This window comes from Sorghum bicolor, chromosome 4, assembly GCF_000003195.3.
Source record: "Sorghum bicolor cultivar BTx623 chromosome 4, Sorghum_bicolor_NCBIv3, whole genome shotgun sequence".
NCBI classification, from domain to species: Eukaryota; Viridiplantae; Streptophyta; class Magnoliopsida; order Poales; family Poaceae; genus Sorghum; species Sorghum bicolor.
Window position 1 is genome coordinate 61,878,499 of NC_012873.2, and position 71,231 is coordinate 61,949,729.

Here is a 71,231-nt window from a genome sequence, read left to right on the forward strand (position 1 = left end):
TAAGGCTGTCTGCGAATAAAATCGTTTGTCCATGTAAAAAATTAATTAAGGTCGTGTTTAGATATAATCGGATTTGCATCAATCTATATATATTGAGATGGATTAGAGTAAAATTTCAACTAAATTCCACCCCGCCATACCACAACTAACACATGTGGATTGAGGTGAATCCGACAATATATACAAACAAGGCCTAACAGTTTCATATTCATTACAGAACAAGCGCCTCAAATCAGCCAACTTCCTCCTTTTACTCAAATTGACAAGTGCTCATCGTGCACTGTGTAGCAGGTAGATCCGGCAACTCGAGCTAGTCATCCTCAGCATGGCTATCTCTTTCTGCTGGACTCATTTCGCTCGTTCTAGTTTGTGTAATCTTGTTATTGTACTCACATGTAACTATTTGTCTATCCATGCCCAGTGGCGGAGCTAGAGTAAGGGTGTGTTTGGTTGGGCTGTAACTTTTAGAAAAGCTACTGTGAGCTTTGAGCTTTTGAAAATCTGCTGTGGAATGTGGGCTTTGAGAAATCCAAAAGTCATTTGGTTGGTCACTTGTGGCTTTTGGAAAAAAACTGAACGGATCCCAAAAGTCAGTGAAAGCAGGGGGTGAGGTGCTTTTGGATTTGTACTACGAGAAAAGCAGCTTTTGGGCAAAAGCACTTGTGGCTTTTGGGCCATTTGGTTGGCTTTTGGCTTTTACAAAAGCAAAAGCAGGTTCAAAAGCCCAACCAAAGGGACCCTAAATCTGACAGGGGTGCGTCTGCCTTTATGGGTGCATGAGTTTACAATATGTGGGTGCATATATGGTTAAAATTTAGATCTTATCACTGTTTTTTGAAAATTTTGTGGGTGCGGCCGCACCCACTGAGTACACTGTAGCTCCACCCCTGTCCGTGCCCGTGTAGGGGGCGCTCAAGCCCCCTGCTGTTGTTTATCCTTTAAGGAGAGGCTGGGCGTCGAAAATGACGACTTCAGTCCCCTATATTTTCATCCTAGATCTGCAATTTAGATCCACAATAGTGTAGGAGTGCTGGTGGCGGCGGCTGGTGCCTGCTGGTCATTTGCTGTGGGCTAACTAGGATCCACCGTCGCGTGCATCCTTGACGAGCCAGGTAGGCAAAAGTGTCAATTGTGTAGTGTATTTCTCTTTACAACCGTAAATATGTAAGCGCAATTATAAGAGTGATATATAGAGAGGTATAATGGCAAAAAGTTAAATATCCCGCTAGATTCAGCTACTGATTTTGCTTGTGAAACCAGCTGTGTTTTATCATCGAATGAAATCAGGTACCTGTTGTAGATTTAAAATTCTCGACTTTTTCGGACAAAAACTTCGTCCAATCTCGAAGACACATTCAAAAAGGTTTGACCAATTTTTGCAATGATTTTTTTTTCGAAAATCGCTGAAAATGGCGAAATATATTTCTACCACTGAGGTCCTGTAAATTTTCACCAAACGGTACGGTAACCTGGACTGTGCCCTCGCCCCGCTCCGTCTTGAACAACACTGAGGGAATGGACAGCACAGCTGAAGAGCTAATCATCACAGATCGAACGCTAAACGGAACATCGCGACAACATGCCGAAAACACGCTTACACATCTACTAGGGGGAAAAAACGAAAAAAAGAAAAGAGATCAAACTACACAATTACACGGAGACGACGTTTCACCGGACCCTTCAATTTTCGCATATGATGCTTGTAGTACATGACTTTGAGTCACGTCGCATCTACGCTCGTCTCCTCGATCGCCGGGGACGTCGGTCGGTCGGCTCGCGGGCGGCCCTATTGCGGTTGCGGCCCCGCTGCAGCGAGCAGCTGCTGCTCGGTGGCCTCGGCGTCGATGATGCAAAGCACGTGGTGCACGGCGGCGGCGATGTCGTCCGCCGTCGCCAGGCCACACCCTTCCTCCACCTGCAGCAAGCAAAGCACGCCATGGTTAGCACCTGCACGGACGAGGCGAATGAACATGTGCAATGACCCATATGCCGGAGCCCGGACTCTCTGATGAATGCTGCTGCTGCATCAGGATCAGGAACAAGGAGGGGTGGGAATCTGCGGGTACAACTTGACTCCACCACCACCACCACTGGCCCTGCCCGTGGTCATAAACTACGGCACAGTGTCGTACTGCCGTGGCCAAAAATAAACACGATGCAACATGTACGCTGTCGGTCCCTCCCTGCTGCCTAGCCGTAGCCTTTTTCAGCCCATTTCTCGATGCCAATCTCTCAAGCTCGAGCAGCGCCAGCAGTTCAGCGAAAAGATTCGCCCTGCAAGTGCCTTTCTTTCTCTTCCTACTGTACTACATATTCATCTCCATGAAGCTGGCCTTGCCGGAGTGTCTACCCCAACAACTACTAGACTCAGCGCACAGCCATAGCCATGGCCATGGACAGGCGCCGACATGAGCACATGACTACTGTAGTACTCCTACTACTCATCTCTATTGACAAGCCAGAGCATGGCGTACGTAGCGGTGCATCGCAATGCGATGCGAGCTCAGAGCTCACAGCTCACCAAAAGGCAAGACATGGCAGCTGTGGTGGCATTGGCACGGCAGGCAGGCCCCGGCGCCTCGCTGAGATCTCCGGTCAAAAGCAAGCACCAACGCCGCATGCGGCAGTCGTACTACTACCACCGGCGGGGAGCAAGAAAAGACCCAGGTGTCCAGTGTTCGTGTCAGGTCCATCGGATCCTCACCAGAGCCAGATTCGGGGGAGAAAAATAGTATATCGATTCGGGGGAGAACAATAATGCATGCACTGGTTCGAGTCGAGCTAGCTTTGGGTGCAGGAAAGGACCTCTGCCTGCCGGACCGCAGCGATGTGATCACTCATGACTGGTCTACACATCCAACAGCAGGAGAATATCTGACACGCTTTACGTTCAGGCCTACTGCTGCTAAGGCCTTTGTTTAGTTGTAAAAAGTGAAAAGTTTTCGGTACGGTAGCACCTTCGTTTGTTTGTGACAAATATTATTAAATCATGGACTAACTAGGATTAAAAGATTTGTCTCGTAATTTACAGCTAAACTGTGTAATTAGTTTTTATTTTCGTCTATATTTAACGTTTTATTCATGTGTCACAAGATTCGATGTGACGGGAAATTTTGAAAACTTTTTGGTTTGCATGTTGAACTAAACAAGGCCTAAAGATGGATGCCACCGAATCAATGGACATGGAGAGCTCAGCCTTCTGAGAGCCGGGGTGTGGCTGATCGATTTTAATATTGATTTTTGGTTCGTGCAGAGTGACCCTCAATGATTCCTAAATGATGTCTGTAGAATCGCTCGATTCGTGAGCCTGTAGTTTTCGAGTTTGCATCGGTTTGTGTTCAATGCAAATCTTTGTCCTACTCCGTCAACAAAACTCAGGAACGAATCAAAACTTAAGTAATAAATGAGATAAACTTAAAAGCCAGAGGCAAATGCGCGCACGCATAACATAAGTATGTACTACAGTACCTTGACGCTGATGGAGTGGAGGACCAGGGCGTCCAGCGTGGTGACGCTGAGGTGGAGCACGGCGAGGCGGAGCGCCTGCAGCCCGGTGACCAAGCTGAGGAGCTGCCCGGGCCGCCGCGTCGTCATCACGCGCACGCTGGCGTGCGTCTCCACCAGGGTCACCTCGACGTCGGCCACCCCCGACCGCCGGCCGTCCTCCTCCCCCTCAGCCGCCGCGGGGTTCCGCGCCGAGTGGCACCACACGTACTGCGGGTACGTGAAGAACTGCGCGAATGGGGGCGGCGGCGCGTGCGCGTGCTCCGCCGCGTCCTCCGTCACGCTGCTGCTGCAGTTGCTCGTCGTCGCCGCCGTCGCGGAATCCGCGCAGCAGGTCCTGGTGCTGCCGCTGCCGCTGCTTGCGTGCATTGGCGTCGCGTCAGGCCTCGCCGCCGCCAGTAGCTTGCGCTTCTGCGCCTCGAGGCACTGCAGCTGCTGCTCCAGCTCCTTCACGAACTCGATTGCCCCTCCGACGATGGAAGCTTGGTCACCCTGCCAAAGTTTACCAAACCGTTAGTTTTGTCAGGAATGAGGAGTTACTGCTACACCAAGGAGCATTGAATTAACTCTCTGCAAGAACTAGCTAGAGCGAAGTTAATGACAGAAGAGGGGGACACATTAATGCATGGTTTGTTGGTGCCCGGCCAAGAAATCCAACAGTGAAGGGAATTAAAGGCTCAAAAGCTAGTGAATGGCAGGCGTGAAATAGTCGCGGTTGACCTAGAAAAAGGGAAGGCATTGCATGAACTGCTCGCTCGATACTCGGAAGTTCAGTGAGGGTCTCTTTCGGCAGAAGAAACATTCCTCCGCCATGGTTGCTCCGCCATCGCTTTCTTCCTTTGACGAACACACGCTATACTATAGAAGAAGAAAGGAACACGCTTGACACGAAGCGGTGTCCGTTTGCTATACTTTGGAGTCAAGCGCGCGTACCCTCTGGACGTAGGTCTCCGGCATGATGGAGCGGAGCGCGGTGAGGTACTCGTTCATCTGGCGGCGGCGGTTGCGCTCGACGGCGATGTGCGTCATCCGCTGGGTCTCCGTCTCCTCCCTCGACTTGCAGCTCCGCGCCCGCCGCCGCCGCTTCCTGACCCTAGTCGTCGTCGACGTCGTCGTCGCTGCCTGCGCCTCCCCCGCCGGCGCCTCCTCCACGGCCGCCTGCTGCTGCTGCTGATGCGCGGACGCCGGGGCGACGACAATGCCGGCGCCGTCACAGAACGCGGCGGTGTCGAAGAGGAAGCTGGCGGCGTTGAAGGTGTCGTAGACGAGCGCGGCGGCGTCGCTGGGCGGCGGCGCGGCGCACAGCGCGTCCACTAACGCTGACATGGCGGGTGGGTGGCCGCCGATCGACGGTCGCTCTCGCGCGCGCTCTAGCTAGCTAGCTCCCCGCGCGTGCGTGGCTGCTTCTCGGTGTCGGTAAGCTCTTGGCGACGCGCGGTATCGTTTACTTGCGGTGCTGCTGCGTGCGCTGCGGGGTGCCTACTAGTAGTGTAGTACGAGCACGCTGCTGCACTGCACGCCGCACCGCCCACCGTCGTCTACTACTACTTATCGCTCTTGGCCGCTGCGTCGGCTGCTGCTGCCAACTGATGCGTATCTGAGGTTCTGAGCTCCTTGCGTTGGTGGCATGCATATGTTTCTTTCTCCCTAGTGGTGGGCTGAGTGTATGCGCGGGGGGGGGGGGGGGGGGGGGGGGGGGGGGAAGGATAAGGTTTTTCAGTGGATGCATGAAGGAGCTAGCCGTGGTTTCGGCAAATCGGCAGCGCCACAGTAGTGACTCAGGGCGATCAAATGTGACCAAAAGCTGCGTTCTTTTTATGTAGGAGTACTACGCCGCGCTGTGTTGGTTTGGGTAGCACCGTAGCAGAGCTCAGAAAGAACCGCGGTGGAGTGGAGCTGCAAGAAAAGTCAGAGAAGAGAAGAGGTAGTGCGGACTGCGGAGTAGCATAGCATGGAATATGGTAGCTGGGATTAATGGCGACTAGGACAATTAGCACCTGAGTTAATGAGGTGCCTGCACGTACGTGGTACAAGGAAGAGCTTAGCTTGTTTCTCCAAATGCCTCTTGAGAACCAGACCAGTTATGCCCGTGAAGAGGATTATATTAGCTATAGAGGACCAATCCATCCATCACACGGGATGCGGTTGGAGACAGTGGTAAGTACCAACAAGGCCACATGGATTAACAGTGGAGGGAGTAGCAACGAGACAATATTGCAAGCAGCAGGTCACATGAGTAACGTGGGCTAGCACTACTTCTGTGCTGGTATAAGCGAGGAGGGTTAACGTAAGTCCTAGAGCGGTCAATCATCGACCACACCAGCGCAGTCAGTCACCAACCCAGGAATTCAGGGCTCCGGCTAAACTTCTGGGACACTTCTGGCTGTTTGTCGACATTGATTCACGCCGTACTCGCCCTGATTTTTACCATAGTACCTACGGAGAGGAGATGTCCTTGTCCAAGCTACGGGGACACCGGGATGTCCGGACAATATATTCATGCGTTTGTAGGCTGCAGAAACCGGTGCAGCACGTTTCAAGGAGTTGATTAGTGGGTGAGCAGCCTCTGATTCCATGTACTCCGTACACTACTACTCCAAGAAACGTCATGTGGAAAGCTACCACGGATCAGTAGCTGCCACTGCCATGACAGAAGAGATGTTTGTTACGGAAGTGATTCCTTTGTTTACCACTCACGATGCGTGTGTAACGGATTCGAGACAGTACATGCAAACACACATGGCAAAAAGGTGCAGCTAGCAGCTAGAGGACACGGGTGTGCAGAACCCCAAATGACAGTATCAGATCGATTAGTATAATGTCCTGCGAGAATCTCAGCAGCTTTTCATCAGCTAATCTTGGAGTCTGTAGGAGTATAGCCAAACATGGCAGCGAACAATCCGTCAAACCGGCTAGTGCAATCCAGTTAACCTTTGAAGCTTAAGTGTACGAATCATATTGTTTCTTGGAAACCTTGCTCTGAAGATTAGCGTTAAACACTAAGACGCAGGTGCCGGGTGCGCCTCATTGTTTTCAAGAAACTGTTTTTCTCCTAGGGGGCGCAACATACTGATTCAAATTCATCTGGGTTTTATGTGGTTTGTTTCCTTTCTTTTCATCAATTGTTCGCATCTTCAACAGAGTATCACCTAGAGTATCATAACGAGTAGCTGGAACAAATCAGATCGACGATGGTACATACCTGGTAGCATTCAACATCGCTGGAGTCACACGACATATGAACAAAGATGGACTTCCTCCGATTGTGGTAGATGATTGTTCTCCTCTCAAGATTAAAGATTTTGCTATGGTTTTTCAAAAATGGAGTGATGTTAACAAAGGATTGTCTAATGAGGACGAACTAGAATGGTAGTAAATATTGTTGTTTTGCAGTAGTTTACAAACCATACAACATCTCTTTTTTGAATGTCTCTATGCTAAATTCATATGGCGTGCTTTGCATATTATGTTTGGTATTTTCCCACCTCAAAGCGTGGATCATTTATTTGATAGTTGGTATAAACAATGGACAAGAAAAATAATATTGCATTTCTAACATGATGACCACTTGCTTTGTGGTCTCTCAAGAAATGATTTTTTTAACAAGCGCACACCTAAAACGTATTTGCAGTGTTCAGGTTGTGGGCACGATTACAGCTTAGCGATGACAAGAAGGAACATCTTATTAAAGCTTGTTGTGTGCGGCGCGCGGAGGTTGTGGCTATGCCTCTTTTTCTTCTTCCCATGGATGGTCTTTTGTGTTTAGGATAAATGGTTAATTTTGTGTGTGAGGCTGCGAGTTTTGTTTTACTTGTTTAGGTGTAAAGAAAGTTTAAGTGTGGAGAAACTTGTAAAAAAAAACTAGCCAGATTTCTCTAATGGGAAGATGAAGCATATTTTATTTCTTCTCATTACCTAAATGAACTAAATTTTGAATTGAAGTTGACCAATATTTTCTTACTAAACTTGTTGAGTAATTTTTCTAACTAATTTATCTCTATTTTTCATTATTATACATTCATCTAGGGCTCATAAGCACACCACCCATATTTTTTTATTCTCTCCATGTTAGTTGGACCAAGGGAAATGACTGCATCCATAAAATCTAGATTTCATTGTCATGATGCATCAATATGACATTCATTTTTTTAGGAAACCCTACCTAAATTTAAGGATCCCACAAGCTAGTTCTAAACTAGAGTTGTGGAAAAAAAATTAAATGCTAGATGCATTCTTTCCTCTCTATGCATGGAGAGAATATGAGCGATAGTAACAGGTTGCGGTATGTAGTAGGATGCTCTTGTTCAAGTGCCTCACCATGGACCATTCCTCCAAGACCTTTTAGAAGGGACTTACTCGCTTTGGGATAAGATTCTACATGTGACTATGTGAGCCTTCCCGACTCCTTCGAGTAGTAGCGGCTTTGCACTTGAGGTACAAAAGAATGCTCATGAAGTAGGGAGTCCGGGCGTTGCTGGTAGTGTTCTTGTGCTTTTGTTGTTGCATAGGTTGCCTGATTAGTTTGGGGTTTCCCAAGAATTTTCTATGGCTTTGTTCACTGATTCTTCTAATGCCCAATTCCTTCCCTTTGAGAAGATTGAGGGAGGAGTATATCGAGTCCCTATCTGGTTGTCCCAACTCAAAATTTTAGTTGTCCTAAGTGTAGCTATTATATTTCAAGTTTTACTAAATTTATAGAAAAACACCAATACTTTTTACATTTAATTAGTGTCACTTGATACATCATGAAATATACTTTTATATAATGTACTCTCTCTCTCTCTCTCCATTCCAAATTACAGGTTGTTTTAGCATTTCTAGGTACATAGCTTTGGCTATGTATCTAGACTTAATGTAACTAACTGCATAATAAAAGTTATGTATTTAGAAATACCAAAACGACTTATAATTTGAAATGGAGGAAGTATTTATTTGGTGTCATAGGTGTTGCTAATCTTTTCTATAAAGTTAGTTAAACTTAACATTGGTTGACTTAAGGTGATTTTAGGAATTGATTTTATTTATAGGATGAAGGCAGTATATATCAAAATCTTTACAATAATCAAAAGTAAAATGGCTTGGAACTCATGCAGTCAATGCATGCCCAAACTTCACTTCTAAATGCCAAAATTTCTATAAATGTTTGGATCAGACCTAAAAGACATTGACGGTAAAAAAAATGTCACAGTAGAAATTAGAATAGAAATTGCACCGGTGTGCCGTGTGCACTTCCACACTTGTGTTGTTCTGAGACTACTAGGACTCCAAATGGCTCGTTTGAAATTTGAAGCGGCGTAGCTCCTGGACATGTATATCTTGGAGAACTGTGAATGGACCCGTGGCAATACGGGTATATATATTGTCATGGAACGTTCTTCCTCGGAAAAAAAAATACCATACCAGCAGTAGAAAGTTTGGTGAGACAGAGCTGTCCCAAAAGGCGACTGCTAGGTATGGCACAGTTGCAGTCTATGATTTGGCAGTTTACACTCGACTGGTTGTTTGTTCGTCTCGTACGCCGGCCGAGCAGACCGGGATTTGTAACGATCGCTGCCACGCTGCGACGCGATTTTCGAGGAGATTGATCGTTCCTCATCACATGGATTGCCCTGACAACTTGGAGTGTTGGTGGTTCAACAAGGCAACAAGGCTCAAACGGACATACACTGCCAGTAGAGAGAAACCTAACCTACACCGTGACTGTGCAATCGGGATGGCCCTACGATCCCTAGGATCCGGCCCACAGCAGCAGTTACGGGTACTCTACATGTTTCACCATGGTCACACAAAGGAACGTACCTGATGCATCCCAGAAGGGCCAGAACCGCCCATTTCTGTGTTGCGGACTTGCAGCCATGCACATGCTAATGCTAGCTACATGCATGGATGCGATTGTTATATTAATTATGTGTACTCGGCGTACGTCGTGCTCCTGATCGATCGATGTACTCCTCTCTCTCTCTATATATGCATCGACACACCACACGGTACAGGGTAGCATGAATGTCCTAAACGTGGCCGTCACTGCACAGTGAGCTCCAGACCCTCTCCGCTAGCTCTCTCGGCTCACGCCCGCTGCCTTCACGGGCTTTTGGTTTCCCGGCCGCCGTGCAGTGCAGACATCATGTGTGTGTACAGTGTACGTGATGGCCCCTGTTGCCAGCTTCTGCGAGCTCACGCGCCCGCGCAGGCCGGCCGCCAGGCACGGTGGCATGTGCCGCTGCGCGCCGTGCCGGCCGCTTCTGGAGGGAACGCTGCAGGAAGCCGACGCCCCCCCGCGCGGCCGAGCCAGCGGAGCGGGCTCACCACCGGCAGGCCGGCGGGGCCGCGCGGTGCGCGACGACGGGGCGCGCGCGGATCGGAATCAATAATGCGGTTTGGTGCGACGCGGATGGCCGCATGCGCGCGCGTGGGGGAGGGGGAGACCGACCGCCGGCTGCGGCTGGTAAGCGCGCGAGACGCCGGGCGCGGCCCATGACGGCCTGCGGCGGCGGTTAATGCCGTTTGGTGCCATGCGGCACGCCAGAGCTGCATATTGCTCGGGTTGGCATGCATGCGCGCTCAGCTGGCTGCCCTCCATGCACCGGCCGCGCTTTGACCGCAACGTGCCAACCGTCATCAGTGGGCGGGGTGCATGGAATGGATGGATGGATGGATGGGCGCGCGCGTACGTGGAGAGAGTCGCGCGACACGCACTCGTGGCCTGGCCTTTCGATGCTATCCAACTTCCGTTTTTTGGCCGTTTTCCCCTGCTGTGTGCCGCGACGTGAGTGGTGGTCGTGACGTGCCGTTTTCCGGCGAGATGTTGAAAGGGAAGCCGGCCGGCCGGTTCCGTGCTAGTGTCACGTCTCGTTTAATTCCATGTCGGAAACTGCGCCTTCAGTTCCTGCCTAGCTTGTTCCATGTGTCCATCACATGGTGGTCCAGTATTTAGGATGACGGCAATGTCCTTATAGTACGTAGAAGACGTTTTGCATGTACGCATGGAGTCAGTGAGTGAGTGTAAGCCGTACTAGTATAGGTATGGCCGTATGTGGATCAATGGCAGCAAAAGTTAGGAGGTGATTCACCATATGGTACTGAAAAGATGATGAAAATGCTGTAGAATCCTTTTTGTTTAACGATGGCATTAGAATGCTCTATGGTGCACCTATCGCGTCAAAGTTAATAATGATGAGCTAAGTTTACCCTCCAAAGTGGTCTCAGACAAGGGATCCCCTTTCTGTACCGTTTCCTGTTGTGTGTTGATGCTTTCTCATGCCTGCCTCATGAAGCAAAAGATAGAGAGGGATTATAAGGTGTATACATCATCTGAATCTGATGAATAGTAGAGGACACATCATCTGCAAAATATTCTTTCATCGTATCAAGGTTGCTCTTTGGGCAAACAATAAAGAAGCTAAGGAGAAATCTTCAGTTATGTTTAGTATGAATAATAAAAGCACAAGAATAATTACTTGATGACAGTCTTGGGACATTAGAAGCATGAAATGAGAAGTATTAGGGAATGTTGTGGTAAAAATGAACATTTAAATATTTGAAGGAAAAAGTTTGGAAACAAATACAAGAGTGGAAGGAGAAGCTTTTATCCAAGGGTGACAAGAGAGTTCTTATTAAGGCTATGGTACAAGCCATCCTAAGCTATGTAATATCATGTTTTGATCTGACAAAAACGTTTTTGTGACAAGATTAGTAACATAGTAATAAGTAGATTCTGAGGGGCTTATTAGGACAAGAAAACATATAAAATGCATTGGTTATTGTGATGTACAAAGGATAAGGGTGGTTGGGATTTAGAGACAATGGTGCAAGACTTCTACTTTGAGTCTCTATGTGCCAAGTTATAAGATCTAAATATTCTCCTGATGATAATCTCTTGTCAGTAGTGCAGCTAAGCCTAGTAGTTTTTTATTATGGAGAAATGTTGTTCCGGGCCCTAGAGGAAAAATTACAGCCTAATTGTTGGGGAGCATCGTCCGATATAGAGGATTGGTTCCATGTCATGATCATAGGGGGGAACAAGGATACACACTCGATCTCCATTCTGACACTATGGCACATTTGGAAGGAGAGAAATGCGAGAGTTTTCAACAGGACAAGAAACTCGGAGCAGGTGGTGCTCACAAGAATTAAGGATGAATTCGCTAATTGGGTCTCAGCTCGGAGGGGTAATCACCCATGGATCGATATAGCTAGTATGAGTAATTAACTTTAGAACCCCTGTAAAACCCATGTGGTGGTCTACCATATGAGTTAGCGCCTCTCGCGCATGTAAAGATGCAACTCTACTTCTTGCTTATCAATATAATGTCGGGTAAAATCGGATCTTAAAAAAAAAACAGCCCCTAGAGTAGATAGTTAGTGATTCTGTATCATATGTAGCTAATCATTCGTGGGGAGACAAATGGGCTCATCTCTCACATCTCCAAAATGTGGTGGATTCCTAAATACTCATGCAAAGTTAGTTTCATCAGTGCGTGACTCGTGACTCGCAACAGCGTGGGTAGCTCACAATGCCAGAGGGACGGCCTCTAGCTAGGTCTAGATTTAATTATTTTACTAGCTATTCAGCATCCACATGTTCATTTTTCGATAATTGTGGGTAGCTCATAGTATGCCTTTTGGGTCTAGGATTTTTTTTCTTTTATTTATTTGATATTCGATGTGTAGATGTTGTTTTTTTGGGTGGAAAACTCTATCCTAGAGACCTGCATGCATGTATAGTAAATAGTAGTATGCTAGCTATGACGGCTAACTATTGGTGGACAAATGGGCTCATCTATCTCTCATAAGACAAATGGGCTCATCTCTCACATCTCCAAAAAATGAGAAAGATGAGAGGCTAAGAATATCGTACGTTGGGTGATCGATGATCCTTTTTGTGCAGTTATAATTTGATGAAATCGGAATAATAAATCGCATGCGCATGCATCTGAGCGTGTATCTCTGCTTTCATTTCAGTCGTTTGCAATCGTTTGGTAGAAATCAACAAGCAGGTGAAGGTGGGGCTTCTCGTTGTAGAAATATATTAGTACATGCCTACTAGTTCGTCAGGTGGCCGATGGATTTACAAAACCACTGACAATGAACAGACTGAATGAATGTCGAAACAAACTCAAAGTCGTGATTGAATGGGACTAGTTTGTAATCGGTCATGAACCGATATGTCTGTACCAGCACTATAAATATATATCAATACATCGATCGACAGCCTAAAGGTTAAGCCGCGCCATTGCTATTACTTTTTCACTCATGAAAGAAAACCAAGTGACTATACTGCATAGGCAATAGGGAACGAGCTAGAGGGGGAGCACTAGCTAGAACTATTCATGCAGTCATACTAGCAAACAGAGGTGACACCAGCAATAACGTACTACGCAGGAGCCACAGCGGCAACACAGCATTATTAAGTCATTATTATTACCACAGCATCTGTATTATATGCATCCAGCAGTAGTGATGGAAGAGCATTAAATTGTCAATAGTGTGTGTCTGAAACGATAAGCAGACAATCAACAGAGATTGCATCGATGGTGTCGTCGTCGCTACACACGCTTGCCGCAACGTGCGCACAGAATTAACCACAAGATGCATATGGTCTGCCGGCCGGCACACACGGTGTCTCATGCATTTCGTACGCTGGAAGGACACGCACGCGCAGGTGTGTGGGTGTGGCGCTCCGGCGCGCACTGGTCGACACACGGTCTATGGCTCCACGCTGCCCCTCGCGCGGGCGCCATCATCTCCGGCCGGTTCAAACCGTGTACCCGTTGTGGACTCGTCGTGTATTTGCGAGTACCAGCCATGCATATACCATCCGAGTGCATGCTGGCAGGCCGGCTGGCAGGACGTACGCGCACGGATTGCATGATGCATTGTCCCTCGGCCGGCAACTGCAGATCAGATCGCCGTACGGAGACGCCACTGCACACTGCCCGTGGTTCGAGGGCGTCCTCTACCCCTACATGTACATGCCATGCTGCGGGGGCATGCATATAGTATTGCATTGCATGCGTGCGCCTCGACTAGTTCTACTGCTCTACACTAGCCACAGATCTCCCGCACTGACAGAGCGGGCAAGGGCATCATCGTTGGCCAACTTTTGTGGTCGCCATGGCTAGCTGCCAGCAAAAGCTGGCGCCGTCTTCGCTGCATGAAAGACTTGCAGTAGTCTCTGAGTCGGCCTCGGACAAATGAGCAGGCGACTGATCGTATCTTTAGGTGCATTCATCGAGTACGTACCGCGCGGCACCAGTGAGTGAATAATGCGAGACCAATGTATGCAGTTGCAGGCTCTGTAGCTAAGCGCACCCGAGGCGGTGCACATAGCAAAGCTATAGAGCGAGTTGGAGAGGACTGTGCTTGTCCTTTGTGGCTGTGGATGCATAGATAGACTTGTATTATAGAGAAATTTTGGTTATAATCGCTGTTGTGCAATTTTTGAGTTGCATTTGCACCACCCAAGGGACTGAATAGCTTTGCCTTGGATTTCCATGAGATCAATGGACTAGCATGTGACCCATAACTCTGGCCTTGCTCAACCATAGCCTCGCTCGGTGCACATCACGTCCATCCATGCCGGCCTGACCCCATCCATGACCATGTCAGGCCTGGGTTACTTCATTCCAAGACTCATAGGCCCTGTTTGGTTCTTCTAATTAAATTTTAGGTAGCTAAATTTTAGTCACATTAGTGGCTAAAGTTCCAAACATATTGACTAAAAGGAGCTAAAATAGTTTAGTTCTATTAGTCACCTAAGAATAGATAAAATAATTTTAGCTAGCTAAAATTTAATAAGAGGCACCAAATGAGGCCATAATATCAACATTGCCCAACACGATTAGCAGAAGCCACTAAAAACACATACCATATTCGAACCCTATATATTACCGTCAAATTTTTATTAATATCCAAAAAACTCTCTCAATATTATTCTGACATATCTGATGTGATATTTAAAACAAAATCTTTTTGCAAACTAAACAAAGCCTTATAATTAGGATAGAAGAGGTAGTATATAGGTAAGGTGCATCGATCTCATAGGGAACGAAGAGCACGTTGTCGAGTCGAAGCAAAGAAACAAAGCGTGACAGGTCACGGAATGCATGCCGGCAGGACCAGCAGAACGGACCGCTGCTGATGCATGCGGACCGATACAGACACACATGCATCATGGTAGGCTGTTGCGCGCGCGGCCGAGCAGCAGGGGACCGGCCGGCCGGTACGGTGATGGCCAACGAGAGGTGATGAGCTAGCTAGTACGTCCAATGATGGCTGTTGTGCCCATCATCAGTTATATATATGCATTGCATGGCGCGCTCGCTCTCGTCGTGTTAGGCCTTGTTTAGTTCCAAAAAATTTACAAAATTTTTCAGATTCTCCGTCACATCGAATCTTCAGACGCATGCATGAAGTATTAAATATAGATGAAAATAAAAACTAATTACACAATTTGATCGAAATTGACGAGACGAATCTTTTGAACCTAGTTAGTCTATTATTGGATATTTTTTATCAAATACAAATAAAAGTGCTACAGTGTTAATTTTGTAAAAAAAATTTTGAAAGGCCTTAGGGCGTTGCATTTCATTGCACGACGACGCGCGCCTGCTCTTGTCTCCATCTACTGCGCGCGTGCGGGCCCGGCGGCGCGAGTACTGTACTACTGATGCAGGCCCTTTTACTGCTACAAAAGCTGTAGCGTCCCTGTACTTTTTAGGACAACGTGTCGATGTTGATGCGTGCCTGCCTTCAATCAGAGATGCGTCCCTGACTGCGCATCGAAAGGAAGGAAACGGCACGGAACGCTCGTACGGGTGCAGCGTTCGCTGTTACGGTTACATAGGTAGGTTCGCTAAGGTCTTGTTTAGTTCACCCTGAAAACCAAAAAGTTTTCAAGATTCTCCGTCACATCGAATCTTGTGGCACATGTATGAAACATTAAATATAGACGAAAACAAAAACTAATTACACAGTTTAGCTGTAAATCGTTAGTCCATAATTGGATAATATTTGTCACAAACAAACGAAAGTGCTACAGTACCGAAAATTTTTCACTTTTCGGAACTAAACAAGGCCTAAGCCATATTTGAAAGGTAGTATTCGTTGATTTATTATAAAAGAAAAACACTGCTGAATATCTAATAAAATCGGCAGATAAGCTTAGATGAACTGACTCGAGTACAACTTTAACATTGATTTTGTTGTTATTGGACACGGTTAACCATCTCAAATCTAATCCGAAAACTTACGTTAAATTTGAGTATTTGAACTTGTAAACATCTCAAATTAAGAGATTGTAAACTATAAAGATATAATAAATCTATTTAAATCCTACAACTTTGATATATAATTTATCTTGATCTGACATCATATGAAAAAATTATGATTTCTTTTGCACAACAATTATAACCTTCAAGGCACGAACTGGTCTATCTTTATCAGGTCGTGACTTCAATTGACAGTGATATACTGTAATTGTCCGTTGCAAAACAACCAACAGTGACCTCTAAAATCTCATTTATCTTCCCTCCATAACTCCCGCTCCAACGAAACAAATAAAAGATTTCTAAGGGTGTGATTGGTTGGTTGTATTACCCCCAACTACGTGAGATGCAAGTTTATGCATGTTGTTTGGTTGCATGTAATGCCTTCTGGGCCTGGCTTCGTGGGATGTAAAAGAAATCATCTCAGTCTATCTCTGCGGATAAGCAGATTTTGGGCATTTCTAGCAGGGAGCTAAGCTCGTTGTACAGGTGCTTACTCAGCTAATGATGTTATTAGAGATGATTAGTAAATATCAAGTGATAATAATATGTTTTAAAGAAGTTTAAGATATATATAATATAATAAGATAAAACAAGAACTTTAAGAGTATACTTATAAAATAAAAATCATGGTCATAGCCTCATATTATTTTTATCTAATGCAGCACATCTTTATACAGGTAACCAAACATCTATTTTCAATTAGACTAATAAGTACATTTAACCAAACACGATAGTATTGTATGCACTATGCACTAAGTCTATCCCATGGCCCATGGGGTCTGGCTTTCCAATATGGCAATATGAGTGAGGCTTGACCATATTTGAACCAATTACTCCCTAAACTCCTATCTTCAAACTCCTATTCTCATTTTTACTCACCCAAACCAAACGTGCAGTAGATACTAGATACTAGTACTAGAAACAAAAAAATAAACATGAGAATCAGAATCATTCTCTCTAGAAACGTTTCTTCAAGAAACCACATCCATGACAATCAGGGCTTGAACTCCGTTTGTTCCGGCTTTCATGTTGTATTGTAACAATGTCAAAGAGACCGGATTGTTGGATTGTACTCCCTCGATTCTTCTACATTATAGTTCACTACAACTTTATCTTAACTCAAACTTATTTAAATTTAACCAAGTCACTAGGAAAATACGTAGTACATTTATTTGAATCCGTCAATATTTAATGCTTTTTTAACACTTGGTCAAAGTTTCAGAATTTTGATTTAGAACAAAAATTAAAACCAACTGTAATTTGAAACAGGAGTGGCAATTGTCCTTGGGATTGTTTCTATCTGGTCTTTGTTTCAGCCTACAATGGATTTCTATCTGAAAGCTTACAAATGGGAGCCGAAGACACAACACTTCGCGCGCATCCGTGAAGAAGCTCAAGCCCAACTACAAACATTTTAGCGAGGTCCAGGCACACATAATCTCAAGCCCAACTATATTTTAGCGAGGTCCAAGCACACATCACCTCGCATTCACAAAAGGCAACAGTTTGTTTTTGTATACTAGTCCCTCTGTCTACTGTCTCTAAAAAAAGTCATTTTTAGTTTGTTGCAAGTCAAAGCATACTAGGTTTGATCAAATTTATTTAAAGAAGATGGTTACTATGATACCAAATAGAAATACTGCAAATGTATATTTCATGATGATGAACCTAATACTCCCTCCATCCTCCCTTTCCAATTTATAGATCGTTTTGGCTTTTATAGGTACATAATTTTTATTATGTATACATCATATATCTAGATATATATAGAAAAGCCAAAAGACCTATAATTTAGGATGGAGGATTGTAGTACTTATTGATATAAGACATTGATAGTTATTCTAATTTCAATAAAATTTATCATGATTTGACTAGGGAAAAAATAGAATTGACTTTCTTTAGGTCATAGGGACTGGTATAGACATGAAGTCCAAACGCCCACCTCTCTTGCAGCTACCGTAGAGTTGCAGAACAATTGCACAAAGGTGAAATGTCTCCAGTCTCAACGTGAAACAGACGCTCGAAGGCCAACTAATCTTATTGTTAGATGTCCGTGTCGCGGCCTCTTGATAAGAGTTACAAACAGATATCACTGAGCAACGAGTAATTTAAATTGGAGGTATTGGTCTATCCCAGCAAGAAGGCTCAGACCTCTTCTTCCAGTTGTGAAATGATGCTCAGAAACACCTCAAAGCCCTGGGCCATGTCTGAAAACAGGCAGTACTCATTCTTCGCATGGTACGTCTTCAGTAAGCCTGCGTGAAAGCAGTAGCAACATTAGATGGACATGTACAGTAACATTTGATGCAGGTGAAACTAGTAATCATAAAAAAAGAATTAGTTTTCTTGCTTATACAAGCACTCACCATATCCAGCTGTTTGAACATCAAATCCTTCATCCTGTAAAAGTTCGATAACGAATTTGCTTTAGTTAATGGAGATAGGGCTCAGAAAGTAAGTCTGCGCATCAATTCTCAGACCTGTAATTCCCGAATCAGAGGTAGACTCCCGGTGATGGAATATGGCTCCACTTGGCCAACTATTTCCTTGGTTGCTTTGCATAATGCATGATAGCCTCGAGACTCCAGATTGCAAGCCACCCCATTCATCACATCTCCATCAAAAGTGATTTCAAGCCTATAAAAACAAATCACTGGTAACATTAATTACCCCTTCCACCATGATGGTTACAGCTCAAGGGTAACAGAGTAAAAACATCAAATGCTTCACCTTCCTTGTAGATTTTCATCAGGAAGAATATATTTGGACACAGGACCACGAGTATCAAGTATTGTCTCAAATCTCTGATTGATGTCCTCTACATATTCCTTCAACTTCTCTATGACATGAGAAGTGCTGTACGATAATTGCAACTATCAATTCAACAGCATTTCCAGCATAGGACAAGCAGAGCAGAAGAATAGAAATGGGCTTACCTATAGAAAGGAGTCAACCTGTATACACACAAAAAAAAAACATATGGTCAGGAATAACTCCATGTTAGATGCTCAACAATTAAAAAAAAAGAGTGGTGCCATTCTTTTTTCCATCAGATCGGACTTTTAATTTGTTCACTAATAAGCACAACCCTTAAGTAACTACTAAAGTTTGGATCCATGACTAAAGTTTAATCCCTGTCACATTGGACGTTCGGATGCTAACTAGGAGGACTAAACATGAGCTAATTATAAAACTAATTACACAGATGGAGACTAATTTGAGAGATGAATCTATTAAGTCCAATTAATTCATCATTAACTAGGAGGACTAAACATGAGCTAATTGTAAAACTAATTACACAGATGAAGACTAATTTGAGAGATGAATCTATTAAGTCTAATTAATCCATCATTAGCATAGATTTACTGTAGCACCACGTTGTCAAATCACGGATTAATTAGGCTCAATAAATTCGTCTCGCGAATTAGTCTCTATCTGTGTAATTACTTTTCTAATTGGTCTATGTTTAATACTCCAAATTAGTGTCCAAACATATCTTTAGTCATAAACATCCTATATCAAGCACAAGCTCAATTTGTCCATTTGATTTTGACTGCCACTAAAGGATTGTCAAACTAAAACAGGGCAATGATTTTACCTTACATCCCCTGAAATTGTGCATTCCCCGGGAATTTGATTAAGCCCCCCACCTGGATCTGCAAAGCAGTTAGGAGTGTGAGTAGCAGTATATGATTGTTTACTTAAAAATGAACAAAGTACTAAAGAGGTCCAAGTTGTCCTTACAGCTCCATTTAGTTGGCTTCATTGTCGATGGAGTAGCAAACTTATAGAGCTTCTCTTTCTCGTGTGGAGGGAAGTCAGTGTAAAACCGTTTTTGGATTACTTTCAGCGCTTCCATGTTCATCTCCATTGCATTTATGGCCTAGAGGGAAACATACATAAAAATAAGGTACACACTTCAAAGCAATGATGGGGCTGTCTCCAAAAAAATATAATTAAATTAATAAAGCTGATGATAGATATTTTGTAGCTTAACTTTTATTCAAACAATAAATATAAATAATGGGTGACATAAAGGCACCTTCATTTCGAGGCCAAGGTTCAAAATCTTCATCTCGGTTAGATTAGAATGGTGCAGATTAATAATCATATATAGATGTCAGTGTAACAGATAGAATCATACAACTGCTACGCGTATATTTTCAAATATAGCTGAGCAACTCCTGGGAGATGACCAATTCAGCAAAAGTCATAGAAGTATAGAATACATAAAAGAACTGAAGCAGCCTGACAAGTTTGAGTCAAATACCTTATGTGCAAGGCCACTGTGGAACAGCTTCCCTGTTGCCATGAGATGCCATGGAATCATTCCACCAGTGCCGATGCACGGCTGCTTATCAGCTGTATCTATCCAAAACCTTCACAGCACCAACAATGGCCAATTAAAAGCAACACATAATCCACATAAACAACACATTAGGTTTTTAAGGCGCAATGAATACAAGGGTCCTGTCTTGAGCTTGTCAAGCAATCCATCCTTCACGAGGCCATCAACACCAATGCCAGTGACAGATGAGTTCTCCTCGTTGGCAATAAACACAGCGATGACAGAATGCTTCAAGGGTGGCTTGACCTCACCAAGCCGCCGCATTAGCTGAGCCACCAGTGCAACATGTCCAAGACAGTCAGTTGTCCCACGTCCGCAAAGCTTGTCCTTATCCTCGCTATCAAAGGTTAGTGAGAAAGGATCAAAGTCCTGCAGAAATGCGGATAAGAAAAGATCACTGAATAGATCAAGAATGGACTATGACGGGGCGTGAGTGGTTATAAAATCAAGTACAAAGTACTTCACTGGTGAAAAAAGATGACTACGAAAATAACAAAGGACTAAAACGAGACTAAAACGATGAAGATTTTTACAGGCAGCACATATGAATGAATCAGAAAACAAAGCAAATTTAACACTCTACAAAAAGTTACAACCAAAAAAATTCATGCCGTTGAAAAACTGAAAAATAAAAGATTTTTACACCAACAGAGCTAATCACATCTACCAATATATACCACTGTACTGAAACACTTTGACTCATTCTACAGAAACAAATTGATGAAGCAAAGCATGCCAGTATGAAGGATCTCCATAAATAAAAACTTTTACAATAACTCCTATTATTACCAAAACACTCCACAAATGATCACGACGCTGGAAATTTGTGCAAATTTTACATCAGTGGATCCAATCACATTCAACTATATGCTGAATTTAGCAGCTGGCCATGATGAACATAATCCCTAAAGATCACAAAATCGATTAAGCTGGATATAGAACGACGATAGCCAAACAAAATATAACCGGATTAGCAGAAAATTCACGCTGACCTACCCACTCGCTGGCGTTGGCAGGGACGACATCCATGTGCATGCCGACGAAGGAGACAACGCGGCCGGGGACGGTGCCGGGGTACTCGACGATGACGTTGCTCCTGCCCTCGACGTAGCTGATCTTCCGCACGAGGAGAGGGCCGCCCCCGGTGTCCGCGGACACCGGGCGGAGCACGTCGACGACGTGCTGCGCCACGCGCTCCTCCTGAGGCCTGTGGGTCGGCGGGTCGTTCTGCAGGTGCGCGGTCTCGCCGATCAGCTTGGAGAGGAGGCCGACGAAGCCGTCGCGGTCGAGGCTGCCCACGGTGTCCTTAAGCGACGCCGGTGCCGGGGATGCCATCTCAGACGGGAAAGGATCGGGCGGCCGGCGGCGGCGGCGGCGGTGGCAACGGAGTGGCGAAGTGAATCTACTCGAGCAAGAACTTGGTTACTTGAAGCGAAGAAGATATATGGTTGGCGTTCGCTTGTTTTATGTACTTTTTTTTTTGTCCAAGTAGACAGCAGCATTTTTTTTATAATAAATCAGCGAATAGAAACTGTAATTTTTTATACCAACTTATACTTTTAGGCTACTTCTCAAAATTTTTACAAAATTTTTCAAGATTCATTGTCACATCGAATCTTGCGACACATGAATATAGATAAAAATATAACTAATTACACGCTTTGTCTGTAATTTACGAGATAAGCCTAGTTAATCTATGATTGGACAATATTCGTCAAATACAAACAAAAGTGCTATAGTGTCATTTTGCAACTAACCAAGGCCTTAGTTGGTGAAAAATTTTGTAAAGTGGTACGATAGTACTTTCGTATTAGACAAGTATTGTCCAATCATGGACTAAGAGCAACTTTAATGGTTTTGCAATTGAGTTATGTATTCTTGGTTTTTTTTAAAAAAAATCCTAAAAATTACTCTCCAACGGTTTGGCAATTGATTTTGGCAAATAGAGGGTCAAACTGTGCATATATGTAGCAATTGACTTTGGCAAATAGAGGGTCAAACTGTGTATATATGTAAAAGTCCGCGAGGCTTGGCATTAGTAATGTTTTTGCGCGACGGAGAGACTCCTCCCACGCGCGTATCCTTCTCCCACACGCCTACTCCTTCTACCGTGCGCTGCCGTCAGGAGTTCCCGCGCGATTTGCTCCGTGGTGTCGCCATCTTTCATCAGAGTTCCAGTTACCTACTTGGTGGAGTCTCCAACGACATGGAATCCATCGGTATCGTGCCTGCGAGCTATCCTAGATGTGCCTCTCTAGAAGGACTCGCTGGCCGGCTAAATTTATCTTAAACTACAAGCGAATTGTACAATTAATTAATTTTTTTATTTATATTTAATCTCTATACATGTGTTGCAAAATTTAATGTAGCGGGAATTTTGTAAAATTTTTGAGAACTAAACAGCCCTCAGTTTTGCTGAGTGCGTGTCCTGTGCTTGGCGTGACTGGGTGGTAATGATGATATGGCCGACATGGAAATGCGTGCTATACATCCGTACTCCCTCCATTTTTTTCACCTATAAGGCCATGTTTAGTTCACTCTGGGTCTGTTTAGATTGGGAACGAAAATTTTTTGGATGTCACATCGGATGTGTCGGAAGAATGTCGGGAGGGGTTTTTAGAAACTAATAAAAAAACAAATTACATAGCTCGTCAGGAAACTGCAAGACAAATTTATTAAGCATAATTAATCTGTCATTAGCATATGTGGGTTACTGTAGCACTTAAGGCTAATCATGGAGTAACTAGGCTTAAAAGATTCGTCTCGCGATTCTCAACTAAACTGTGTAATTAGTTTATTTTTTATCTATATTTAATGTTCCATGCATGTGTCCAAAGATTCGATGGGATGGATGAAAAATTTTTGGGTGGGAAACTAAACAGGGCCTAAAAAGCAAAAAGTTTTCAAGATTTCCCGTCACATCGAATCTTGCGGCACATGCATGAAGCATTAAATATAGACGAAAGCAAAAACTAATTACACAGTTTAGCTGGAAATCGCGAGACGAATCTTTTGATCCTAGTTAGTCTATAATTGGATAATATTTGTCACAAACAAACGAAAATACTACAGTACCGAAATCCGAAATTTTTTCGGAACTAAACAAGGCCTAAGCTAAGGGCTTATTTGGCAGACCTCATTACGAGTGGTTTCTATAGAGGAGCCAAAGCCGTTTTAGCGGTTCGCCAAAATGGCTCTGACTCCTCTGCTTTTTATAAAAAACGGTTTCTCTAAACGTTTGGCAAAGCTCCTCTAGAAGAGCCAGAGCCAAAGTTAGAGAGGAACCCTACCAAACAGGCCCTAATACTCCATATTCTATTTTATCTAACATAAGTATTTAGATTACACTTTAATCATTTATTTACCTTTTATATTATATTATTTTTATTTATAAACTTAAAATCATTAAATACTATAATTTCTTATAAATTTAATGATATAAAATTTGTATTATAATAGTTAAAAATTATTAGCCTAATTATTAGTTAAAGTTGTTAAAGTTTCAATCTTGGTATATGTGTGCGCCAGATAAAATGGATCGAAGGTATATAATATAAATATTTCTATGTTTATTAACCATCTGTTTAAAATTTTTATGTAAGTTAATAACATAAGATCTATGTTTGAAATTCACTATAAGAAATATTTTCGTAACATATAATTAACATGTTGTGAAATTACATAGATATTTTAAAATTGATGATCAAACATAAAAAAAAATTGGCTTCGGACAAACCTAATACCATATATAGAAAGTTGGAGGAATTGTGCTTTAGTGTTGATCTTATGTTGACGTCCAAATCGATTGCCTAAAAACACTTAGAACAACTCTAACAGAACCATCAAATAAGTTCCTAAACTAAAATTTAAAGACTCAGCCAAAAAATATAGATCAAACGGAGCCTTTATTCAAATCCTCAAATTAGGGAGGCCCTAAAATCTACTTACCAGGTGAGTGGTTGTTTTCTAGCTCCTGCATGTGCCTTCCCTTCTCTTCCCTCTGTGTCACGGTACCCCTAGGCCCTAGACCTCCCACCACGCCCTTGAGCTCCGAGCTCCTTCCTGTCGTGCCCTGAACTCAGGGTCCGCCTAGCATTCTCTCGAAGCGGCGACTCTCGACTGGCTCCGGTGTGGACTAGGGCCTTGTTTAGTTGGAGAAATGAAAAAAAAATCGGTCAATGTAACACTTTTGTTTATTTATAGTAAATATTATTTAATTATAGACTAATTAGTTTTAAAAGATTTATTTCGCAATTTATACGCAAACTGTGTAATTAGTTTTTATTTTTAACTATATTTAAAATATTTCATACATGTGCCGCAAAAATTTGATGTAGCGGAAAATTTTAAAAAGTTTTTGATTTTGGGAATGAACTAAACAAGGCCTAGCTACAACGTTCACTTTGCTGATCCGTTCGCTGATTTGGCTAACAGATATGACACATAAGTTCAAGCGATTATCTATATGAAACTCACTTTACTCACATAAAACTTTGATCCTATCTTTTTATCAATACTTACTCTATTCTAAACTGTAAGTTGTTCTTACATTTCTAAATATATAATTTTTATTTTATATTTAGGCATAATTAATATCTAGGTGCATAATACAATGTTAGCATATTTATTAAGTTAATAGTATATTTAATGTTTATAAAACTTAGTAATTTATTTTTTTATGCTTATGAAACTCGGACACTCCAACGAAACTGACTTAGGTAGGTAAATAAATACTTTTGACAAAGGCGGTAAATACTTTTGACGAGGATATCACAAAACAGACAAATGCGATTTGATCCCGAGGGAGTGCGTCGCGTGTCTGTCCTGGGATAGCCATCCGCTGGCCACGCTGGCTGCTTTTTCGTTAGACGGCCAGAGTCCTCTGTGTCTGTCTCTTTCCGCTCAGCCAGGCAAAATATTTGCAGTCCAAGGCCTTGTTTAGTTCCCACCCAAATCCAAAAAGTTTTCAAGATTTCCCGTCACATCGAATCTTGCGACACATACATGAAGCACTAAATATAGACGAAAACAAAAACTAATTACACAGTTTGCTTATAAATCGTGAGACGAATCTTTTGACCCTAGTTGGTCTATGATTGGACAATATTTGTCACAAACAAACGAAAATGCTAAAGTAACGAAATCCAAAAAGATTTCGCATCTAAACAAGGCCCAACTGAAATTCACATTAACATCTTTGCCGAGGCAGTGCTCAACTCATAAGCGCCAAAGCCTCACAACCATAAACTTTCTATACAGCAATATTCAATGGCACAATGTACCTCCACATCAGACACTACAATTGTCAAACACTACGATTTACCAGATCTTTGGCAGCGAATGTTTGTACACTGTTATGCAAGTGAATCCATTGATCCATTTGAAGGAGAAAACAATACAAACTGAACGGGTGTATTGATCAACAAACAAGGAAAGCTACAGCCAAATATACAGGCAAAAAAAACTCCCTACTACAAACAGGGCATGGAGGGGAGAACAGAGATCCCAGACTACAATGGAAATTAGAAACACAAAGAAAATTGTCTGGTCTGCCCTGCCCCACCCTCTGTTGAAGTACAAAGTTTCAGATATTTGTGTCACAATATACGCGCTTTATGATCATGCATGATGCCACAGAGTGATCTCTGTGGATAGCTGCTCAAAGCAGACCGACAAATATCGGTTGTCACTAATACCTTAATCTTGTATGAATTTGTTGCTAACACCTTATCTCATATGAACCAGCTCTCGTGATGTAGCGAACCCACTCAACAGTGTTGTAACCACTCTTCTCCCAGACCTGGAAAAAATGTATCACACTATGAGATTTTCCATCTCAGATGTTACAGGGGTTTGAACCAACACTTGGTGCACATACCTTAAGGAACCGAACACGTAAACCAGAAGCAGTGAACATTGGAACCTACAGGATCAAGAAACACATCACTACATCATATAGAGCACGGAGGATAATGCTCAGAGAACAGTCAAACAAAGCATAACAGTATGAATTATGATCAACATATTCTATTACAATGACAAAGCATGAGCAGATATTATACGTGACAATACAAGCCAATGCCTTGAAACAAAATTCTGATGCCAAAAACTACAAAACTCAATTTCTTGTAGGTCCAAGCACAGTTCATAAACAAAGAATGTATATTTAAGCTCTCTGCTACTATCCATATCCAGTTCCAAATTGCAATACACAAAATGAAGCACAAAGAATGTGTTCAATTTCAGAAACATGTGTTGTCAATCAAGGGTAGGGTCCATATAAGAGAATTGGACCCCGGGTCCATGCAATTTAACTCCCCTTCAATTGGGGATAAGAGTATTACCTGGAATTCCATCTGGATAGGTGGTCTGTTCCAAGACTTCTTTTCACCCATGGTAGAGATCAACTCCACCTCTGCGCTCATAGTTGCCTCAGTCTGTCCAGGGAATTTCCTGATCCTGTAGTTTTAAAAGTGTGTGTCAGTTAAAATAGGTTTACTACTTGCAATGTGAGTGGAAAAGGTTCTTAAAAGGATAAAAGTAACTCCCAATGGTAACACATACTTCCACACCAGTGAATCAATCGAAGCATTGTATTTTGCTTTGCCTGACGTTGTTTGGAAACTAGTCTTAGCCGTCTGCTTTGGAACCGGAACTTTAACGACGACACCAAGTGCAAACATCTTAGCACCGAAAACACTCTTGACCTATGTCAAAAAAATGAGGTTCATGTTAGCAAAATTCGATTGTGACCCCATGTACCCACTCATGTACATATGCTTACTTTCACATTGATCTCCATGCGTGTTCGGCCCAATTCCTTGATTGTTGGTAGAACACGGAATGGGAGGTTTACACCCTCTGTGATTCGATACCTGCAACAAATTTATCTATCAAAACTGAAAAGCCAGCCAAAGTGCAATTGATAATGTAAGTCCTTAGTGGGGACAAAATTACAAGCATAAAAGAGGAATCAAAAGCTTTACTTCATCAATTCAAATTCACCATCTGGTGGTACAAAACTGACTGTCTTTTCTGAGTTAAATCTTGTTAAGTTGACACACTGGTGGAATGTGACATCATCAAGTTCAATGGTCTTCCCACTGTAGAGCAAGAGAAATATGGCACACAATCAGTAACAAATTAGCAAAAAATGACAAAGACAGTGCCAAAATGTATTAATGAGCAAAACAACCATGATGCATGCAGATTTCCTTTTGAGATTTTTATATGGCAAATTTTGCCACAGGACATCACACATAACGTCGTATTGGCCATTTCATACCCATAAGCGCTGAAATATAGCAGGTACTATTATGGCATTATGAACATGTGGATCTTTGCTGCAGCACACTGCAATGATTATAATAATCATTTATGTCATTCTAGGAAAGAGGAGTGTGAATTGACTTTTTGCCCTTGCCTTCATCTTCCTCCGGTGGCGTGGACACATCCCTCTCTCTCTCTCTCGTCCACCCAAAACTCCGCCTTCTTGCCGCCGAGCAAGAGCACAAAGAACAGGGTCAGCTCAATGTCATAGATCGGGAGGTCGAGTGCATCCAGTGCTGCCACAGGCTGTCAGGACTCAGGAAAGCAGGCTGATCCCGCCTATGTAAATCACAGGAAACAGGATGAACGAGCTGGCAAGTGGCAGTCCACACTCACGACAACCTTCTGGTGCACGATGTTTGACTCGCCCAGTGGTGAGGTTGTTCTAGTGGACGTAGAGGCCGGGCGGGTTGGAATACCAGAACTCATCATTTGCAGGGACAGACTTCCAGAACTACCCGGTAGGTCTTAGGCAGAATGCTCGCAAGCTTGGACCATGAATCCAACGAATTTCTGGATGCGGAACCAGAAGCCGCCGCTGTTGCGCATGCCCTCTGAGATTGTACCATGCCGGCGGTTTTGGTGTTGCCTGATCAGGGTCCACACAGCCGGCGGTGGAAAAGGATCATGCGCCGCCAAGGTAAGCAGGGGGCCATGGAACTCGAGGGACATGCTAACATGGTGCATAGGTCATGGACGAAGTTCTTGAGCATGACAGAAAGCACACTGCCAGGCAGGGACCAAAGCAGCACAGAATAGCATGTGACCCCCTTGCGGTGGTCCAGCGGATGCTGTGGGGGATGGGGTCGGCGATGGCGGTGGCGGTGGTGCGGAGGAGCTTAGCACTGTCGAGCTCGATCCAGACAACCGCGATGCAATCGTACTGAACTACTGATCACGGTGATGGAAGTGAAGGAGAGCACGATGAGGACAAGGGCGCAGAGAACCTGGAGAGCGGCGCGTACACAGACTTGGCAGGGGGGTGCCATAGGCGTTGGCGAAGGACTGAAGGAGTGCGAGATCAATGACACGACATAGACAGGGTCTTGTGCTGCTGCAGCGAGGCAAGATGCGTCCATGCTTCAGATAGACGAGAGGATTGAGAGAGGGATGTGTCCAAAACTCCACGTCACCGGGAGGATGAAGATGAAGGCAAGGGCAAAAAACTCATCACACCCCTTCTCTCTAATAAAATTGCATAAACGAATATTATAATAGTTGCCATGTGCTGCAGCAAAGGTCCACACTTTCATAATGGTACCTGGCATATTTAGAGCTTGCGTGTGAAATGGCAAATACCATGTATGTTTGATGTCATATGGCAACATTTCCTTTTTTATATTCCCTCCAGTCCTGTTTCTTAGGTGCAGCGTCTAGTAAAACGAATGATGTGTCGATGGTTGCGCTCATGCAAACAAGGAGTTACTCCCACCAATGGTTGCAAGGATGCATGCACTGCTGACACCCCTTCATTTTCTCAACGCCAATAGTTTTAATCCAGCTATTTGCATGGATGCATGCAGAGGAAGCACAGCCTCTTCGTTTTCTGTTGGAGACTTAATTTTTCTCAAGATGCCTAATAATACGGACATTTTCTAAAACCCATTAACGCCTAACAAAACGTACTGGAGGGAGTAATAATCAAGAGAGGGTTTACCTCTTTGCTGGTCTGGACTTTAGTTGGGCCTCTTTTTCAAGTCCAATCTTGTCATTTAGTCCCAGCTTCAGATCAGGCATTCCAGAAAGGAAGCATTTCATAAGAATCTTTCCCGTCACATCACATCTTAGAACACTCCCTACAGGAATGACACATTTATACACAAGGAACATCAATTAATACAATAGGGAAAGACAACTGTGAGGTCCAAAATCAGGTTCGCCCATAGAGTACCTTTCGAAGACATAAGAAGGTTTACACTCTCAACTATGTCCAAGAAAACCTGAAAAAAAAGAAGATTACTCCACTAGTGCAACTAGTAGATGAACAAAAGTGCAAAGAATGGGATCAAATAAGACAACAAGTTCACATATATAGTTTAAGCACCTCATTCTTCTTGTACACAAGTCCCTCTCTTCTCCAACCAACAGCACCAGTGACTTGAAGAGTTGCATTTGGAACAGGCTTGTCTGAGGGCTGTAAGTGCATAAATGACAGGATATTCAGATGGTTCACAGAAAAACAAAACTATCATCATACAATTTGATGTAAACTTTTAGCTTTTCAGGTTCAATTTTTCTAACCTTTGAGGAAAATGGTGACCGAACACCTTCTTGAGTTATATACAACTTCAAGATTTCAGGTGACAGATTTTGAGGATAACCAAAATCCATGATCTCTGTACAATTATCAACGGCTGGATGAATGAACAGAAATATCCATGTTGCAGTAGGCAAGTAAAGAATAAGATGCTTAATTACCATCAAGAAGTTCATATATCAAAACAAAATTATTCCTGATAGCGTCTTCATCAAAAGCTCCACCGAAGTAGGACTTGAAGAGAGCCACTGCCTGATAGTTTCAAATAATATTAAGTACTTAAGTCAAAATGATAAAGAATGAGTAGATCACTGTGAGTATGAGTTATTTAGAAAACTACAGGACATTTTCAAGTTCTTTGCAATGAACTAATAGCTAAAATTTTGTTTCTAAATCATGCTAGCTTGTTCAGATCAGAAGGGTTTGGGGTTTCATTCAAAGTTCTAAACAAACCACAGGATTTTTTTAGCAGACTACATCGCAGTAGTCCTATTAGAATATGTTTACAACATTAACAACAATGAAGTGTATCAGCACAAGAAACCATAGGATTTTTTGTGTTCCAGATTACAAACATATCATGAATACCCACCATTAGCAAAAAAGTTCATGGATCCTTTTTTTTAACTCTCTTGAAATATCACAGAACAATGTTTAGCAGGCAACTCATAAAATTTGTACAGCGCATTAAGTGACAAATCGGTTCCTCTTCGAGTCTCACAAATTCCAATTACACATCTACCCTATATTTTCTCTACTCATATGTGCCACATTCTATGTACGGACTTGATTATGATTATGAAAGTAATGGAATGGAATGGAATAGCGAAAAAATTAAGTGGCTAGTTCCTCCTTTTCATTCTGGAAAACTAACATGCAAAACAGGTGGAAGGCAGATAATTTGTTCCACAGAATTCATCAAAACTACCATTTCAAATTTTGTATTTCAAACTCCTAAACCAACAAGACTGTAATATGATTTCATGGGCTATGCAAATTCCGTTTCAAATGTATGCATAACACAGAAAGTGTAGCATACCTCGACAACAAATTTGAAAGCACAAGCAACATTAGCATTGCTGCTAACAACAATCACAATGTAAACATTACTGATCCTCATATAAAGGAAGGAGCAGCCTCCTATCTGGCGAACAGGACACGTGCCAAGTTCTTTTGTTTGCATGATATGCATTCTGAATGCATCAACCATATTTCCCCTGCATAAACATACATGAAAACACTAATCACTAAATTTATGTTGATCAAGTAAGCAAAATATGGGAATAAAGGAACCAAAATGAACCCACAGAATGATTATTGTTGAATAATGTAAAAATGGTAGAAACAACAAGGGTATAGATGGTGGTAGTAAATTAGTGTCGTCAAGAAAGAGTAGTCATTTTCAAAATGGAAATAAAATGACTCTGTTACTGAAGATATGCCTTATAATGTAAATGAAACTGTATTGCTTGGTATGAACGAATTCGAGCTGTTTGGTTGTATCTGTGGTAACGCAAATGCAAACGCAAATGAAACAAAGCTACGGACGTTACCGGTGGGGGATAGATTTGAACTAATTCCATTTACATTTGCGTTACCATGGAAGGAACCAAACAGCACGTACGAGCATAGACCGTTTCAGATTCATGCTGTCAAAATGGGGTCCAATTCATAAATTTTCTCTGCAAATATACCTAGGGCCTTGTTTACTTCCAAAAAATTTTGCAAAATAGGAATAGTAGCACTTTCGTTTGTATTTGACAAATATTGTCCAATTATGGACTAACTAGGCTCAAAAGATTTGTCTCGTCAATTTCGACCAAACTATGCAATTAGTTTTTATTTTCATCTATATTTAATACTTCATGCATACGTTTAAAGATTCGATGTGACGGGGAATCTGAAATATTTTGCAAAATTTTTGGGGAACTAAACAAGGCCCTAATGCCAAAACCCACTATGAATGATCAAGTCAACTATGCAGCAATCGACATTAGTGAGCACTCGCTAGTTCACTACAACAAAGCTTAGTCCCTAAGCAAGTTGGGATAAACAAGTTGTGGATAGTCTGAAATGACAAAAACTAGTAGCCTGGTACACAGCCCTAGGTGAAGCACTCTAGGTAAATCTAACGAATTCTCCGATCAAGTGATTAATAGTCTCTTTCTCCATTCCAGAAAGCAAGTAGCTCCACAATCGCTACCGAGAGCATCCTTTCCAAAATGTAACTCTCAGCGTAACCTTGGCACGACCAGATTTTAGCAGCTGACGAGTCAGATCACCTAGGCCTGCTTCCCATCTCAGCCCCGCCGTGCGGAATTTTCAAGAAGAAAAATAAAATGGATGAAACTCTATAATCGCGATCTACGCAGACGCGAGCTAGAAGCGAACTAATCGGTCCCTCCCAGGGGCCCCTAGATCTAACGCTCCAAGCCCACCACAGCAAGACGTACCCGACATCGTCACGGTAGAGGCGGTTGATGAGGACGTCCCCGCGGAGGTTGAGGAAGTAGATGGCCGACGCTGCCACCGGCATCGTCGCCCGCCTTCCCGCCGCCCGAGCGTCCGGCCGCCGCCCTTATCTCGTGGCCGGTTCCACGGCGCGCCTTCAGGTACCACTCGAGCTCCGGTGGTCTGCTGAGTCCGTAGCTCGCCGGACGGTGAGGAGGGCGCGGGGTTTGGTTAGATCTCGCGGCAGCACGAGCACCAAAGTCGTCTTCCCGTCCGGGATGGGAGCTTTCGGTGTGTTCTTTTTTGCAGAATAGACCTTTCTGGATGGCGTATTTGCTTGGTCGTTTTTGGAACTTCGGTAGGTGACCTGGAATTGGACCCCACTGAGCATCAAACTTTCAATTTCATCTGGTGCTGAATTCAGCACTGGATTTTCCCCCAAAAAATGGGTTTTAAGTAGAAATCATTTGAATTGCTTAATAAATCAAGAGGTACATGAATCAAAGTAGGCAACAAGTTTAGGTACTCCTTTGGCCTCGATAAACCTAACTCCTCTATAAAACATAAATAAATGTTTAACTAGAAGAGACATGTTCAGTCTCCACCTAAAGCTTGTTCTGTCATGCTTATTATTAGTTTTGACTTTAAAACAAGTAGCTTTTTGTTGGATCTAGTTAGAAATTATTAGAAAATTTAGTTACTTTTTATTGAATTGTAGTATAAAACTTTGTAAATGGTTGTTATGGCATTGATACATTTTATACTTATATTATATAAAGAGCATAAAAAATGGAAAAAAAAATCAAAAGTTATGCTCCAAAAACAGTAATAGTAGGGCATCAAAAATTTATTGTGGTCTTCGGTGAATTAATAACAATGCATATAAAGAGCTAATGAGATTTATTAGACGTTCTAGTGTTTGTCTATTATGAAAAGTGCAAATGAAGGATGGATACCTTCTAATTCTTAAGTAAGTAACCAAAACGACGTTAAGCGATATATTTTGAAAAGTTATCTTTCTATGCTTCATTTTCATTTGAGTTTAGAAAATGTGATACTATTAAGGAGATCAAAGTCAAGTATCTTGAAGATGTTCCTGTGCTCATAATAGACTAACAAAACCTTATATATACACCTTATGAAGAAATCCTGGATATACTTGTGTGTTGAATGCTCATAGGGTCATTTTTTATGTTGTCGGAAAGCTCAAGATCTGTTCAGAATTTTCGATCACCATTTTTGGGTGGAATTAATCATGCTAGATCATAATTTTCTAAATGTGATCGATTTTTTTAGATTTGTTACTTTTCATATGTGCTAGTTTTACACTAACTTTCCTAAGTATAAGAATTTCCGATACTCTCCTGTCGAAATATAGTATCAGCTAGTGGGAGAGTTGGGGGGTATTTATACATCCCCTTCCTCTCTACTTATTCCTCTCGCCCAAACTTGTGTTAGACACATTCATTGCTTCTTCTTGTTCTTCTTCTTCTTCTCACTTTTTGCTCACTTTGGGCTTGGATTTGTGGCTTCTTAAGCGAGATTTGAGTTGGGAGATAGAGTTTGAGCTCTTGAGCTAACTTGCGATCTTTGACAACTTGGGGCACTATCACCGCTTTGGTTTCGATTTGTTACTCTTGGATTCTTGGAATCCTAGAGGGTTAGGCATCTCATTTGAAGCACACAATTGATTAAAGAAGTGCTTCCAAAAAGTTTGAATTACCTTTTGTTTCTAGTAAAATCACCGGGCTTGATCTCTGTGGTTGCTTGACAAGATGAAGAGGTGAAAGGGACTCTAGACCTTTATGGTCTCCTAAACCACGAGGATGTAAGCATGCCTTTGTGGTGTGGCTGAATTTTGGTTTAAATCTATGTGTCCTTATGTTGTTGTATTCTTGAGCTTATTCTTGGTTACAGTCTGGTCCACTTTATGTGAAGTTTTACGTTGAGTCCATCTTGTTGAACTCACTCAACATACTCCCCTACACGTGTGGTAAAGATAGATTTAAAATTCCTTGTGAAATTCGTAGATCAAGTAGTTTTTTTTTCCATAGGTTTGGAACTTCATGTTCTAGCTGGAATTTATAATTGAGATTGAAATTCTGAGTAGAACTAGAATTTCGATCATTGACATTTAATCCACTATGAATTTTAAAACTTCACGTTTAGCCTATTCACCCCTCTAGTCAATGTTGACCCTTTCAACTCAGAGCATAGTCCTTGTGATTAGCTCTTAATCATGTGAGAAAAACAATGTTGGAACCAAGTGAATCATTTGGGCTAAGTGATGAGATGATGGACAAGATCAAGGAGATGGCCGAGGACATGGTGGAGAAAGAGATGAATAAAATGAAGGGAGAACTTGAGCAACAATTCCAAGACAAGATCAAGCAATTTCTAAACCTGCCGCTAGCCTTTCCTCACTCATGTAAATTTAAATGCCAAATGTAATTGGCTGGAGTAGAGGAGTCGGAAGAAAATACATCAACTTTAACTCTTTTTCTATACTTGGGGGCTATTCTTTTGTTTACATGAACTTTTCGAGGAGGATGCTTGTAAATAACTTCTGTTCGTGATCACTCAATGTCATTTTAATATGCTGCGAATTTTAAAATTCTAGGTTTAGCCTGTTCACCCCCTCTAGACAATGTTGATCCTTTTAGCTCACAACATAATCTAAGTGATTGCTTAATCGTGTGAGGAAAAAACAATGTTGGAGCCAAGTGGATCATCTGGGCTAAGCGATGAGATGATGGACAAGATCAAGGAGATGCCGAGGACATGGTGGACCAAGAGATGTTTTTTTTCGAAAGATCCGTTACCGCCTTAGCGGCTTTCATTGATAAGAAGTAGGGAATTATGTACAGAGAGTTTAAAGCTTTGTCAGGCTTTTCACACTAATGGGAGAGCCACGACAACCCTATCTACTTTACATTGGAGTATAAGAAGAGGAGAAAAACAACAAAGATCAACAAAACATCGAGCAAAGAAAGGCAAGAGAAAAACTACTAACTAAACCTAAAAACTTGTACCAAAGACTTAGGGGGTCCAGGGAGCCCCAAGCTAGAGTCCGATGTCACCATTGGGACCAACTCAGCCAGCCCCTTGTTTCCTGCTCTGATCCACACCTTCAGACGAAGAAGATGAAGGGAGAACTTGAGAAGCAATTCCAAGACAAGGCTAGCGAGATGTTTAGCAATTCCTAAACCTACATATCATGACACTGTTAATAGAAGTATATAACGGAAGAGGTGTTCCATGTGTGCATGAAGTATATATGTATATTCCTTTCGCATTTCTCTGTATATGTGACAGCAATAAGTCTCCAATACACATTTTTTTTGCCTTTTATTAATTTTCTGCTTATAATTAGTACATACAGTTTGGTTAAGCCAATCAAAGACAAGTCAGTCAAGAAGCCGCAGGTAATCCCTGAGATCAGTAGGGAAACACGGGTACTGCCGCCAGAACACGCCATTGATCCTCATCATCCGCACCGTCTTCTGCTTCGTCGCCGGCGGGCTCTCGACGTGCAGCAAGCCCAGAAGCTTCGCCACTGCGCCGGTCAGCACCATGTCCTCTAGGACCTTCTCCGAGGGCGCCACCACGGAGACGAGCCACAGAACCTTGACGGCCAGCTCGGTGGCGAGCTCCGACACCCGCAGCATCGTCTTCGCTACGGCCGCCACCGACAGGTCGTGTTCCGCGAAGGCCATGCGGCCCTCGGGGCACTTGCACAGGCACTTGAGAAGCAGCAGTATCCGCTCTGCGTCGTGGCGGTCGTCGGCATTCGCGAGGAGCTCGACGAGGACGTGCACCGCGCCGACCTCCACGGCCTTGGTGGGGCCGATCCGGGACCGCTCCACGACGTCCAGGAGCACGTCGAGCGCGCGGGAGCTGAGCCTCGTTGAGATGGAGACCTCGTCGGCCAGGAGCTCGAGGAGGGACTTGAGCACGTCGTCAACCTCGACGCAGGCGGTCCAGTCTCCGGCGCCGGCATTGGAGATCTTGGTAACGATGTCCATGGCGTGCAGCCTCGCCTCGGCGCTGCCGCGCTGGAGCAATGCCATCACCGGCCGCATGCACTCAGGCGCGAGAAGGAGCCCCACCGACGCCGCGTCCGTGAGCGGGAGGACGGCGAGCACCGCGGCGGCCTCCTCGCACGCCGTGAACGCGGAGAAGTCGCCGCCGGCGCCGCTCTCCGCGAGCGCCTGCGCCATGACCCGCGCGACCGCCTGGATCCCGCCCGAGGACACGAACTCGCACTGCATGGCCACGTCGCCGGCCATGCATGCCCGCATGCCCTTGAGCGCCGTCACCTTGAACGGCGTCTCCTCGAGGCCGGCCAGCGCCGAACGCAGCCGCTCCGCCTCCAGGACCCGCGACAGCGGCGTGGCCAGCTCGTGGGCCGGGCTCGACAGTGACGACGTGGACGGCGACGACGACGCCGACGTCGACGTCGACCCGCGGCCGCGGTCGTCGAGCCAGGAGCCGATGACGCGCTTGAGGGTGTGGTTCGGGGTGAGCTCAAGGTTGGCGAGCGGCTGCATGGTGGCCGGACAGGTGGCCCTGCCGCACCCGAAGATCCACCGCTCGATGCTGCGGCGGTCGTAGGTGACCCCCGTGGAGACGGTGACGGGGTCGTCCATGAGCTCCATGGAGATGGGGCACAGGAACAGGTGGGGAGGCTCCTCCATGGCTGGCGCTGGCGCTGGCGCACTGCCACCACCACACAGTCCACAGATCGGGATGCCGATGCAGACCACACCACGCTGCGTGCGCTGGTGATGTGATGAGGGCCTTTATACACGGACGTGATGGACCGGGCTGGCGACGGTGCAACGTGCAACCGTGCAAGTCAATGGTCAGACTCAGACAGGACGGAATCGTAAGGTTCGCTAATAAACTAGATTAAATGCATTCTGCGCACACAATTAAGTTTTGGTGGTGAGGTGATGAGGGAGGTTATGAGCCATGGCAAAATCCAGAAATTGTTAAGACTGATGACCAGGCAAAATCAAAGCGACTTTGAATGATGCTATTTTAATCTCTCAGAAATTAGACAAAAAAAAAATCAGACTAGCTGATGTAAGCTTTATGGAAATTTTGCAGACTGAGGTCCTACATGATGTGAGCTTGCAACTTTTATTTGACTGTTCTCGAAATGTGAAGTGGATACCTTCGGAGTTGTTTGTTTTTCCTGAAATGGCAGAGTTGTTTCAGTGGAGATGGTAGAGAGATTTGGCAAGGACAATAATGTGAGATGAGATCCTGTTCTGAGTGCTGTGAATGCTGAAGTCACTTGGGCCATATTTTGTGCATTGGTTGCGAGCGGTTGGGCGACGATGTTTCGTCCCCTGTTCCCTGTCCCCATTCTGAGGTGCATTCTCAGAGTAAACAAGTGGCAACTGATCTGCCACTTTGCTCTTGGTCAAATGCCAAATGTTGTACTCACCTTCAAACCTAGAGAGTACGGTGTACATTTTCCACTTCGAGTAAGGTTGGGGCTTACAGTGCTGCAAACGCCTGACTTGCCAAGCATTATCGGATTGGGTTACATGAAGGAAAAAGAAGATTACTAGTACAGTACTGAAAGTTAGTGGTAACGCACAACTGAAAGTCAGGCTAACGTGCATCACACACACAAATGACAAGTACAGGCTGCATTGACCCCCACACATCAACACAACTGGCACGCAAAAGAATCATCTTGACACTTAACCGCTCTTAAATGCGAGATAACTACTGTATATGTTCAGCCTCAGCAGCTCCGCGAGAATTCAATCCATGTCACTGTACTGTACAGCTTTCGTGTTCTCCGTTTCCAATCTCCTTTCTCAAAACCACAATCTCCTTTTCGTGAACAACATGCGATTTGACAAAAGCTGCATCAGAGGACGATGAACTCTCTCCACTACTCCCTTTTTTTTATCCTTATTTATTTATTATATATAAGAAAAAGAAAATGGAACTGCTTAGACGCGTCTCACTCTCACGATCACAGCGAATCATCGACAGAGTTGACTAGCCCGTGTAGAATAATCGGGCGGAGAATTATCGCCGGCCGCATGCCATTAGAATATCACATCGGATACTTGGGACTAATCTGCGGCGAGATCGTGCTGCTGGTCGTACGAGTGATTTGCTCTCCGGATTGATTATTTCACGATGAACCAACCATATAGTAAAGCGTATCTCGGTGATTTCGTATTTCCCGTCTCGGGATTCCCTCGCTGCAGAGCCTACTTACGATTTACCTGACCCCGTAGGCCGTAGCACGCGACTTCGAACCTCACCTGGTAATGGAATCCAGTTCTACCTAGTCTTCTTGATTACTGATCGAACGCTTTGTCTGGCAAGTGGAGTGGCGTACCAAGCTGATTAAGGCTGCGTTGGCAGGGAATGGTAACCGGGAACCATTCCTACCTAATTTGTATAATCAATCTTTATCAAGAACTATTTCTGACTAGAAATAGCCATAAACGAACGAGCCCTAACTGAGTGCTTCTATTTCAGCTGAAAATCCAGCAGTTTCTGGCCCTGGCCTATGAAAGTCCTTTTTAGGAAAAATCAAACTAAAAGAATGTAGGAGTAGTATGAAAATCTCATTTCATAATTTCATACTAGCTTTCTTTTTTTTTCTTTTCTGAATTTATTTACCTTACTGCTTGGGTTTATTTTAGTCAGCCCGTGCTTTGCCAACTGCAGAAGCAAAGGGCAGAAAATGGCCGGATGAACGCTCAAACTCCTTGACCGAATCAGCAAAGGGTATTTGCGGATTGAGAACAACCTGGCACGGCGACCCAGGCCTACGGGAGATCGATCCGTATCCGCCCAACACAAAGACGGACCCGTTCCAAACTTTCGTTGCTGTTCTCATGCTGCAAGTGAAGTCTGAATATCCTAATCGATACACGACCACCCAAACAGTTGCTGGTAGGGTACCTGCGGCACATGATACACAGGGTTGCCAGGTTGAGTATAACAAAATCAGTTCTTGCTGCTATGAGATTTACAGCTTGCGTACTCGTTCTATAAAATAAAAACAATAAGGCCAACCTACGAGGGGGGTTTCAATAAAAAGAAAATATGTCCTAATTTCTGAGCACATCCCTCTCCTGTAAGAAGAATATGAACTTAAATGTATGTTTGAGTGCATGACCACACTTTCCACCTTCGCCTATAGAAGGTAAAATGGATGTCCTAAGGTTGTCTCCACCAGAAGACTCATTTGGAAACCCAAACCTAAAATAGGTCTCCAACATAATACCTATAGCCTCCAACAGAGTACTCATACAGAAGATCCATTTTAGGTATCAGGAGAGGCATAACCCAAATTTAGGTATCCTCTCTCCTCGAGACCCATTTGAACAAAGGGTTCGAGACTAAAACCTTCAAAGAAGGATCTATGGGTATGACATGTGGTGGTGATGCGGGAGTTAGAAGGAGAGGGGGAGATGAAGGCGAATGGATGAATGGATCTAGGGTTCAACCACTTCATAGGAGGGGAGAGGGGTGTTTCTCCATTTATCTACTACTCCCTCTATTCCAAATTGTAAGTCATTCCAAGAATCTTAGACAGTTAAAGCATCTTAAGTTTGATCAAAATTGTAGAGAAAATTATAAAGAGTCTAATGATACTTAATTGACATTATAAATGTTATTATCCTATTATATAAATTTGATCAAACCTAAAATATTTTGACTTTTCAAAATTCTTAGAATGATTTATAATTTGGGACGAAGGGAGTACAAATGTAATGTGTCATAGCGGGTCGTTCGTTAATCAAGCTACACTCTCGTTGGCAACTCGTATAGGCTGGGCTATCATAGGCATGACTAAAAACGGGGTGTGTCAAGCCAAAAGGTCCAGGCCTCGGGCCAACTCATGAAGCTTTGGTCCATCTAGCCATCTATACTCCTACCAAACCAGCTAAGTTAGACTCACTTCGGGCTTGCTTAAAGAAGAAGAACAAATACATTGCAAAAACTCCATGCTCTAAACCTCTAGTCATTCCTCCTTTGCCTTAGTAACCAAAATTTCTTCGGCACGTCAGAAAGTTAAATCCGTCGGGATCCACAAACAAATAAATTCATGCACACGAACAATATCGCCAACGACGAATAGATTACCTCCAAAATATTTTCAGCTCATAGCTTTTCTGAAGCCCAAGGAACTTGTCAAGAGTTAGGCCTTGTTTAAGTCCATTTTTTTTTGGATTTTGACGTTGTAACACTTTTATTTTTATTTGACAAACATTGTTCAATCATAGATTAACCATAGATTAACTAGGCTTAAAAGATCCGCCTCGCGGTCTACAAGCAAACTGTGCAACTAGTTTTTATTTTCATCTATATTTAATGCTCCATGTATGTGCCGCAAGATTAGATGTGACGGAAAATCTTTAAAAGTTTTTGGTTTTTAGGGTGAACTAAACAAGGCCTTAAGTAGGCACTAGCTTGTTTTTCCTAGCGGAGGTGAAACGTAAAATTTTCTTTCACGGAGGCCACTAACGGCCCTGGCCATTCTTTTGGAGACCTCAATCTCATATATGCAGAACAATCAAAGCCTCGAAGGAGGGCAAAATGAGGTGCCAATCATCAATTTCTCTACCATGATCAATTCCAGTTTCCAATATAATACAGGCTCATTCCTCACACGAATGAGAAAAACTGCATATACCTAAAGGTTTTCTATCTCCAAGGATAAAAAAGCACCCAACTCTATGACAGCTCAGTGTGAGGTGGAAAAAAAAATTGTCAGCAGTGAGTATGTAACCAAACAAAGCTGTGGTGGCAAACGGAGCAAAATTGGCTCTGCTTTTCCAAGGAATTCCTCCCTACCATGCTGTCATTTCTCTGCAACTTTAATCTGCCCGAGTTAACCCATGAGAATGAGCTGTGCCAAAGCTGATCTGGATCAGCAACGATCTCCAACTGCAGAACTCCACTTTGACAAGTGTATGGACTACATATCTGTATGCCATGCCATACTTTCCCCTCTTGGTGAGCATATATGCAATTGCCTGGGAGTGCTGACCGGCTGAAGTTCATTTCAGCTGAATATTGCATCGGAATAAATACTGACATGGACAGTATATCAGCTGAACATCACACATATGTTCCAGAGGATTTCCATATTCTTCCTTCGAGAGAAATGACCATAATGGTGACATCATCATGGTATTTTCTGCGGTCCCCTTGAGGTATATCTAATAGCTCATAAAAGTCCATGCCTGAAAAGGCAAACTCCAGGTTAGTGCTGGCATATTGCTCATGGAAGAGATTTCTTGGAAGAATCTCTAATTGATCTAGAGATTGAAGCAGAATGACATTACTTATTTTTGTAGGAATAGATAACAATGATGTAGTGTAATCAAGTACAGAGATGTTTCAGATGTGATAGTTGTGTGGCATACAACCAAACTTTTCAACAACAGGCATTATAGCTATACAGTTAAATCTCCAACCATACAGTGGCCTAATATTGGGCAAATTAATCGCTTAGGTGGCACCTAGGCACTAGATGTGACCTCCCACCTATGCAGCTGTCTAGTGCACTGTATACACAGTGTAACAGCAAGGGAAATGATTAAATGGAGCTTAGGGTTCATTACACCCAAAACACATAGGAACAATAAGCTTGTCATTTGAATTGAACATCTTTGTGCTGAAATTTTATATGAAGCATTGCTCTGAACCAATTTGCATGATATAATCCTAGGGAAAAATAGAACTGAAAACTTTAGCTCCAGCCCTCCAAAACAATGCAAAGCTTGTCTTTTCGCACAGATACTTCATGCCATCAAAATGATTCACGGACAAGTGAAACTAATCAAAAGTTCAAAACTAGCCAAAACTTATCTAGGAACAGAACCTCAGGTTGTCACTGTAGCTGTGGTCCTGTAGAGTCTGCTCTAAAAGCTTTGTAACCACCAAAACTACATATGAAACACAATCCATTCTGTTCGAAGATTGAATCTAGACAAAATATCCCCTATAAAATGATAAAAAGGAATAATATCAAAGAATACAAGGTATGATTTTGTCAACTATACTTTCAAACAGAATCTAAAAATAGTGGAACAAGACAATGTGCAATCAAGTGTGGGTAGTAAACTTCGACCAAAAGATTCTCATAAATTAGGAATTGACAGTCTGACATACCACGTGTTAGCTGAGTTTAACCCCTGCCATGTTTGGGTTACTTCTGGTTTTTATGCATATAAATATACTTTTTTTATTCCAGAAAGTAGCATAGTGAGCCACCCAATGCCCCAACATGAACATGTGCAAGCACATAAATGTTTGCACTGTGCACACAAGTATGTGAACCGTAATGCTAAGGGTATAATGAAAAGGTCAACATCCAAAACAATGAAGAAAGAACATTTGCATTCAGCATGGAAGAAGAAGACCACACAATGACCTTACCAGCTTTCTTTGCAGCACGGGAGAGTAGCTCCTCAATTAAACTCTGTGCAGGATCACCCTCTGGAAATCGCTCCATAAAATTCTCAACATGTAGAACTACCTCCTCGTTGCTTAGGTACTGATATAAGCCATCAGATGAAAGAACAAGAAATTGATCCCTGGCGGAGAGCTTATGATGGCAAAGAGAAGGTGTGCATGATATATATGGTGTATCACCTATATACTCATTGCGAAACATCTCTAGCAACCCATCATTCAACTTTGCCTGTAAAGCATACAGACTTCTCATTAAAATTTACTTGTTTCCCCATACCTGGACCTATCATAGCAATCAACCTGTTTACCTGTTTGAGATACCCAGCACCAAATGCACGGGTGACTTTTAGACGACCCTTTACTCTATCATTAACAATACACTGATCATCATCCGGATGTTCGCGTCTGATCCTCTGCACTTCCTGCACGTCAACACGAAAGAACATGAGTTCATATGCAGAAAGAATTCATAGGCTAAAACACCTATGATGCTTCCCATCCACCTATACTATCCTACTACGATATATAAATTCACAACTCCAAAAGAACAATGGTCTGTCGATTATAAAGCCATGCTGTTGAACAGGACAATGCACATACTGCACATGTACTCGCAGAAGCCACTACAAAGTTCACATATAATGGCATAGGTATTGCTGTACCAAAGGACATGTTCAACCAGGATAACAAAAAACAATTGGGTCTGAATATTTATATAGGAATAGGATGCAAGCCCATCTTTTCAGTGAACTCAGCAGATGCACAAATGCATTAGCACTATGCATCAATTCAGCTATGTCTGCAAAAAGGTTACCCCTTCAATGCTCGTGCTATGATCAGTCGACAGCTGCAATGCCTCAAGCCCAATTGCAGAATACCCAGGGATCCTTGACTCGGTCTCCAAGCCCACACCAATGTCCTCCACCCGCATGCTTCCAATCAAGCAGTCGTCGTCGTCTCGTCGCTGCGCCACAATGGCACGGCTATCCCCAAGGTTCATTACATACACGTCGTCGTCCCTTAGCAGGGCCACGAGCAGGCAAGCTCCGGTCACTGCCAGCTCTGGGTGGGATCCCATTGATTGGCTGGTCATGTCCAGGTACGCCGACTCTGTCGTAGCTAGCGCTCGGGCCAGTGCGCTTAGTACCGCCATGTGGTCCCTCACCGCCGGCGCGGCCGTCAACCTCTTAACTCCCCACTCCCTGCCGCTTTGACCATCGCCAACGGCAGCCGCATGGGCCCACAAGGGATGCCGCTGCTCCTTGAGCCTGGCAAGCGATAGCGCAAACCGGCCGGAGCCTGAGAAGTCGAGTTCGCTGTCCTCGTCGTCGCCATCCGCCAGGAACTGCCAGAGTCGCTTGGAGTCCGGGTCGGCCTCTTCGTAGAAGATCCCACGGAGCTCGCGCAGCAGGAAGCGGTAGAGATTAGCGACCAGGAAGTCCGGGGCCTCGGGACCGTTGAAGCCGTCATAGATGCCGACGAAAAGCCAACGCTGGTCCTCGGAGACAACCACGTGAACCCTGTCCTCCCCGGCGCGGCCGTGCGCCCACTGCACGCCGTCCTCCCGGCGGAGCGGCACGACGCATGGGCGGTTCTTCTCCGAGACGCTCCGCCGCAGGCTGCCGAAGGAGGGTTTCCGGAACCTCCTCGAGAACCCTCGCGACGACGACGAGGGAGCGGGCTTGGTGGGCTTGGCGGGGAGCGGGCCGGAGAAGGGCACGGCCTGGTCGAGCGGGCCGGAGAGCTGGGCGCCGCGGTCGATGGGCCCGGAGAGGAAGAGCGGCCCCGAGGAGAGGTTGGAGAGCTGCAGCGGCGCGGAGGAGAAGGACGAGGAAGTGTGGAACGCGGAGGAGTACTGCGGCGGCGGCATGCCGCCGGCGCCGCCGGAGGAGTGGTAGATCGGCACGGGCACGGAGGAGTTGGCGGAGAGCGCGGCGCCGGAGATCGCGTGGCGGAAAGAGGACGAGTGGCCCGCGGCGGCGGCGGAGCTGGCGGCGTAGCAGAAGGAGTGGCCGAGCGCGTCGTCCAGGCACGGCCCGTCGTCCGCGGGCGCCGGCGCCGGCCGCGAGCACGCGCACGCGGTGAGCAGCCGCGACGCGCCGCTGCCCATGGCATCCGACGCTCCGGCTCCGTCTCCGGCGGTGGAAAGCAAGCGATGTGGAGCACTCGCCAAGCTACGCCGAGTGCCCTCTCTTTTTTTTACCAGTACGCCGCACTGCCGAGGAGAGGAGGAGGAGGAGGAGGAGGAGGAGGGCGGCGTGCGGGAGTGCGCCGTGCCCGTGCGCTATGACTAGTAGTTGCAGTTGCAGTAGCCGCGGGGGTCCGTTTCACAAAATCAGTCTTCCTCGACGTCTCCCATGCAAAGTTTTGCATGACACGAGCCGAGCCCCGGAGGACCGCGATGCGAATAGATGATGGAGTTGAGGGGTTGAAGCGCACGGTGCCAGGTGCGAGCTGGTATGGTGGTGGGTGGCCGTTTTGTCCGCACCCGGCCCCTCCTCACGCCGCAGAGCAGGGAAGGGGGGGAGCAGTGACGTGGCGGCGCGGTGTTGACGTGGAGGGATGGGGAGTGGAGAGGAGTCAACGTTTGGGCTTCCAGTCTGCCCACCCGGACTGGGCTTAATTACGGCAGATGGGACTCCACCCAGGGGCATATGCGTAAATCCGCGCGGTGGCGCGGCAGATTGGATGGCTTTGGCGGGCCAGCTAGAGCGTAGGGAACTCGAACGGGCTGGCCGGCTGGCTAGTGGGCTCCTCCTCGGTGGTCTCAAAGATAATGCTAGCCTGCTAGGTGTGACTTGTTTTTTTGGAGCACCTGTTTTACAAAGTGAGCCTGTGTTTGACGAGGATATAGTTTTTTAAAGGAACGTTTTTAAGAGAAATTGATTCTGATGATATGGTGTAACACTCAACCAGATATAAGGGTTTCTTATTCTAACCCATAATCTCGAGATCGCTTGATAGGGATTGTCTCCAAAAATTATTTTTCGTTGGTAAAATCTTTTGTGGAGATAAACGGTTTTGAAGAGTTCTTTTCAAGTGCACATTTAAAGTATTGTAATCGTAACTTTAAAAAAAGCCAATGTGATAATTCTTTAGCACGAGGTGCATGGAGAAAGAATAAAATGGTGAGGAAGTATCTCACGCAAACCAACTCTAAGGGTCTCATTAGTTGTCTACATCTGCCTGTATTTAAATTTGTGCACTGCAGTTTGTTCATATAAGAGCCTGTTTGGCAGAGCTCTGGTTTCTCTGAAACCGTTCTGAAAAACATTTGATAAAATAGTTCTTTCTGACAAAACCCAACAACAAGCCACGCGAAGCTCATTTTTTTGAGGTTTCTCTTGCATGTAAAACTCTTGACCGCAACCCATGCGGAGCCAGGTGTGCCGGAGCTGAAGCCCCTGCAGAGGCTCTTGTTGCCTACAAAAGCTCTTTACGCAAAGTGCTTGAACCAGCTAGTGCAACAAGATTTTTTTGTATTAGACAATGCAAAATGCATAAACCACGGACACAAAAAAAATAAAGTATCATCATAAACAGTACACGGTAAACAGTGAGCAATACAATCATTTAAACAAAATAAACACCTGACTAAATAAAATGACGTATCATCGTGTAGCATTTGAACACAATGTGTAAACAGGCTAGGGGTGTTTGGCAAACAGACCCGAACAAATGGTATTTCCACATTCTCTAATTTTACTAAAAACATGAGACCTCTAATAGATCATATAGGGTGACTACATGCAATAAATGTAAATAAACAAATACAATTTGATCAGACATAGTTTGCCTACGTAGAACAACCAAACACAAAGATGTTTATGTTGGGTTAGCTTATGCTACATAAAATATGCAGGCTAAGCTAGTATAGGAAACCAATAAAACACTAACTAAATAAGGGTTTACCCATACTAAAAACGAAAAGCTCTTGCTTATTCAAAAGAAAACGAGAAACTGTGAAGTAAACCTGAACGGATAATAACGTAGGTTTAAGCTTCAATTGGTATCTGTTGTTATTTACTACTCTCTCCTCTGTTTTAAATTATTTGTCACTTTAATTTTTATCTCAATTAAAAATATCTAAATTTCTATCAACCTTTGGAAAATATATATCAACGTCTAAATGCCTACTAAATGAACCATCAAGACATATTTTATAGTGGGTTTAATATAAAATAATTTGATATTATAGATTTTGGTGTACTTTTCTTTTTAACTTTGTCAAGGTTGAATAAGTTTGATATTGTAGTTTGTTTCATAACGAAATGAGTAGGCTGTATGCTAAGCAGATTTTTCAGTTTTTGAGATTTGAACAGCATATTTCACTTTTCCAAACTCAGTGCGCCACCAAACATAAGGATAAAACATGGGCAAATGGAGGAACAGAAGAGTTCCACAGGGAACAGGGTGTTTCACGTGAGTGTAGCAGGGGGCCGAAAGACAGCGAGAGGAGGGGGGCATTGGATTCTGATTTCTGAGAGCACCTGGCAAGTCAAAATTCAGAGTACTGTGATGGATGCAGTGTGCCGAACTGCGTTCCCGTTGTTTTCTGTCCTGTACTTGTCCCCCGTCCCGCTCTGAAATCTCAGCAGGCAACAGACAAATGTATGAGATCGAAAAGTTGATTGGAAAAAATCAGAGACTCCACCTGTGCCAAGACAGACAAAATAAGTGTTATCAGGGAACACAGCATGTTAACATCAGAGAACTCGTGTAAAAAAACATCAGTAAAATTAGAGGACGGCTTGGTGCCTGGATGCAATGGGTTTGCCCATTTCAATTCGAAAGGAGCTGTGGAATATGATAAACCACCCAACGAAGAAAAAGATGCATTATAAAGATAAAGAACAGGAGTGTTAAAAACTAAGATATTCTATGCGAGCATAACATTTTTGCGCATATATACTTTTTTTTATTACAATCTCTCGCCTTTTGCCCTCCAAGAACATAGCATATTAGCAAAGAGAACAATTTTTAGTTAAATACCATGATTAGTTCAATCCTAGCAAGAATAAACTTAAGTTTGCTTTAAAGGTTTTTAAGATGTAATTCAATCTGCTGCTGGAACAATATGGACCTGATTCACCTCTTTTCCTTTTTCTTTTCTAGGGCAGGGATGGGGTGAAGGAACTGAGGGTTTGTTTAGGGATCCAAAAAGTTTTTGAATTTTGACACTATAGCACTTTTGTTTTTATTTGACAAACATTGTCCAATTATAGAGTAACTAGGCTTAAAAGATTCGTCTCGCGATTTACAGCTGTGCAATTAGTTTTTGTTTTCATTTATATTTAATGCTCCATGCATGTGCCGCAAGATTCGATATAACAGAGAATTTTAAAAAGTTTTAGATTTTTCGGTAAACTAAAGGCCTTAGATCATTGCCTCCAATAAGATCTTAGCCCTAGGTGTCTGAAATTAGACATACGCTACCTGATATGGTTAAGATTTTCGCGCCATCATCCAGACAGGCCCAAGTCTCTCGATCCTTAGAGAACTTTGCCTTGGAGCTTGAAGCCAACCTTGTTTAGGAGGATACCAATTGCCAAGTTCTACCTAGCTATTATCGTTGTTCATTCAGCTCGGTGCTCTGGTTTGAGCAAGGATGTGTGGTGTACGGTGCATGAGAACGAACTAGACCCAGTTTTGTCTTATTTATAAAGCAAGAAAAAAAAAAGATGGGAGGCAGCTGGGCCTAGTTCGCTATCGCACCACTCTCTCACTGTCACATGCAAGAAAGAAGTCTGAAGAGTACGACACCTCTCAAACCAAGAGAAAACAAACTGTCTGCAAGTAACAAGTCAGTAGTTAAAGTTCTTGATAAGTGGGAGCCTAGCAAGTTTAACATAGCTGGGACCCACGATGCAGTACTGGGTCAGATTAGTTGACCGGGCTGACTGACATGGGACCCACTGGGCCACCGAAAGGGAAACACATATACTAAAAATCTGAAAGTACAGAACAACCTCTATCGATACTTCCAATCAAATTCTATGTCTTGCCACGACCTAGTTCTCGAATGCTCAGAACAACTGAAGAAGTGATGAATGGATCAGATCATCCACTGACTCACGATCGAAACAAAGCTCGAGCCAACCAATCAACACTGAGCTAGTGATCTAAGCAATCTCTTGATTGCTCCCATGGCAAGGAATAGACTTTCATGTGCTTCAAAATATGGGCACAATGCAGGTGACTAGAGAATTTTTGGATTAGCAGGATGCAAATTTATATGTATTGGAAAAGTTCTTGCGAGAATTAATTTTGTAGGTGTCAAATGGGAACCTGCTTTGGTTTGTCCGCTTCCCACCAAAAACGTCCAACTCAATTGGGACCATCCATCCATGAGAAAGGAATCTTGGACTTCTGTTAGTCTCCTTGTCCCTGGATTAAGATAACCATAGATTAATTTAGAATAGAGCAACATGGGAGTAGGGGCTAAAAGTTCTGCAGTAGCAATATATTTTTTTCAAGTCCAAGGCAGGCAGATAGAATAATGGTTAGGGCCTAGCCCAGGGCTCATGGCTGTTCTGGAGCACGATGGACTGAAAAATTACAAATGTGTAGAGATATGGGCCCTTTAGAGAACTAGGACATCGATACTGAAGTAAAGAAAGCCCGGTGCACCTTTTGCAGCACAGAACATTGACCTTTTGCTTTGAGACTAGAGATCAAACAAATGTACCATCAAAACAGCATTCTGCCCCTGTTGACGGCCAAAAGCCAGCAGATCTATTGTGGTACCGGCAGCAAAGATGCTTAGCTTCAGGAAACTTGACCCAGGGGACCAAATCCACTATTCTGGGAGTGATTCTGCAGGGTGCCAAAAAATTTTAAAAGAAACTTGGAGGATGGACCCTAGTGAATGAAAAGTTCTATCCCTAAGTAATATAGTTTGTGCTCAGTAACTACAATATCATAGGCTCCTGTGCAATCTACATACAGAGAAATTGTTTCATTGATAGCTTACCAGTTCATCAACAATTTTTTTGTAGTTTGATCCACTCAATGAGCTGAGAAAATTGCCTATTATGAACCATGAAGATTGTAAAGCTTTGGAAGCTGCTGCCAACAGACAGCTGTGCAGCCAAGGTAAAGTGATATCTTATGACAGGTTAGTAAAATTTGCTCAAAATTCAGGATATTCCTACAATGATCAAGTGAAAGAAAACCTTTGTTATCTTTTTTCTTGAACACAATCAAAACAAATAAGAAGTGTTGTGGATGGATCAATAGCTGCGTGACAGATATAAGCCATTTGCAAAAGTAAATATGTCATGATAAAGTAAATTAATTGCCTGGAATTTGGACCGGTCACACTAATAAAGATGATAAGAGTGAAAGATCACCAAGCCTACAGCCTACTGTCTGCACAATGCACAGTGTTTTTTTATTACAACAGTACAAGTTATCCTTTACTCAAAGATATGGAGTATGGCAACAGAATTTGCAACACTTGCCCAGCCCTTATGAACCAGGCATGTGCAGAACATGATGCACCAAGCACACAACGAATTGGCCCAACTGTATGCACAGTAGAAATTTGATCCTAGGGAAAGAGGGCAGATGTCAATTTATCCAACACAAGAGAATCTGTATGTTCAGATGTGTCATGCCATTAAAATGAGCAAAATTTCAAGACTGAAGAATTTAGAAGAACATATAATAAACATAAGGAACCGACAAATGAAAACGTTAATCCAGAGTTGTCAGGTCCCAAGTTCCAGGTGAGGTTATATATATCACAATAACTCAATAAGTATAGAGAAGTCAGAAGCAATAACATTAGAAATGCATTGTCACCTGGAAACGTCTCCCATATAATGTTGCCAATATCTACTTCTATGTTATTCAATCCTCTGATGGTAGACGTTAAGAATGTAGCAGTCAAATAGATCACTAAAATATCCTAGTGGAGAATTTCTGCACCACATGGTTCAGTGCTTATCTACCCATCCTAACAGCTAGATCATGACCATTTACCAATGCAGAAATTGCTTTTGACAATGCAATAGGGGAAGGTTCACATAGAAACCCTGTCAATTTGTTTGTAACTGTCTCAACAGAATCACCACTATTACATGCAATACAGGCTTCTTTGCTGCCATAGCTTCTGAAGGAATAATGCAAAAGTTTATACAATTGTAAGGTATGCAGTTGAAGTAGCACAGCTGAACTCATGGAGAAACTAAACAAATGTCAAATACTATATCTTTGGAATCTCCAAGAAACAGAGGCAGTTAGAAAGAAGTTCATCCCTTTCAGATGTTGAGCACAATGTGACAAAGGTAACATGGTCAGAAACCCCTTCAATTACCACCAACCTTCTAAGTTCCTCAAGATAATCAACACTTACTTTCAGACGCTTGTCATATCCACCTCATGTACCTAATCTGTAGATAAAGATAAGAAGATGGAATTTTTATAATTCGTGACAACAAATTTGGCTTCCAATTGACAGAAAAGGAATATGATCAAAATAGTACCAGCAATTGTCAAAGTTGCCTCATGCAGATAAACACTGGTGAGATGGACACACAACAGAATGAAGCAAACTGAATGCTGGGATGGCGAGATCAAGGTTCCTTTTTCTTTCAAAATGTTTGATTAATAGAAAAAATAGCTTGCATAGTAGTCAACCAATAATAGCATTAGAGAACATGGCATCATAGGTTTATCTAATCGATAAGCCACAAGATTGATTTGCCTGTGGCTTATAGTAGACTAGATTATATCATTATATATGGTGTCACTCTGTGCTATAGAAATAAATATGGCCGTTTGATTACTTGTAAGTTGTAAGCAAGGGGTTCAACAAAGTGCTCGATAAGACTGCTGGATATAGAACAGCAGGTTCAATTCCTCTACCATGAAGACCACGACAAATGTAGATGCTGTGAACATGCTGTTGACTAGAGTTATTTTTTTAATGCAGACTAGAGTTAAATCTGCCATGCTTTGATTTAAAAATCTGTCACCTTTAGCATGAATCACAGATGCCTACAGATATGAACTAGGAATGGAACAGCTGCAATATAGTGCCACTGCCATAGACAAGACAGTGTCGTGGCTTCCTCCATCATACTGATGGGTTTGCGATATAGCTTTAGAAGAATAGAAGTGTGCTTTGTAACCAACAAGTCAAGGAAATGGCAATAAAATACAATCTGAAAAGATGCATGAAGGTAATACCTATTGAGCACTTGAGGTTAAATCAAAGAGAAGCCTTTAGAATATATATATGTTAGTTGGGAAAAACCTTTGGTTTAACCGCAGAAACCTGGTCCACAAATATGATGTCAAATGAAGACCGCAAAAGTAGCACATACCGCAACTAAATAAAATGAAGATGTGCACAGACAGCATGGAAATGCTAGAAAATATCATGAGTCAAGAAAACACCATAAACAGTAACTGGAAATTGACCTGGGCATTTATTAGAAAAGACAGGAGGTTAAGAATTACTTCACCATAGGTTTACTAGAGATAAGAGAAAACTGACAATAACAGACTCGCAGTTGCATAATGCTTATGCATCAGTTACCTGAAACTCTCTAACAATCTGAAAAATAGATTGCCTGAGGATCCGAAAATTTTCTGTGCAAATGGAACCTAAATTGCATGGAAATTAACCTTTACAGAAACAGCTAATACAAATGCATGAAGAGAAAACACTATAGAGCAAAGACTGAATTTTATACATATCACAAAGCGGGGAACTTATCTGGTAAGAACCACCAAGTAGGAGAATAAAACATCAAGCTCAAACATGTACAATCAAGGCTACTTGACTGTTGTCACTAAAAGTTGGAAGGACAGAAGTGTATGTATGTGTGAACTGATTCAGAGATCTCCATACAGATATTGGCTTTTTTTTTTATAAGTCAACGGGAGGGGAGAGAGTCCCCACCTGGATTTCATTTCATTGATTGATTGGCTCTGAAAGCCGATATTGGCATTTAGAATTTGGAGAGTATTCTAAGACATTGAAATCTACTTAACAGTCAAGATTACTATGGAGTACTTCTTGCGAACCTATTTGAAGGGTAGTTGTAGTTCTGTACAGTACATTGGACTGCAGGATAATGTAACGTTAGAGTAATTGAAATAAAAGCAGTTGCTAGCATTCAGAACCTTACCAGACACAGTCTAAACGCACCAAATTTTGTCGTGGTGAGGTGTGAAAACATGAGTATTATGTCTATGGGCAGTGAGCTACTGAGCTGTCATGCCACATCAACTATCAGTCTCTCTGCACCACCTGCAAGAAGGAAGTTGGTCTTCATTTCAATCACACTAAGTTTAATTTGAAGAATTATTTGCACCGGGCATACTGAGGCCTTGTTTAGTTCACCCCAAAAACCAAAAACTTTCAAGATTTCCCGTCACATCGAATCTTGCGGCACATGCATGGAGCATTAAATATAGATGAAAACAAAAACTAATTGCACAGTTTGCATGTAAATCGTGAGATGGATCTTTTGAGCTTGGTTAGTCCATGATTGGACAATATTTACCAAATAGAAATGAAAGTGCTACAATACCTGAAAACAAAAAAATTTGGGAACTAAACAAGGCCTAAAAATACTCCTAGTGCTGGACATGATGAATCTTCTAAACTAATGCACTAAAACCATATAATTGCAAAGTTCAACAATTTGGTCAGTGTATATGGATATATTTGAAACATTCATAAGAATTCTTGTCCACTATTCTGTAATCGCCAGTTTGCAATTCTAATAAAAAAAACAAAAGGAGCATATTTAGGTCAGAGGATCAGTAGATCCCACAACATGAGTCGACTGTATGTTATCATTCAATCCCTGTCTCGGTGCAAAAGTTATGTATGCAAACCCCTATGTGCTTGAATCACACAAAACGAGACTTAGTTGTTCCTAGGGAAGGAAAGCACTACATTGTGGGTAAATTCCACATTTCCACTATCTCTAGACTCAAGATCCAAGCAGATAAAATTCACAAGTCATATGAATGTCAATTTGCATTTGCAAGCGCGCACTGAATCAATGTATCCGCATAGACCGCCATCAGAAACAGAACAGTGCCAAATATCACATGTCCATTCATCCTACTAGATGAAAGCGTTCCAGTCAAAAAAGCCCTTGGAATCCCTGAGGACTTTAAATTCATAAGGCCTTGTTTGGATGTTGTCGGATTCACTTCAATCCATGTGTGTTGGTGTGGATCGGGGTGGAATTTAGTTCAAGTTCCACTCCAATCCACCTCAACACATGTGGATTGATGTGAATCCGACTACATCCAAACAAGACCTAAGTAGTATTCTATAACCTTCCCATTCAGTCACTATCAGGACGATATCAGTGTCCACTTACAAATACTGGTTCATGTAAGTAAACCGACTTCTTCCAAAAAGTAAAATGATATCTAAAGTTAAACCTCAGTCTTTCAGTTTATCAATCCAAAAATGGGTAGTAGTTGCATTACGTCCGTGCAAGTGCAATCACGCTGCAACACAGCAATAACACTTCTCCCTAATTTCGGGCCCTTTTGGTGCGATCCTCTCAAACGCAAAGTAATTTGAACCTAGATACCTAGATGACTCGAGTCCTATACGGGCCATCGTTAACAGCAGGTCCCGCCCATCAGATCGAGCCGAGCGAAAATGCGCAGTAGCGAGGAGTGTGAGACAGAGAGACGTTACCGATTCTGAGGTGGGGATGGACGACTGCGATCCGGAGTTGCTTTTATGCCGATGGCCCGCCGTCACCTCAGACGAGGACGAGTTACTTGCCGCGGCCAGCCGCCAGCGCCACCTTCGTAGTCTCCACCCCCGCTGGCGCCGCGTGGTGTGGGCGGGCTTCGGCATGGTTGGCGTTCGGCAGAACACGAGGGGCCAAAAACTGCCGAGAAACGCAGACGCGCGTCTTGCCCAGTAGCTCGCCCGTTTGGTCCGCGATTTGCACTTGGACCTGTTCCATCGATTTATTGGTAACCTTTATACTACTAGGCTCAACTGGATATATTACCATTGTAATAAATCGGTCACGTGGCTTCCATGTGAATTTCTCTGATGAGCTCACGGCCCCAATGGGCTCGTAGCTCCGACGGGAGCATAAACTTTTAGCAATGGAACACAAAGTCTATCAGAAACTTAACGGGAACAAAGAGGTTTTCCGAGCATGAGTGCATGACAGCATGTTCAGATTAACTTGTTCCTTATCAGCAGTCAGGAAACTTGAACAATATATTTCCACCCGTTTCTCTGAATATTTAACGAAGAAAAACGACTAGTAACACAAGGACGTTCAGTTTAATGCACGACAGCTAAATGTCCAGAGCATCAGCAAGCACTGATACATTATGTCCGCAAGTCGAGCAGGGAATCACACGATCAAGCAGCAACATCCTTGGGAGGGCACTGCGCAGGTTGGGCATCAGAAGACAGGTCTGTGATGGACATCAGCTTTGATCTGAACTTGTCCGCCCCATCGCCCAGCTTCCCGTTTTCTGCACTGGAGATTGGTGTCTTCACCGTCTGGGGTGAAGGTGTCTCCGGAATGGACTGGGAGATTGCGATCAGAGACTGACGAGCTGCTTCCTTACTGAACTCGGTTGGTGAAGGTGAGGCCATCAATCGTAGGCTGCATTTCAAGTGTTGATTGAAAGCCATCAGAACTCAGAGACTCACAACATAACGAACTACTCCTACAAAGGGCATATATAATGAATACAAGGCATGGCAAAAAAGTAAGGCAAGACAGTAATATTTCTGCAGTAGAAGGGTCCCTGAAGGCCAGAGAGAACAATTTGGAATTGGGGAAATCATTATTTGGCGAATAAGTTGTTTGCTGAAGGCCATGGACTTGGTATGATGCATCTGACTAACTGATTCTCGTAGAGAAAGATCCCAGCTGAATAATGTCTCTTTTCACTACTTCCAAGGGAACAAGAAAATGCAGTAGTCCTAAATTAGCTGCACCTAAATCAACCAGTCAACTAAATTAAAACTTCAAATAGCTAAGTAGAAGTGCATCACGGTCAATTGCTGAATTGCGGATTGAAGAAATAAAATGCAAGGTATTAACCAACGATGTACATACTACTTACTACCTCAGCAGTCAGCACATTTGGCAACAATACATCAATGCCTCGGCATAATTTGAATCAACATGAGTTTATTATGTAGGTAATAATTGGAATTGAGGAAATAGTAGAAGGAATCTGTATCTTTCACAAACAACAAAGGTTTTAAGTGAAATTATCGTTGCATTTACTTATGCAGTGCCAATAAAGAAGGAGATGAAAGACTGAAGGCATCATTGGAGTTTTCTAAACTGCAGTTACATCCTTTGCATTTTACTGTGAAATAAGTGAGCCTATATGCAACATGGGCGCTAATTTAAATGTAGAAAATGCCCAAATCTGGTGCCTAAATTTCATTGGGTAACACTCCATCGAGTTCCACTCCTGATCGCTATCATATATGTAACACTGTTGATATGACTTTTTTCCGTGACTGTGCCTAAGCAATGTTTCACTATTCACATAGGTTATATTCTTCTGATCTCAGGACAAAGCAATGTCCTAATAGCTCAAGCATACAAGAGAAGGCAAAGTTTAAGGAAAATCCTAACTACATCATAAGTTTTCAGTTTTCACCTCACATGACTGGAAAGGGGCGAAAAGAAAGGCGGTAAGGCTGCAGGATAAGAATATCTCAATCTTCATGTAACTATACCATTTTTTTTACTAATAATCAAATCAAATAACTATGGATGGCTATTAATGTAGTGATATTCTACCAGGGAAATCCCTATCCGATGAAAATTGAGAACCAACTGCCCATTTTGCTGGGTTCATGAAATTCAAAGGCGTCTAGCAAGGCTAAAGATTTGCATAACAACTTACCCAGAAGAAGTTTGAATTCTTGAAGCAACTATGCTAGAAAACTAGAAATAACGACGACGGTGTTTAGTCCCGGTCTGACCTCCAGAACTAACCTCTAGCCTCGTTAAAGTTTAGTCCCTCGATGAACAATTGATCACCTCCAAGCTAGGGTTTCCCTAAGCTTTATTAATACCACACTGTCATGCTATAATTAACTCGATTAATCATTTAGCTTGGTTCGATCTGTGTTTCCATACCCACCACTCACATGGCAGCCAGCCAGTAATAGCAAAGCTTCGGCCAGCCTGCCTATCCTGCCGTCCGTTGACCTCAATTTGGACCAACTGCACAGCCTAAGAATAGATGGCCTTCTACTGGTAGTCAAAGCTAGTATAAGATAACGAGTTTCACAGCCAATTAAACTCCAATAAACACGTCCTTCCTCCCCTGCTGCGACGGAATCACTTCACATCAAACTGATGGAAAGATCGGAGCATCCACCCAAGGAAGATATGGATCAGATTATTCAGAGACATACAGCAAAAGAAATATGCTATCTATCCTGCACAACTCACAGAATCTTGACTCCTCCAAACAACCAGACCAAGCAAGGTAGGGCTTCCTTACCAGCGACCGAAGAAGTCGGACTATGTCGGCACGGATCTCCACTCCGCCGCAGTCAGTCCCCTATGGAAGAGGAGGAACAGGGCCGCGAGGACGAGTGGTAGAGAACTAGAGAAGATGATCCCTTTGACTTTTGAGGCCGGTGGCGTGCTTCGCTTCGGTTGGGGCTAGGAATGGAGGCACGGGTCTTGCGTGATTCCGTCTGGCAGTCTGTGCAAGGAAGGGGAAGGCAAGGCGAAGCAGAGGTGCGCCAGCGCAAGCAAGTTGAAATGGGTGAACCGGCCGGGGGACAACAGACTAGACCTTCCCAAGGTTGATATCAAATCGCGGATTCTCTGCGCTAAATCAAAGTAAATGTACATTTTTTTTCGGCCACTCAGAATTTACTTGTTAAACTAATCAATTCAGCAAGTTAACAAAAAAACTAGCGACTTTTATTTTTATTCTTCTCCACTAATCTTCTATACCGCATTTAATTATTTTTTTGATTTATTATGTTGTTTATAAAAAAAATGAAAAGAAAATTACATCTTTTGTCGGCACTGCATTGACGCGAGCACCAACTATGTATGGCCAGCAAGACGTGTCTAGCTTCCATGCCTTCCAACCAATGCAAGCGACGAGCATACGTGAAGATAACAAGCTATGCACATATAAAGGCAGCATGTTATGTTTTCGAACAAGTAAATAAACACATGTGGAGGCAAGCACGGGGCGACAATGTTGAGCTACAAGGCGACGACAATGGAGGCTAGTACATACCAGCAGCCGTCAGACCAAAGGGTTGCGCGAGAAGTGTGAGTTGTTTTACCAAACTCCTGGAGATGCTTAACAGTTTTGCATTTGAAGTTTGCATTCTTGTAGTTTGCCAAAAATCGCAAAATGAGGTATCCAACGGTTTTGCATTTGGAGTTTGCATTTTGGGCAACTTGGCAAATGAGAGAGCAAACTTGGCATCATTGCCAAGCCGCGGACGGCTTGGCAAAAGCCCGACCGCGCGCGTCTCCCGGTCCCCCGCGCGATCCGGACTTTTCTTCGCGCCATATATGCTCCATCGATCGCAACAGACCCCCCGGCCCTTCACGCCCTGCCGTCTGCAGCCGATCGATCGAAGTCGCGAGGGACTTCATCCACGCACCACCGTCAGCTGCCGATCGCGACCAACTCCACTGCGCAAAAACTCCCTCCACGCACCGTCGTCCGCTGTCGAACTCGTGAGGGACTCCATCGCGACAGAAAACCGCCGCCTCATGACGATAGAACTGGCGGCGATACAACTCGCGGCGTGGGTACCTAGGTGCGCGAAGAAGTCGACCGCGCGGGAAGGGACCGCAACCGCGCGCCACACAGAATAAAAATCGCATCCGGGTCCACTTTAGGTAAATACTAAGTCAATTATGTAAAACCCTTGGATATGACATATTTTTAGACTTTGCATTATGTTTTGAGAGTTTGCAAACAACAACAAATGTCAAATCAATTATGCAAAACCCTTGAAGATGCTCTAAGATTGATAAACCATTTAAGACATCACCTAAATTAAGGACCGCATACAAAAATATGGACAAGTATAGTTTAATTTGCTTTAATATTCGTATGGTATAAAAATATTTATAAAGTAGATATATACCTGTGCGTTGCAAAGTGTCATAATTTTTTGTCCAATCTAAGTTGATACACATGGCTTTTGGTTTAGATGAATATAGTATGAAATCTATAAATATATTATGATTTATCACCTATATCGTGTACAAAGTTTATAGAAATATAATCAAATTGGTTCTCTTTTTAGCACATTTGTGTGATTTATCTCTGCACCTAAAAATATGAAATGGAATTGAGACCAACTGACATACACAAGAACAATTGCCTGATAAATTTAGGTCTTGTTTAGTCCCCATCCCCCCTCCACACACACACACAAAGTTTATACTTTAATCCATCGAATGTCTGGACATATGCATAAAGTATTAAATATAGACTAAAAAATAACTAATTATACAGATTGCAACTACTTTGCGAGACGAATATTTTAAACCTAATTAGTCTATGATTTGACAAAAAAAGTGCTACAATAACACATGTGCTAATGATGAATTAATTAGGCTTAATAAATTTATCTCGTGGTTTACTGATAGATTATGTAATTTGTTTTTATTAGTATCCGAACATCTCATGCGACATTTCTAGGTGACCCCAATGTGACACCCTGAAACTTTACACCTTGAAATTAAATGAGGCTAAATCAATAATTAGGCAACACAAAGACCAACTGGAACATATAAAAACAGTTGCGTAACAAATTAACACAAACAAAAAGAAAGATTGTAATATGAACTTTATTATATAAAAAAAACTTCAGTGGCCAAATCCTTCTGATGAACAACTTTACAACATCCTATCATATATTGCACCATGCATGTGTCCATACCCACATCCTCTCTCTCTCTCCCTCTCACTTCTCTTACGGTACGAGTTACTCTTTCCTGTCGGTCTAGCCAATCTTAACAAACCAGGTCTGCCCCATCTTACAGATGAGCATGAGCTGGTATGTCAGTATGAAGCTAATTATTAGCAAAGCTGTTTGAACTCTCTAATATGTGATTGGATAATGATGCATATTAACACCTATTTACCGACTAATAAACTAATTGCTTGCTATTTCATTAGTTAATGCTTACTGAAAAATCTTTTTCTAGATCTCAGTATAATACATAATACTCTCTCTGTCCCTAAATAAATTGATTTCTAGTAAGCTTAGGATAGATTAATATGACAGAGAAAATACCATACTACTCTTTATCAACTATAGTAGTTGCACATTGATTGGTGATTGCTCTAAAGGTGTCCTCAATCGTTGCCAAATAGCTAGTCCACGAAATTCTATTCTCCTACAATTAAAAAGAAAAAACTAAGACCGTGAAATGGTATGACAATTGTTTCGCTCCGCCTCGGTCCACCTCTGCGATCCTAGCACCCCATGTACAGAAGAAAGGCGGCGGCAGGTGGGACCTTCTCCCCCACGATCGAGACGTCCTTTGCCTGGCTGTCGATTGCAAAAAAGGAAATCAATTCCAATCAATGATCGGATTCCACTCGGTCGCCCTCGTCGTCGTGCGCCCCTCGCCCGCGGACCACCTCGACGTGCCGAGCTCCTCCTCCTCCAGGAGCCCCACGCCGCCCTCCATGCCGCCAGCGCCGACGCCACCACGGACCATCTCCTAGACGGCCTCCTCGCCCTCGCCGACACACATGGCACGTTCTGGGAGGCGCTGCTTGACCTTAGGTGCCACGTCGCCGAGGTCCAGGCCATACTCCGGCTCTGCAAAATGGCCCTCCTCGACTTCTTGGTCCGCACCCAACGCGACGCCGAGAAGGACATCGCCTGCCTTGCATCCTCCGCGTGCACCGCCGCCAGGCTCTCGCAGGTGACGAACCCATCTACAACCAACTCTAACTACATCGTTCGCACATTTCCCCTACAGCCAACGCCTACTGCATCATCACTTTTCCCCTATGTTGTCCGCATCTGCTCTGTAGTGGCAGACCATGGCCTCCGCTCCACCTACACGACGCCACTAGATGCTTTGTTTTTTTCTTAGCAGTACCTGATTTTTTCCCGTTGGTTTGCTCACACAATAGTCTGTTGTCTTGTGAGATAAGAGCAAACTAAATGATGGACACTCTGTTACAGAAATCAGGTAGAAAGACAGTTTAATTAGATTCAGTGATGACATGTTTAAATGTTACATTCTTGGTGGTCCTAGCTACAACAAGCAGTTTGCTAACAACAACATATGATTCCTTTCTTGAGGTCAAATCTGATTGCAGAATACTACCAGATCTGCATTATTGACTCGCGTATAGAGTATGGTACATGAGAAGGAGTGTTTGATTATGTAGTTGCTTTGGCATTAATATATATGATCAATTAATGATGAATGAAGATTTTCCACAAGTAATAATTAATATATATTTGTCCTATGGAAATCATGTAACAATATGGTTTATATTTGCTATGGAATCCAGAATAAAACAATGTTTAAATATATTTGTTATGGCATGTATATTTGAAGAACTGATCAAAGTCATTGAACCGCTTGGTCACAAATTACACCATGAATTCTCACCTTTATACTGAGACCTATTGTCAATCTGCAATTTCAGGAGTCGGGACTATGTGACACAAGATGACAACTTGAATATGACAGTAAGGGAGACAATCTAATTAATATTTTGCACGTTTCCATCTCCCCAATAAGATGCCAAGGGAGGAGAAGCAGGCCCTGATCGAGGTCACCATTGTTGAGCTGGGGTTGCACGGTTGTGCCAACATATATATAGTCATCTAGAATTGGTACCTGGCACCTATGGGGGATCAGGTGGCAGCGATAAGAGCAGGGCCGGTCAGCATGGCTATGGAGGTACTGATGAAGCCTAGGTTGCTCATCCTAGATGAGCCCACCACTGGTTATGCACTTCTATTTCATCTCTTTTGGAATCTATCATTTGCTATAGTGATTGATTTGCAACAAAAAATATATATATGCAGTGCTTCGACACTGCAGGGGTTGATGAGGGACGCTGGCCGAACAGTCATAGCATCAAGCCATCAGTCAAGATGTGAGTTTCATACTCTTTGACTATCATTATTTTCTTTCATGGGGCAACTCTATCTTTGGAAAGTTCTTTGAGTCTTGTGATGTAACAATATGAGAGAAATTTTTATCTATGTTTTTTCTGTACCAATGAGACATCTGAAATGTCCACTCTATTGTCCATAAGAGCAATTTTTTGCCCAAGCTGATTTCCTCTGCCCAGAGATGCTCGGTGAAAACTCATGTAATGTTAATAATTAGCTACAAATGGAAGTTGTGAACATTAATACTAAGCATTATTTTTTTATGTTCTGACTCAAATAATTGTGGCACTAATTTTTCTGTTACAAGTGCAAGAGGGTTAGTGTGTGACTCATTTCTGTTGCCAGCCTTATCCTATGCGACTGTTGATGCATAGGATTAGACGATTAGTGTATGCTTTCTTACAAGCCTTTGTTTGTACTATGCAAATGGATTTGTTTAATGTGTCATCTTGTGAGATACATTAGTTCTGATCCTCTTACAATCTTTGTTTGTGCTCAGTTTTTTTGAAAGAAATATCTGTGCTTAGTTACCAATTATGTTTTTAATTAAATTATATACCACTTCCGTTCCAAACTATAAATTGATTTGACTTTTTAATACATTGAATTGCTATGTATCTAGATACATTGCAAATTTGATGTACCAGAAAAGGTCAAAGTGATTTATAATTTAGAACAAAGGGAGTATAAAATATCTTTGTTTTAGAAACTCTTTCAGAGATGAACTAACTATATTGGAGAAGGTTCGACACCCTAATGTTCAATTTGTAATCAGATATGTCACATGACATATCTAAGATGATTGTTTTTGAACTCCATAAAGGGGTAATATATAGCACCATACCTTTTTCCAATGAAAAATAAAAAGTTAATGTAATCTTTGGGGACAGACACATAATTTTGAGTATGGCACTATTTATTAGTTTATATGAAAATTGTCCTCTAATGAGTTGACTTTATTTTTTTCTGTGAAACTAAAAAAGACTTATAAGTCTTTATCTAGAAGAAAGCAAAGTTACATGCTCAGAAGGTGCTAAGAAACTGCCTTGATATTTCAGGTACTTCTAGGTTCCAGTCCCAATAAGTGCTGAAAAATCCAAATACACCATATACGAATAGCTCTTTTATAGTTTCAGAAAAATATTACAATGTGCATGCTTGCTAACACTGTTTCTTGTTGTTGTCTTTACCATGTGCAAACCAGACCCCATCATCCCTGGCATGACGACATAACTTATCTCCATCAATGCAAACCAGAGTGATCATCTCTATTGATGGCTAAGTCTACCTGGCGGGCATGGTAGATGTTCAAGCTTCTTGTAGCACCCCATTTGGCATTCAGAAGGTCATAATTTGGTAATACCTGCCAAACTGATGTGATCTTACAGAATAGCTCTTTTATAGTTTCAGAAAAATATTACAATGTGCATGCTTGCTAACACTGTTTCTTGTTGTTGTCTTTACCATGTGCAAACCAGACCCCATCATCCCTGGCATGATGACATAACTTATCTCCACCAATGCAAACCAGAGTGGTCATCTCTATTGATGGCTAAGTCTACCTGGCGGGCATGGTAGATGTCCAAGCTTCTTATAGCACCCCCATTTGGCATTCAGAAGGTCATAATTTGGTAATACCTGCCAAACTGATGTGATCTTACAGTCATATGAATAGTAATAATAAACTGCCTATATTGAAACTATACATTCTTAGGAAATAGGGCAAATACATGTTGAGCCTGATATGAAATTAGTACTCTATTTCAAGTGTATCATGTACTAAATTTTGTTGTAACATATGAATGGATGCTAGATATTTCAATAAATTCAGCGTACAGTTTCTTTTGTTATTCTTTGGCTTAGGCGATCATTACTATTCTCATCACTGCATACAATGTCCACTATATCTTCCTTCTATGCTAGACACATGCCAGATAACTATAAAAAAGAGAGATCAAATAGCTAATCTAGCACAATCTCGCAGAGATAACTCTCTCACACCTCACATAACTCTCCAGTAAAGTGATCCTTTTTTATTAATTCTAAGTCTCATCTAGCTAGCTATTTACAATTTTCCATTGTAGACACCCTAATAGCATACTTGTTATAACATTTACTACACATATCTTGATTCCAAGATGGGAACGGATGGAGGAGACTTCGAGGAAAATAAATAGTAGGCTGGTGGTGGTGGTGAACACCGGATACAAAGAGTAATTATTAAGTTACTCTCTCCGTTCTATAAATAATTGCATTTCTTTGACTAGTAGAATTCATGTTTGACCATTCGTCTTATTTAATTTTTTTTACAAATAATAAAATAAATAAATTATTATAAAAATATATCTAACAATAAAATAAGTCATAAAAAATAATAATATTTATTAATTTTTTGAATAAGACGAACGGTCAAACATGAATCATAGAGATCAAAGAAATCCGTTTATTTGTGGGACGGAGGGAGTAGAAATCTATTTATTTAGTGATAGAAAGAGTAATTCTTCTTTTTAATGAACGGACACAGGATTATACCTATCGTCTAATAATTCTAGTTGCTAATAAGTATTCCCTTATCCATAAAAGAATGTAATTGTCGCTTTTTAATGAGTCAAACAATCTAAACTTTGACTGAATCTCTCACAATTAAAAAGACTAAAGATCAGACAACATTGTGGTGCGACAAAACTTCACCTCACCTCATCAGTTTGCGCTTGCGATCCCTGGTCTCTGTGCGATAAAAATAAGGAAACCGCCATCTCTGCGATCCCCGCCCGCTTTCACCGCGATTCCCCAATGCAATATAAAAAAGAAAAGGAAACAACAATCCCTCTCATGATCTCCTCCTCCTCAGTGACACTGCCTCTGCCTCGTGTGACACCCACTTGTGAGACCTCGTGACGCCGCCGCCTCCTTATGATCTTGTCCTCCTCGCGATCCACCGGCCCAATGACAGCAAGCACACATCGGGATGTATGGGGCGGACAACCTTGTGCCTCTCATTAGTTCCATATTAAGATAGTTTGTAGTTTTTGGATACAACTACAAATTGTTTGGAATGTAAAACGTCGAGAGTAGAGATTAGAGAGCGGAGATGGTACGAACCGTCACTATCTCCGGTGGATCGGGGGCTGGTTCCATGGTGTTTCCCTGATGGAGGGTGTTGAAGAAGCTGTAGCTTTCGTCGGAAGAGGAGAAGAGAAGCATTAAGATTGGGCAGAACCTATAAGTGGGGTGAATTTTGATCTTCCTAGGCAGTGGAAAAGTTGTTATTGGAGGGGAATGTCTGTCCTGATGTCATTGAGCAATTGATGGGATGGATTTGGTGCCGTGTGAAGGAAATTTCTTGCAAAGATCTAGGAGACAATGTTTTCCTAATCTATTTCCACCAGGCGTCGGGTCTAACGAGAGCTCTAGATGATGGGCCATGGATGATATTGGAGGAGCTCGTTGAAAGGACCTTGATGTCGCCTAGGAGGCCTAGAGGGGTGTGAATAGGCCTACAAGAATTCAGCTCAAATAGAAATTAAAACTCAGAGCGAAACTATCTCCCTTTGAGGGTGGCACTTCCTGCAATCATGTGTCCAACATAGCCCAAACTTGGTGAAGATGTACTAGAAATATCTAGTCAAAAATCTACAAAGTTTCAACTCAAAACTCTATCAGATTAGAGGGCGGCACTGCCAGCCTTGGAGGGTGGCATTGACGCCCTACGCAGGAAGAACTTAGTACAATTCAAAATGTAACCAAGGAGATTTGGATTAGGCAAATTTCCTAGCTTCCTGCAAGTAAGTTAGTCACTGCACAATAGTTATACACAGCAGAACAAGTACCACCAAGTAAATCGGCCACAAACCCTATAAGCACCTCAACAACAATAGTAATGCAAGAATGTAAATCAGCACACGATATTTATCCTATGGTTCGGCATTGCCACTAAAGCTGGCCTAAGTCCACGTTGTTGAGGTTCCCACACAAGGGCCGGCTTGCCACCAAGGCTTGCCCTTCCCTCATTCTGCAAACAAGAGTATTACCTCTTGAAGGAGGGGTGATTTCACTAGCTGCAAGAGATGATTACAAATTGTCCCGCTACTCATCACAAGCACGGGAGCTCGCCAGGCGACGTCTAGCCGTCTAGGAGGCTGTTGACGGGAAATAAGACCAAGTTTTATATACTCAAAAGCCTATCAATAGTCCTCGATTTAAGGAAGATAAGCATCACATGAACATATTTATGTTCAATGCAGGGAAGAAGGAAATGAGCCCTATAGGCCCCATAACCTAGGTCGACCGACCGGGGTTTGGGCCCACCAGGGGCTCCCCTCCATGGCATGAGCCACGACATACTCCAAGGAGTCAATCCCAACCCTTGGATCCAAGTGTGCTTGCCCTCAACGATTCAAACACTTAGCACATGGATCCTTGGGCCTACATGGAAGCAAGCAAGTGTGCAACTAGACTCAATTTTGGACAACACTTCACATGACAAGTGGGGACACCACTAGGAGGCCAGAAGTGGGCCAGGGGCTCCAAAGGTCGGTCGGCCGACCGACCAATGGGGTGATGCCACCTGGCCCAACCTCCCACTGACTTAAGGATCTTCCAGAAGGTCAGAGGGACCCATTATCAGCAAAAGGGCAGGTCGGCCGACCGACATGTTGGCCCCATCTGAAGTCGGTTCACTCCCACCGACCTTCCTCATGTGTGGCAATGCTCCAACCATCCATCTAAGGTGGTTGGGAGGTCGGTGCATCCAAGGGTGGAGAAGGAAGGAGCACGCGGATCGCTGACGTGGCACCCCCTCTCTCACCCCTATATAAGGAGGGGTCCTCCACCTCCATCAAGGCATCTCTCACATCTTCCATCTATCATTTCATTTCCTTAGGAGATCAAGTGTAGTGTAGTCTAGTCTAGAGTGGGAGTTAGAGTCGAGTCGAACGAAGCTCGGGTCTCCAGAGCTGTCTTTTGGAGAGTCTAGTATAGCTCTTGTACTTTTTCTCTTGTATTACATTCTTTATATTAATATAGTCTTTCTTTACTTTACTAAATATTACTTCAAGTCTTTACTTTGAGTATTGCTTAGTGCATTACTATACTTGTAGTAGTGTTGTGTCTTAGTCTTATTAGTGTAGTTGCCTTAGTTAGATTAGTGTCTTCAACACCTTGTGTGTGTTCCACTACCATTAGGGGCTTTGGCTATTTACGTGACAGTTGAAGTCATAAGACTAGTGTAAGCGAGGTGTTTAGGCTAGCGCTTATTAGTGGATGCCACCATATCAAACATGTTAGCGGCCGGCGGCGAAGCGTGACAGGCCTCTGCTTCCTAGTAGGTTCTATTCACGTCGGGTACGGTCTGTAGGCGCCCATAAGACAAAGGTCCGCTTGGATAGGAGTTTCGTCCTCCTATTGCAGTCGACTTCCCACCACATAAGACTGTTTGGATACTAGTCTAGTTGAGTCATTTACATTGATTAGGATTAGAACACAGAAGTAGAGTTAGATACATAGGAGTCCTTACTCGTTGTCCTCCCACCTAGCTAGCTCACTACCAGTTATATTTACTTACCTTTATCTAACTTATTTACTATTCTATCTTGCTATTCTTACCCCCCCTATTAGCACTAGTGAACTTAGATTGAGTAGACACAAACCACGGATATCCATCCATATATTTATTAGAGAGTCTTAGTCCGCTTCCCGTGAGCGAACTATAAATTACGACACCACGGATACTCACCCCGGTTGAAATGCTACAGCGGTATCTGTGCGTTTGCAGAGTTACCCTTGGTACGTCTTGCGTCACCGCTAGAGTTTAGCGTTGCTTAGCATTTTTGGGCCGTGCTTAGGGTAGCCTGACACCCTATCCTAGTAACAGCTCAGGCTTGCATTTAAGCAGTGCTGGTTAGGCGCCACCCTTTCTAGATACTTGTCACATCTTACTCTAGCCGGTGTGCGTTAAGATTTGCCAATAAAGGCTTCACCTCCAAGAGTAACAAATGCACAAAGAAGATCGATGAAGCCCAACAAGTGCTCAAGGTTAGATTGCTCTAATCTGCTCTCAAGCTCTTAATCACACAACCCCAACACTTAATTGTGCACTAAGCACTTCACTCTCACAAAGAGAGGGTTAGGGAGAGGCTTTGGAATGTCTGGAGCATCACTAGCACGACCTAGAGCTGTGGGATGAGTATATATACTCATCCATACTCATCCCACTTTAACTAGTCATTAGGATTTAAAAACTAGCCATTGTGACTGTATAGGGGTGGCACTGCCGCCCTCCTAAAAACAGCACAGGTCACCTCACGGAAAAAGTCATAACTTTTTACTTCGAACTCCATTTGCAGTGATCTTGGACTTTTCAGAAAGCTTGTTTCGAGGGCTATACAACCCTATAGAGAACAAGCTTCAAGATCAACTTTTGTAGGTGCAGTGCTAAGTGTTTTCTCTCATGTTAGCACTTGGGTTTAGTTAGTTTGAGCACTTGAGACTTCTCTATCATTTGTATTGCATCCCCCTTGATAGTACAACATACCTATACTTAAGAACAAGAGAATAGAACCAATTTAACTACTTGAGTATTCAATGTCTTCATATGCCATTTCTTCTCAATATTACTCCATAAAGGGTTCCATTTCTTCTCATCCTCTCCATTTACTTACCGCAAAGTAGTGTAATTAGTTTAGTTGCTAGTTTACCTTGTGTACCTTAGTTCACTAGTGTACCTTGTAGTGACGTAGCTATTATGTGCTAGTGATCTTAGTAACTAGAATTGTTGGATATGTGGCTTACAACTCTTATAGAGCTAGAGCAAAATTTATTACGCCTTTTTGTTGTACTAATATTTGCTCTAGTGTTTTGTAGAATTTTTAAATAGACTATTCACCCCCCTCTAGCCATATTAGGACCTTTCACACACTATCGTGGAATATGCTTTTTGTACCAACATTCTCTATTTATTCTGTTATTTTCTAGATAACACCCTGTAGAACACAGATTCGCCAAAATCTCTTGAACTATGTCAGTTAAACACCTATTACTATGTTGTATTTCATTATTTATCCTTTTTCATGGTTGATTGCCGATTTGAAATGGATGGTTGACAACCATCAACAATTACATTGTTGAAAAATCTAGCTATTGATGGCAAAGAAATGAAAAAAAAAATCACCTATTGATATTCTAGGTGCCAAATCTGAACTAAAGAAGATGAGAGTGCCCAAAATCAAGAAAGATTTGCCATTGTCTAATATTGAAATAAATCTGATATGCTCAATCGGTTTACCAAAATGGCAAGAGAAGAAGTTGCAGAAGTTTAGTGTAGAGAAGCTGAAAGGAAAAGGTTTAGCATGGATTCCTAAAGAAAGTATTCAAATTCAGAAGGATGATGCTCAAACAAGTGGTGCAACAAAGGCAAAGGAGAGAAGAAGATTCAAGAAACAATTGTCAAATTGGAGGTTTGCACCAAATCATCAAAATTTGTGGGCATGGCATCATCCATACTCTCTACCAATGCTTATGTGGAATTCATTCCCTGGTATGCGTGGTTATCCCTCAGCTCCTTATTTTGGTCCGTGGTATGGTGGTATGGATCTTTATGTTATGGAGGGTTGCCAAATTATTTTTCTTATCAATGATCAAGAGCCAAATTATTTATTTTGATTATGCATGCTCTTGTGAATGAATTCATATGGCCGATATTTTGATATCACCCTCAGTATAAAATATAGTCGATGAATGTTTGCAACCATCGTACTATTAGAAAGTTCCCATAGAATTCACTTTTGCGGCTTTTAGGTCTCAGGGGCATAATGATATATGTATCTTGATTTAATTCATGGATATGACAATTTGATTAATCGGCTTACTAATAAGGCTAAGATGTTGGCATGATCATTATTTTCTCACAATGGTGTTGTTTAAGACATCAAGCTGATTAAAATTACATTTGCACAAAAAATCAAACCGAACGTGATTTTTTCTTATTTGCTTGGCTAAATTGCAATCCATGAGGTATGACATGTTGAAGCCTGTGGTGATTCTTTACTAGTGGTGCAACAAGTCATTGGTTTGTCTCGATGTTCTAAAGGATCACATTATGCTCATCTTGATATGTGTCTTGATATAATCGTTTCTTTTATTAAATTTCGAATTCAGCATGTTTCAAGGCATGAAAATCAGAAGGCCAAGATGTTAGTTCAATAAGCATCTGGCCTTAACATTGGTAGGCATATTTTTTTTACATCAAAGAAAGGCTAGTGCAAGAAAACTTTATTGTTGTGTGTGTAGGAGTAGCAGAGTCGGCTGATTCCCCAAGTTGGCTAAGTCGACTCTCCTTTGGCTCGCTAAGGAAATACCAAATTGGCCCAACTTGAATTCCAACAATGACATAGTTGATTTGAATGATTGTATAACTTCCATATTGCGGTATTCACATGATCTAAGCACCAAAGTTGATAAATGTTTGATGAAGTGCAATTTTGTTTTGCACCATGAGTTCTATCAAAGAAATGTTGAAGACTTATTATTGAGGTATGTAGGATTTGATCAAGCAAGTATGGTTATGGGAGAAATCTATGGACTTTGGTCAACCTCATGAAGAAGAGAATTGGGATAATCCAAGGAGCTGATCTAAATTTTGGTCTAAAGCTCTATGGGCACATTTCATTTTTATGAATGGTGTTAGGTATGGAAAATTATGCTACCAAGTGGATGATGAGCAATAAGTTTGGCAAAAGGTCACCAAGTTGAGGAAGTCCTTGTGGAGTGATCAAAGTGATCTTTGGCAATTCATATTCACTGGAGACAACGTTGCAAGGAGATAGTCTCCAAGAGCAATCAACGGGAGGTGCATAAAAATATACTTTCCAAGTGTTTGGCAAGAAGCCCAAAGTGTTCTCTAAACAATGGCCGATACATGTATTGCCCTTAAAACAAATATGACCGATGTATACATTGCCCTTAGTCACTGAATAAATGGGCATCATTGCTATTTTATTTTGTTTGCTTAAGTGTTTTCAAGTTTATGTATCATTTACTTGAAAACAGGGGCATATGTTGACAACAAAAATTGTCCATTTTGTAAAGTTGTTAGAATGTAGAACATACTTCACCATTGTGTTTCTCTTATCAAGATGGTCAAAAAAATATATATGGAATGTCTAATTCGGAGTCCAGATGAAGAAGTTATGCCCTCGAGAAGATGCTCCGTTGTCTAGAGTTCTGACCCAAGTCGGAAGCTTCAACATGAGTCATGACTTCTAAAAAACGCCGGGATGTCCGACCCGAGTTGAGAGTTTTGACCTGAGTCGGGAGTTCTGACCCACGTCGGGAGTTCCGACTCGACTTCCGGCAGACCTGTTCGGATCTGGCCTTCGAGACTCCGATCCAAACTGTTCCAAACTCATGGAAAACTTGAAAAATAAGACTTGGAGAGGTTTCCTACCGGAATAAGACTATATATATATATAT

General features: G+C 42.8%; 5 protein-coding genes and 2 long non-coding RNA genes across 8 annotated transcripts; 1 reads left to right on the forward strand and 6 right to left on the reverse strand.

Annotated features, from left to right (window-relative positions):
* LOC8073895 (transcription factor bHLH96) lies at positions 1,386-5,167 on the reverse strand. Its single transcript, XM_002454402.2, has 3 exons — positions 4,438-5,167; positions 3,469-3,996; positions 1,386-1,915 (listed from the first exon to the last, which is right to left on the reverse strand). The coding sequence occupies exons 1-3, from the start codon at positions 4,828-4,830 to the stop codon at positions 1,787-1,789; spliced, it is 1,050 nt and encodes a 349-aa protein (XP_002454447.1). The 5' UTR covers positions 4,831-5,167; the 3' UTR covers positions 1,386-1,786.
* LOC8073186 (acetylornithine deacetylase) lies at positions 17,610-21,554 on the reverse strand. The gene is made up of 10 exons (XM_002454403.2): positions 21,118-21,554; positions 20,237-20,490; positions 20,044-20,152; positions 19,518-19,656; positions 19,372-19,429; positions 18,710-18,727; positions 18,504-18,629; positions 18,254-18,410; positions 18,140-18,173; positions 17,610-18,028 (listed from the first exon to the last, which is right to left on the reverse strand). Exons 1-10 carry the CDS (start codon positions 21,454-21,456, stop codon positions 17,919-17,921), a joined length of 1,344 nt encoding a protein of 447 aa, XP_002454448.1. The 5' UTR covers positions 21,457-21,554; the 3' UTR covers positions 17,610-17,918.
* Positions 25,304-32,434, reverse strand: LOC8073187 (AP-2 complex subunit mu). The gene is made up of 13 exons (XM_002454404.2): positions 32,161-32,434; positions 30,747-30,924; positions 29,869-29,959; positions 29,692-29,786; positions 29,495-29,584; positions 29,342-29,390; positions 29,108-29,246; positions 27,108-27,224; positions 26,906-26,996; positions 26,686-26,828; positions 26,466-26,580; positions 26,000-26,044; positions 25,304-25,921 (listed from the first exon to the last, which is right to left on the reverse strand). The coding sequence occupies exons 1-13, from the start codon at positions 32,241-32,243 to the stop codon at positions 25,841-25,843; spliced, it is 1,317 nt and encodes a 438-aa protein (XP_002454449.1). The 5' UTR covers positions 32,244-32,434; the 3' UTR covers positions 25,304-25,840.
* LOC8073188 (E3 ubiquitin-protein ligase PUB23) lies at positions 35,481-36,926 on the reverse strand. Its single transcript, XM_002454405.2, has one exon. The coding sequence runs from the start codon at positions 36,853-36,855 to the stop codon at positions 35,566-35,568; it is 1,290 nt and encodes a 429-aa protein (XP_002454450.1). The 5' UTR covers positions 36,856-36,926; the 3' UTR covers positions 35,481-35,565.
* LOC8073189 (probable protein phosphatase 2C 26) lies at positions 40,724-45,187 on the reverse strand. The gene is made up of 4 exons (XM_002454406.2): positions 43,443-45,187; positions 42,937-43,050; positions 42,593-42,857; positions 40,724-41,394 (listed from the first exon to the last, which is right to left on the reverse strand). Exons 1-4 carry the CDS (start codon positions 44,736-44,738, stop codon positions 41,270-41,272), a joined length of 1,800 nt encoding a protein of 599 aa, XP_002454451.1. The 5' UTR covers positions 44,739-45,187; the 3' UTR covers positions 40,724-41,269.
* On the reverse strand, positions 54,752-57,436 carry LOC8073190. Its single transcript, XR_002452165.1, has 2 exons — positions 57,125-57,436; positions 54,752-55,251 (listed from the first exon to the last, which is right to left on the reverse strand). It is a non-coding gene; the product is annotated as an uncharacterized LOC8073190 (long non-coding RNA).
* Positions 60,179-63,613, forward strand: LOC110434513. Of its 2 annotated transcripts, XR_002452017.1 has the most exons (6): positions 60,182-60,549; positions 61,289-61,545; positions 61,674-61,744; positions 62,747-62,821; positions 62,968-63,119; positions 63,242-63,613. It is a non-coding gene; the product is annotated as an uncharacterized LOC110434513 (long non-coding RNA). The 2 variants fall into 2 exon arrangements; XR_002452016.1 differs by having other exon boundaries at positions 60,179-60,549; positions 62,968-63,613.

Bases quoted from the DNA above. Each gene is read 5' to 3' on its own strand.
- LOC8073895 (XM_002454402.2), bottom strand. From the start codon at position 4,830: ATGTCAGCGTTAGTGGACGCGCTGTGCGCCGCGCCGCCGCCCAGCGAC. The intron at 3,997-4,437 runs GTACGCGCGCTT...AAACTTTGGCAG, and splicing joins CGGAGACCTACGTCCAGAGG to GGTGACCAAGCTTCCATCGT. The intron at 1,916-3,468 runs GTACTGTAGTAC...TGCTTGCTGCAG, and splicing joins TCCACTCCATCAGCGTCAAG to GTGGAGGAAGGGTGTGGCCT.
- LOC8073186 (XM_002454403.2), bottom strand. From the start codon at position 21,456: ATGGCATCCCCGGCACCGGCGTCGCTTAAGGACACCGTGGGCAGCCTC. The intron at 19,430-19,517 runs GTAAGGACAACT...ACTGCTTTGCAG, and splicing joins GAAGCCAACTAAATGGAGCT to ATCCAGGTGGGGGGCTTAAT. The intron at 18,411-18,503 runs GTGAAGCATTTG...TTGTTTTTATAG, and splicing joins GATGAAAATCTACAAGGAAG to GCTTGAAATCACTTTTGATG.
- LOC8073187 (XM_002454404.2), bottom strand. From the start codon at position 32,243: ATGCCGGTGGCAGCGTCGGCCATCTACTTCCTCAACCTCCGCGGGGAC. The intron at 30,925-32,160 runs GTACGTCTTGCT...ATGTTTATGCAG, and splicing joins CTCTACCGTGACGATGTCGG to GGGAAATATGGTTGATGCAT. The intron at 25,922-25,999 runs GTATGTGCACCA...CATTTTTTCCAG, and splicing joins TACGTGTTCGGTTCCTTAAG to GTCTGGGAGAAGAGTGGTTA.
- LOC8073188 (XM_002454405.2), bottom strand. From the start codon at position 36,855: ATGGAGGAGCCTCCCCACCTGTTCCTGTGCCCCATCTCCATGGAGCTC.
- LOC8073189 (XM_002454406.2), bottom strand. From the start codon at position 44,738: ATGGGCAGCGGCGCGTCGCGGCTGCTCACCGCGTGCGCGTGCTCGCGG. The intron at 42,858-42,936 runs GTAAACAGGTTG...TATGCTTTACAG, and splicing joins GTGCTGGGTATCTCAAACAG to GCAAAGTTGAATGATGGGTT. The intron at 41,395-42,592 runs GTAAGGTCATTG...TTGCCTTTTCAG, and splicing joins CCGTGCTGCAAAGAAAGCTG to GCATGGACTTTTATGAGCTA.